The sequence below is a fragment of the Squalius cephalus genome, assembly GCF_949319135.1.
Source record: "Squalius cephalus genome assembly, chromosome: 15".
In the NCBI taxonomy this organism is placed as follows: domain Eukaryota; kingdom Metazoa; phylum Chordata; class Actinopteri; order Cypriniformes; family Leuciscidae; genus Squalius; species Squalius cephalus.
This window is the reverse complement of record NC_137136.1, coordinates 9,037,326-9,109,414: the sequence shown is the minus strand read 5'-3', so window position 1 is coordinate 9,109,414 and position 72,089 is coordinate 9,037,326. Positions and strand designations below refer to the sequence as shown.

Sequence of the window (72,089 nt, the reverse complement as noted above, 5' to 3'; positions counted from 1 at the left end):
GAAAAAAATGATCAGTTTCCACAAAACTATTAAGCAGCACAGCTGTTTTCAACATTGATAATAATTGTATATAATAATAATAATTGATAATAGATTTTTTTTTTTTTTGAGCACGAAATCAGCATATTAGGATAATTTCTCAAGGATCATTTTACACTGAAGACTGGAGAATGTTGCTGAAAATTCAGCTTTGCAATCATAAATTTCACAAATAAATAAAAATTTTTAAATATATCAAAATAGAAAACAGTTCATTTCAATAGTAATAATATTTCAGAATATTACCTTTTTTCTGTGCATCTTTATTTCTCAGAATTTTAGGAGAAACATCTGAGACAATTTTTGGCTTCCCTTTATTTTGATGGTCCCTTTAACACATTCTGTTGACTATAAGTAATGTTGCAACTCTCATTAGAGTGTTAGTAGAGTATTAGTATACTGGTAGGGTTAGGATTAGGGTTAAAATAAGTTGATTTGTACTTGCAAAGTTACAGAGTTAGTAGAATGTCTGTTGGGGGAACATCAAAATAAAGTGTTAGCAGATATTAAGCAGACAGTCTACTAATACTCTAATGAGAGTTAGTTGACATGTGGTTGCAAAGTTACTTATAGTCAACAGAATGTCTAAAGTGGACCATCAAAATAAAGTGTTACCACATTTTTGTCTGGAATGGAATGGAAATAATATAAGGCTCGAACTTCAGTTACCCAGAGTGTGTGCGCTAATCCTCTCTGTCCTTCTTTCCCTCATTCCCTCATTATGTTTCACACAGCAGTTTGAGGGAGCGTTAGAAGCTGCAATCAAGAGTGCTGTTGTGCTGCTGTGACAGATAGTTCGGCTAATAAGTCCAGGCTTGGTTTCTTCACCACCTAGCACCTCTAGCAGCCACGCACTCAAGTGAACTGAACCATCAAAAGCAGAGGCTCCTGCCTTCAAGCTTACCATGGCTAACAAGCACAGCTGTTCACTGAACCCACCACAGACCAGCTGAGGATATATTAGTCATGTACAAACAAATAGAGTTATCATCACCGTTTTCACAATGGACTTCACCTCAGGTGGACATTGTAATTTTTTAATTTAACAGGGTTGTGCACCATTCAGAATTGATTTGAGAATCCAGTTCGGATTTGAATTGAATAAAAAATGTATTGAAATTCAAACAAAGCCTTTGTATGAAAGCTTAAAGGTTTTATAAGCATATAACAGACGTATGAATCTGTTTGAAATGCCATGTATAGAAATGTGTACTTTATACACTGTGAAAGTTACCATTTTTCTATGAAAAGCAAATAAAAATCCTTGAAACAACATAAATGTACTTGAGAGCAGCACTGCCCAAGATATTAAAATAATTTTCAAATAATGTATTTTTAAATTAAAAAATTCTCACTGAAAATAGGTGGATTGTTTTGCACTTAAAGTATTTAACCATTTAAAGGGATAGTTCACCCAAAAATTAAAATTCTGTCATCATTTACTCAACCTCAAGTTGTTCCAAACCTGCTTGAATTTCTGTCTTCTTCTGAACACAAAAAAGATATTTTGAAGAATGTCGGTAACCAAAGAGTTGATGGGCCCCATAGTATGTCAAAAAAATAATACTATGGAAGTCAATGGGGCCCATCAACTGTTTGGTTACCAATATTCTTTAAAATATCTTCTTTTGTGTTCAGCAGAAGAAAGAAATTCACATAAGTTTGGAACAACTTGAGGGTGAGTTTTCATTTTTGGCTGAACTGTCCCTTTAGATATTTAATATGCAAAAGTTTATGTAAATTTAACCTGTTTTTTAATTCAGTTTTCAAGATTTTTAGATTTTTTTTTCTTAAGTCAAAGAATATTAAAACAAAAACAGAATTTTTTGCATTGTATACTGTGTTTCTTTATATTTAATATATTTATGCACTTCATATCCCAGAATGCAATAAAACATTTAATTTCTATGAATTTAAGATTGAGTTCTACTTACTTACATGAACTTACATTCATCATTCAAAGGACACAGATTCTTAAATTCAGAAATTTGCACAACCCTGGTATACATTAAAGCAGTGATTCACCTTGTCATTCAATAGAAAACATATGACCTCAGCGACCACATTTAGCATGATGGAAAGTCTGGAGAAAGAGCACGCCACACGTTTGAGTGTCATTACTAGCTCTGTATTTAGCCTTGAGCCCGGGGATATGTTTGGACAAGTCTTTGAGTGTCTGCCTCACAAATTATCCTGATAAAAGCACATGGGGCGAGCAAATTAATTCAACCGAAACCCAACAAAAGCACTGTTTACATAAGCTAATCCCAGGCAGCGTGCTAGCCGCCATGCCAACCCAAAGCAGCCTCCGCAGGCTTGGGGAAATCTGTACTGAATCATCACCCGGTCCCTGGGCACTTTTGAGACCCCAAAGTGTCTTTATCCAACTGGGGAGGTGAAGGAAGGAACGAGTCCTTTCAGATGGCATCTTTACGGTCTTCAGTGGTTTGAAATTGGGGCCAAAACAAATGGCATTTCTCAGAGCGGTCTTTAATGTACCTTTTTGGGGCCTGATTTCAAGCCAGACCATGGAGAATTGGATACAGTTATGGTGGGTTAGAATCGCTGTAGCTGAATCCTATTATAGGAGGCTCTTTTAACACTCAAAAGGTGTGTGCATAGTCCTTGCATGTACTTTTCATGACACGGAAAAGGTTGGAGTGGGAGATGAGTGCGTGGGGGTGGGGTCTGTGGAATGAGGAGCACCTTCTCAAGGATTTATGACACCTTACTTCGCCTACTCTGTCCTTGGTTGCTTTCAGGGGGAAACGCTTTCCAATGAGTCTCTAGATGAAAACGCACGGGAGGGGTGGAAGAGGGGATGACAGGAGTGGTTGAAAGGCACTACATCCCTCCTCTGTTTCTTGAAATCGAGTGGCTATCGTTTGTGACTGAAGCCAAGCTGCACATGCTGTTCCTCTCTGCTATCTATGTGAATTCATAGCAAAAGCAGCGTTCCTAACCGCTAATTACAACTTGAAGCTCATTAACCACCGGTTTTATACACACACACATGCGCGACCGCTGACGATGCCGTCATACATCTAGATGATTTATCCATCTATCCATTATCCATTTAACCAAAATCCCAATTCAAGCATATCCCTGCTTCCAATGAAAACACTATCACTTTACAAATCCACACTGATCTATAGTTACAGCTAAACACTCAACCTCTAAAAATCTTGTTCCTTGTTTTTCTCAGAGATGCAAAGACACAAAGTCCAGCAGCGACAGTGCCAATGAGAAACTGGTTCGGACGCCGGCTGTAAAACGTCAATGAGTCCCTGTGTTGCTGCAGCCTTCCGCGGCTGTGGCTTGTTCCTCCTCGGCCATTTATCCCTGAACACAGGCTTTGTCGAGCACTTATGCCAGTGGCCTAAAAGCAAGCTGTGTGTAAAAAAGAAATGGCAGGGCCCTTAAAAGGGGAGAATACATCAGGCTCGGGTTGTTACAAAGTGGTCCTCTATTAAAAATGCAGCAGGGCCATTACCTCAGGACCGGTGCCTTTCTCCTCTGGCTCTCTCAAGCCAATAGAAACCAGCTAGCTATAGCTCAGGTCGCCCCATTACAGCCTGGACCACACATGAGTTCTGGTCATGGATGAATCCTGAAAGTGCAAAAATCGCTGCAAAAGATGCTTTCCAACAGGTGTTTTACCATTCGTTGTAAAACTGTGGGCCTATTTTTCCAAACGCCTCACACCTGTACATTCTTCCGTTGAGAGCTTGAATAATAGACACTCCAGTCCAGTTTCCGGCGGCGGAGTAATACCGTACCTCACAGCACATCCAATACAAGTCAATGGAGTTGGACAAAAACTACGATAAAACCTGTTGGAAAGCATCTTTTGCAGCGATTTTTGTGTGAGCATATCAGTGAACACCCCTGACCACTCGGTGAGTTTCACGTCTTTGTAAACGAAAGTTTAATGCGTTTTAGGAAGGATTGTTCCAGTGCACCTATGCAGCCATTGTGGAGGTGGGGGGGAAAGCGAAAGAAACCGAAAATTCTCGGGCCAGCAGCATGTGTCCAAATTTTTATCTTAACCGTTCTATTTCATCAGAAACGATCTGAAAACAGGGCTTTAAGTGTAAAATACCGAACTTGTCCTTTAAAGGTGACACTGACCAGACGCACAAGAAAATGTAGTTTATAAGTCTGTTTTTTTTTTGCTGCTTGTTCAATTTATTTAAATTGATACTCCACCCAAAAATTTAATTGTCATTCAAAACCTGCATTGCTTTTTTATTTTGTGGAACCCAAAAGAAGATATTCTGACAAATCTTTTGTCCATACAATGAAAGTTAATGGGAACCAAGGTTGTTTTGGACCTCACTGGTTTTAAATGGATGGACTAAAACATTTCAAGCCATTTCAAAATATCTCCTTTTGTGAGGATGAGTAAGTGACAGAATTTTCATTTTTGAGTGAACTATGCCTTTAATTAAAATAAGCTGAAACTTAATTTGGTTACTTTCAATTCACTTGAATTTGTCAAATGTATACATTATTCTCAAATTATTTATGTTGGAACTACAGTATACGGTAAATAATTTCTGATGACATTAACTGAAACTGGACAGTGTATTTTAAGTTCCCAGCATGCTTTAAACTTATTCTTGTGAAGAGCTTTGAGATGCGACTTTTAAAGGCGCCAAAGTTTATTATTAAACTGGATCAGAAGAGTAAATGTTGATTTTAGAAAAGTATTTGTCATGTTGGGAGATTTTGTGGTTACTGTTGTGGAGCTTAAGTTGTGAAGGATGTGGTGTGTGTGTGTTTTGTCACTCAATGAGAAATAGCTCATTATTATACTTTATTTTCCTCCCATGCTTTAAATTTAGTAAAATAAACTATACTTAGCATGTGACCATGCCCTGTGATGATTGTTTTTATTTTCTGAAGCATTTAAGATTAATTGGATCAATCAGTGATTTTTCCCAGGTGAAATTCACCTAAGTAAAATCAAATTGAATGTGATCTGCTTGAATTAAGAATAATTTTAATCATCAGTACGATTCGTTTTTAGTTTAAGTTTAAAAGAGCTATGAAAGAGCAACCTTTGAGAAATAAGTTTTTTTCTAATAGTTTGGTGCATTAATGTAACATCGGATCAGATTTTACAGCCAGAACTATTAGTTTTATCAATGCTATTGTACTAATACTTTAACTCAGCAGCGTGAGTGACAATGAAAGTTTCTTCTTGCACATTCTTATATTGTTTTTGTGTGACTGGATGCACATCAGAGTTATTACTCTCTGATGTAAAATGTGAAAATCTAGAACACATTTCACTTTCAGAACGGGCCAGAAAATATTGAAGTACTGCTACAAACAGCTCTTCTGTGCGCTTTGTATTCTTTTCCTTTCATGTTCATGACTAATGCAGAGCGTTTCACCCCTGAAATGAGGACAGTCTTGGGCATAACATTTTATCCACCTATATGGGTATGTTTGCCAAGTATGTTCCTTCCTCTTTTCAGAGTGAACCCCACCCCTCTGAACAGATGGCTGGAGAGAATGCCTAGGACACAGCAGGAGAGGGAGAGAGAGGAAAAGGGAGGGAAGATGAGAGAAAGACAGGGAGGAAACGAGAAGGACATTGATGAACTAAAAATATGAACGTTTGCTGCATGCATGCTTTCCAAAAGACATACACGATCATCTGGATGGATGGATGGATGGATGGATGGATGGATGGATGGATGGATGGATGGATGGATAGATGGATAGATAGATAGATAGATAGATAGATAGATAGATAGATAGATAGATAGATAGATAGATAGATAGATAGATAGATAGATAGATAGATAGATTTTTATATTTTAAGGAATATCACACAATTTTTTGTCCATGCATGTTTTAAATAGGAATCCACTGTTTTTCGGTATTTTGTTTGCCAAAATATGAAAGGAATTGTTAAAATTTCATTTGATTACATAAAAGATTAATTAAATTGTTAAATTTGGATGCATTAATTTGATAACCACGATTTTTTATAATAAATTTGTATTAAATAAAAAAAGTAAAATAAAAAAATGCAAGTATTAAAAATTTGGTGTTAAAAGTTTCTGAAAAAATAAGGCAAAATGTCAATAAATTAATATATATATTTTTTCACGTTTTATGAATTCAATTAATTAGACATCCTTTATATTACAATTTAATTAAACCATTAAAACAGAAAAGTAAAAACAGAATTTGGAGGGGGAAATAAAACCGTATTGGGGAAAAATAAAATGGATTTCATTGGGCCCTATCTGTGGTTTAGACGTGCATTCAGATGCTAACAGAAAAATTACACATGGACAAGCATAATTTAGCACTCTCACAGATCTGAAATCCCCAACTCGATGGTTACAGGCAAACACTTACAGCAAACAGTCTTTCCCGACGGAAGTGTTTACATGTATAATTCACACACGCATACAAAGCCTGTGCTCTTGTAAGTTAATGTTTCCGTGCATGTCATTATGGCTCGCTTCCAACAAGAAAAGCTCATATACCCAAAAATACTTTAGAGCACAAACAACCCAAATATTTTATCATTATTATTTTTTACAATTTGTGTGGAATTTTTAGAAACAGTATAATAGTCTAACATCACATAATGCTATTACAAGTAATGTTATTGTTGTACTCTCGGAGGGAGAACACAGGACAGGGCAAGTGATTAGGAGTCAGGATTTGTCTTCCAACAATATCTGATGGAACAAATAACCGCATTTAAAAAAAATTAAATAAATAACAACCAGGCAATTATTCAAAATGTTAAGCATATTTTAGGTCTAAATTACTCAATTTGTTGCAGTGAGTCATTTACGTGTGAAACGGCTGAGTGTGCTTATGGATTTTAATCTATCCTTTCACCTGTTTAATGACAGTGTTGGTAATGAATACCGAAAATCAAATTGTCGTTGATACCTGAAAATTGCTTGTCCATTAACGAGTTTAATTATTCAGATGAAGGTTGTTTGGAGGAGGGGAGATGAGAGCATTTTCCCTGTTGTGGTAAAAAATTGGTGCCGCTAGAGGAAAATGAAGCATCAGGCTGGTAATTATCCACAAGCGGAATAAATATCACAACGTAATAATCCTAAATGACATTGAGAGCAGCAGAAATATAATGAGCCACATATATGCATCGTTCCCATAATGCAGCAGGAACATTGCTGGCAAGCCTCATGTCACCTCACTGCAGGGCAGTTAGTGTGCACTCCCACTGAGAGGAGAGGTTTAAACGGCCGGCTGGATGTTATTTCTGCTGTACATAAAGCTGACCCCACAGAGTGTAACCGAACACCACACACACACACACACACACACACACACACACTTGCTCGCATATGCAATCTCATGACTCTGGATTTGAGTGCTCGCTCTGGCTCTCTTCCTCTTACCCTTCTTTTGAAACATCAATGCACACACATGCACACACACAACACACACACCATAAAGCTCTGACTTCTAGCTGCTGATTGAATGGAAGACGGGCCCCACTGGCCTCTGTTGACACAATACCAGGGGGGAATTACCTCCCTTAAATTCTATTTTATATCCCACTGGTGTATGGCTTCTGTCAAGGATACCTCAGCCCACACACTACTCACGTTTATACACCCACCCATGTTCTGCTAAAACCTGAGAGGGGAAAGGGTGGTGTGATATCGGTACTAGACATCCACATTAGGGGAATACAGTTACATTGTGAGATTTGTGAATCCATTGATTTGGGTTGCATGCTATTATTGAATTTGAATTGAGGGACGAATAATTTCCAATCAAATATGACTGTAAGGAAGTAGAATTAAAATGAATAAAATTCATAAGACTAATAAAAAAAAATAAAAAAAGCTTTAAATGTTGGCTTGACAAAGCCAATTTTAAAAAGCATTGATGTTTAAAAGTTTACAGGCCTTACAGATAGATAGATTCCCTGTTACTTTGTGTAACAACATCTTGCCCCAAGGCGTGATCTTGTTTGCACCAAATATCTTGTTCAGTAATATCTATGACCCACATTATAAAACAATGGGTGAATTTTGAGCCACATTTAATTTTCTTTTGAACCTACTTTTTATGAAAGTAAGTCATTTACATGTAATTGATACCAGGGTCTTTATATAATTTAGCTGAATTACTGATTCTCGACATTAACAGCTTACTGTAGCATCCTAATTTCCCCTGCTTAACATTTGCCTCTCATTGCGCACAGAGCGTTATTGGGGCAGAGAGGGAGAGGGAGAGAGAGCGAGGTTAGATTGTGTGTCAGTTGCCCCTCTTCCCCCTCATGATTGATTTCCCCCGGAGGAATGCCTCCACTCAGAGAGCACGCTAGAATCAAGATTAATAACAGGCCATTTACATCCCCAATCACGCACGCACACGCAATCGCACTCACACTGACCCGTGCTCACATGAGGTCTCCATCCTTCACAGGCGAGACTGAATATCTGAAATCTGAAACTCTCTCCCAGTGCCAAAAAACCTCCTCCATCTCCTTTAATATTCTACAGATCAATAATTATTCCCAGACCGGCCCATTTGACCATTACCCATGATGCTCCAGTGTTTGCCATAGTGCTCTACTTTGGTAAGGATCACCAACATATTTTGCGCAATTCTAAACCTTTTGAATATGCATGCTTTCTCTTTGACAGGCCCTACTTAGCGAGGTGAGTTATTGTTGTAAGGACTTCTGTTTGTGACAAGAGAGAAGGACAAAGACGTGATGCTCTGGACGAGCCCCCACATCCCTTGGAGACACTCTTGAGAAACTCATTAGACAGCGGATGTGGGTGAGATCCAATTTGACGTGACCTTGAAGGCAGCTACAAGGAGTGGGGAGTGTGTGTGTGCGTGTGTATTGATGGGTAATACGGTGCCTGTTGCCAGTTTCATGTATAGACTAGTGATGAAGGGCATCAATCAAGTCGTTTTCTGCAAGCTCCTCTGAGATTTTGATGGTTGAGATTGGCAAGCTCTAAATACATTTTTGGAGTGTAACACAGTGGTAAAAGGAGGGAAAGAGAGAGGTCATAAACACTTGCTGATGGAGAGCGACTTGGCCACTGCCGTTTATCATGTGTCTTTTGGGAACGCTTGCATATTTGGCCAACGTTGAGCAAGCAACTCCTCCAAAAGACTTTCCATAAATTTTCTTCCCTCACATTCGTCTTTTGCTCTTCATAATTTACTCACCCCAAGTTGATCAGGAAAATGCATCCTCACACCCTTTGTTCTAACAGCCATTTTTTAAACTCTGATCCAATCATAGCTCTCTCTCCACTTTCATTCACTCAAACATGTAACGCAAGTGCCAGCCTCTTATGGGGCGCGGCGCATAAAAACATTCATGAATCACAGAGGGAGGCCAAGATCACCAGTGCCCCCGATAGCATCTCGGCACTATCGATCAGCCTGTGGTAATCAATTCTCCACGTCCGGGTGGTGTAGGGGCTTAGAGAGATGGATGCAATTATTCAAGTCCCTCCACCACAGGCTACGCAGCTGAGAGGACAGAATCTCTGGATCGTGAGTTTGTGTGCAAGAGTGTGTGCATGCATTCTTGATAAATGGGCACTCTTGCACCTCCAGAGAGCGGCCCATGTCAAGTATCGGTCATGTGGTTTGTGTGTCAGAAATCTGCCAGAATGATGCGTACGCAAGGAAGTGTGTGAGACATTAAATCAGAACATCACAAAACTAGATAACCAAGGTGCCTTACCTTAGTCTGAAGGTAGTGAGGGTAATAGTAAGTGTACTGGGGGTACATTGGTTGCTGTTCCAAACGTTTGCCCATGTAGCTGGAATCCTTCTGGCTGTGGCTGGAGACAGAGACTCGCGTGTGGGATCCAACACTCAAAAAGCCTCCGCTTGTGGTTCCGCAGCTAGAGGCTAGATCCGTGTGAGGAACGGAGTCAGAGGAAGGATGAAGAGAGAGAATGAGATGATACAGACACGAGCGAGCGTGTGCGCGCCGTGCTTCTCCTCTTCACGCGTCTTCGGGAGCAGGGAAGGAGGAGGTGATGGAAGGACAGCGGAGGTACGAGGATGGGATAGCAGAGGAGGTGTGCGCGTAGAAAGAGAGCAGCGGCACAGGAGAGAGGAGAAAAGGAAGGAAGGAGGTGAGGGAAGAGGAGGGGGCACTGTGGCGATCACTTCTCTGGAAAACCGGCTTCTAGTTTCCTGCTCATGCCTTGACTGCCCTCTTTCTATCTATCTTGCTCCTTCTTTTTCACTCACTCTCTCTCTCTCTCTTTCTCTCTGACAGTCGGTGCAGCGTCGGTTCCCAGAGGAGCTTGTCAGATATCCCAGTCGCACACTTTGTTCCCGTCTGGCGGATGCACAAAGCGGCAATGTAGGCAGTCGTTGGATTCGGATCTCTGTGCTCACAGCTGACGGGACTCAAACCCTCCGCAGGAAAGGACCAGACGTGAGCCGTGAGGTTACGAGGCACACAGGAATCAGCACAAACTCCAGACAGGCTGCAGTATCCGAAAACTCCAATTGCAGCACCACTGTTTTTCCTCTGTGATGTTCTTTTCTTTATTACACGCCTCCCTCGTCTGCCTGCTTTGTTGCGCGCGAGAGTGTGTGTGCGAGAGTGAGTGTGAGTGTGTGTGGCTGTGTGAGAGTGTGTGAGTGTGTGTGCGCGCTGCCGGCTGCTCCACACTGTGGGGAAGATTGAAGGGATCAGCTCGGGCACTGCCGTGTTCCTCCTCCTCCACAGCCTGGTGGGTTGGGCTAAGGGCTGGCTGCAACCACTCCCAACCAGGGGAGTGTCTTAACCAGCCTATCTCTGTTTGTCCTCATGGGAGAACTGCCGCCCACTGCATGGCTTCAGTAGTGTAGAAGGGGAAGACTTACCCTTACACCCACACTCTGTGGGAGGAGACTGAGGACGACACAGCAAGGAGCCGAGGCCCCCTTCTGGTCAACCACAGACTGTACCTCATCTGATCTCCCTTTCCCCCAAGCTTTTTTTTTTTTTTTTTTTTTATCCTCAGATGTATTTTTAACTTCACTTTCTCAATAAATAAAACATAAATGACTGTAAGATGTTTCTTTGCTCTTGTCTGAAACATGCTGGTAGCTTTGCATTGGCTGATACACTGACATACTGACACACTGACATTAATACTAGTAAATAAGTGCAGTGCAGAAATAGCAAAGAATTGCTTTCTTCCATAATCCTAAAGCACTGGATCCAGAAAGTGAAATGCTGTGCTGGGAAAGAGTGCAGTTTCATAGCAGGTGCTTTTTTCCCGCAACCTCTGCAATAATATTTGTTACAGTGGCCAATTATTTGAAGTAGAAAAATTGGACTGCAAAAAAAAAAAAAAGTCAATGAAAAATCTGTGGCTAAACATTCCTATACCCTCTTTCTTTGTTTGAGTTTGCACTTTGATCATTGTTTTGACGTTGTGGTATTTTTTACCAGTATTCACAGTGCTTTTTTAATAGAAGTTCACATGCAGATATGGCTGTTCATAAGAGACAGTTTCAGGGCGTGACAAATTAGCGCTAAAAGAAAATGCAGGCTTTAAGTGTTTGCAGACTGACGGCAGTAATTATGAGAGCTATAGCAAAGACCCAAAGACTGCAGTAAAGTGAAAGGAATGTGAGACATAATAAACAAAAAAGCGATTGAGAAAAACAACAATACATTTTCATTAGGACAGACTCTCATAGAAGTCTGCAGTGCGAGAGAGAGAGAGAGAGAGAGAGGTGTATGAGGCTAGCTCTCTCATCACTATGATTGGAATGCTGAGGCACAGAAGGAGGAAGGGAGAGAGAGAGAGATGAGAAGTCGGTGGAAGGGGTTTAAATAATTCCACAGCACACCAAGTGCATGGCCACTAAAAGTCAAAGCAGTTAACAGCAATAGAAACCCAAATAGAGCTGCTTTTAAAGAGGTGACAATGGAAACACTATTAAATTCATTCATTTCATAATTTTTATATATATATATATATAGAGAGAGAGAGAGATAGATATAGATATATATAGATATATAGAGATATAGATATGTATATATATATATATATATATATATATATATAGATACACGTTATATATATACATATATATATATATATATATATGTTCCAGGACATTCATAGTTATTTATGACCATTTTCCACCCTGTCTCTGATCCTTAGAACATTGTTGCCTTTAAAAATCTTTGTGAACGCCATTTTATATAGTCCAATATAGTTTTTAACTGTCTATCCTTATTAATATATTTTTTTTTTAATTCTGCATCATTTTGTGACAGGTTCACATGCAGAAATGTGATGCTCAGACTGATAGGTCAGAAAGTCAGAACAAGATGTTTTTTGCAGCCTAGTTTCTGTGGTCATTTTGGTCTGAGGAGGTTTGAGTTCTGAAAGTTACAGTATGTTTTCATAGCACATCAAACTCTTTTATCTCAAAGGAACAGGGAAAATTAAAGTCCTTGTGATACATTCATTGCTTGATACCATATGACAGAATACTACTTTGAAATTTCTTATTTCTTTGAAAATATATTTATGTAAGAGTATTTTGAATATAATTTGTTTTTCATATATTTTAATCATCTTTGTACATTGACTATTACATACAAATATGGACGTTTATTTAAAAATATTGTATGTTAAATATTATTTTCTGTATTTATATTATATAAATATTGTATAAAATATCTATTTTTCCTTTTAGTAGTTTCTTTATACCCAAATTTGTTGGCTGTTTTCTTGCCCATGTAGTACGTCACTCATTTTGAAATATGACCATTTCTATTTTCTATATATGTGGAAAATTTATGATTTTCAACCATGCTTTTTACAAAATTTACAATATGTTTCACATAAATGTTGTGTCATAGAATCAAAAATTCAAATTGCAAGGTCTGTTTTTACTTTCAAATTGCACCACATAGTTATATGCGTTGTCTGAAGGGTAGTCAGATGTTTTTCAAAGAGTAAAGGAAAATGAATAGTCTTTTTATTTCCTTTGTCTAATGTTTTGGGGCTTTTATGGAGTGATTGTGCAGGGTTAGCGTGAGTACACGCTCACAGATTGAGGCTGGTGCCATGACTCTGTAATTGTTCTTGCTACGGTCTTCAAAGAACTCTGCAAATGGAGCTGGACACGCTCCCTGCAACTCAGGGGTACCATTCTCAAAAATTCTCATCTGGACTGCCGCACAGCTGGGAAAATAAGAGTTGGCTGCTCTCATTTGTGGGCCGATAGAAAAAACATGGGATAATTGTGTCCCTTGGATAGAAGGAGGGATGTAATGCTGTAGTGTCATTCGAACGCCTGTTTAATGCGTAAAAGGAGAAACAGGCCTCTACTGTTTGCTTAAAGTGTTAAGTTTTGGTTAAGTATTCAGTAATGAACACCAGAGACTGTGACATGGAGAAGATCACTATATTATGGTAGACATATTTTTTTCCAGTAGATGAAAATACTTAAATCTACCACTAATGTGATATTCCATCACGCCAGTCTCTAGCTAACACATGTAATATCAAAGTCTAATGGTTATACAGTGTGATTGTTTAGATAGTAAGATAACTTATAGCTTGGAGGTGGACTCTTTTAAATCAACCACATAGCAACACCCTGGCAACCAGCCACAACACTCTAGCATTTTGGTGCCGTGTTTTATGCACCACTCATTTTCTTCATACAATGTGAAAATGTAGTTTTGCATGTACCATCCACACTTCAGCACAGGTACATTGGCCACTGTCCCGCCACCTGGGGGTTTATCCCAACTGGCTCTGGACCAACCAATCTGCTGTCTGAGTGGTGCAAGCAAACACCTTTCTTGTCCAGTGACAGTCGGGCTAGATAAGTAACAGCACAGGCTTACCTGAGATAAAAGCTGCAATGCCATCAATCATGAAGAGGGGGAGGGAGGGTGAGAACGAGAGTGTTAGAGACAAAGCATGTGAGAAAACGAACAAGAAACAGATAGAAATAGAGCACATCGAACATGCATGCATAATCAATTTGCAATCACACCTCACCGACACAATTTATCACAGCAATCTTTGGCTATGTTAATATTCATTTCTTATCTATGGCTCATTGTTTGCAAACAATGGAATGGAAACCATCTAAAGTTTGGAATCCATATACAATCTAATCATGGAGTGCATGGGTTGATTGTAGTACCAGGCACATAGTAGGAGTGCATTCCTGAGCTCTACCTTTGGCTTTCAGGCTCTTCTTTGCTGTTACCATTTAAAGATCCAGACTAGCTGTTGCAGGGTCAGACTGACCTTGCATGGCAAATCACATCTCAAGAAACACAATTTGATTGATTATGATTGATTGTGTGTGAGAGACATAGGGCCAGATTTACTAACAGCTTGTGTAAAAAAACATATTCAATGCGACATCCATTTTCAGCTTTATAAAGCTATAATATTATTTATCCACTTGTGCTAGCTACATGCTCTTATCTAGATGCTTTCTCCAGGCCCTGCAAAGCATGCTTTTTTCTGGGTCGAGAATGGCTGCACGTGTCCAATTGGATGGACGCCCTGTGTAGAACACCCACATACTGTCTGCTTACCTGGTTTATCCTCCTCTAAATGCACATGGCAGGTAAACTAATTCACTATTAACTGCAGAAACTAGAATTAATTGGTTTATTGCATGCTTAAATAATAAGCAGCCCTAGTAAAAGTAACATTTGGCAGTCCAATCAAATCGTAAGATAAGAAATGGATAGCTATTTTCAGAATGGCATACTGCTCTAATTATTTCTGCAATATAGATATGGCAGAGATAGTATGCTAGTATGCAATTGCAAGAGATAGTATGCTAGTATGCACTGTTAAAAATTGCAACATATAACTTCCGGTTCATCCATCACACTGGATATGAAAGGTCAAATTGAAGACATGCATTGTAGGATACAGTATACAGTGCAGCAGAAACTGTTGTATACTGCTCATTTTTACAAATGCAGCAGGTCATTCAGGTATTTAGGTAGGTAATTTGCATACAGTGCTGAGGATACATAATGTATACTGCAGCGATAATATGAGTAGTATAGCCTAGAAATCTAGACGCACCCTAGCGGCAGCAAAATGTATTTTGCAGCCAGGGTAGTCCAGCAACTCTCCGTTGACTTTTGGAGCTGTAAAAACCTAAATTGGGTCAGGCCAATCACATCGCGTATAGAGTAGGCGGGGCGGGCTTAACATAATAACGACAGAGTTGCGACGGTTCCCTGCTACTTGAAAACAAAGAAGAGTTGCTGCTTCTGGCGAACAGTCTTTCAAATCGGCTTTGGTCGCGACTCTGGAGGACTTGGAGTTAAGTTTTACTTTGAGAAAAGAGCAAAGTCATTTAAGTCATTCTTAAAAAAGGAAGATGTGTTCGTAGTTTTGCCGGCCAGATTCAAAAGTTGAATCTATCAACTAACGTTAGCTCCGCTGTTGGGAAAACGCTCTGGTTGGTTGAAGCGCTGTCCTATTGTGTGCAGAGGGAATTTGAAAGACAGCCGTTTATCCCACCCCTCGGATTGAGCCGTGTCTATGGTGAGTTGCCAGACCTAACATCTTGATATAGGTCTGGCTTGCCAGGCTATGAGTAGTATGCATTATTTCCAAACATTACCTATGTTGTAGCACAGAAGGGTTAAAAGACAAGGTTTAAAACAATGGAAATAACACCAGCAATATTTTAACTACCTCCCAAAGCAGTATTCAAACAGGTGAGAGAACACCACATATTTTGAAATATCAGTGAAGTAGGTGGGCTCGAAACCAACCCACCCATCTCCAAGAAAACGTCCCAGTGTGTTTTATCACTCATGAGCGCCTTGTTAAGTCCCGGGGTAGTTGAGGTTCATTTCACACAGCTTTGTTCCCCGCGCTTTCGACTCGAAGCCATAAAGTTTAATAGAGTTCCTCTAATCTCACACAGGGCGACCCACAGCACAGCGGCACACTTATTAGATCCTCTGCCGGCGAAGAGCGGCCACAGATTCACACCAGACATGTAGCGCAGCAAGAAGCACAATATTCTGCTCTTCAAATGACTGATTTCATCCTACGTTTCTTTAAGTGTGTCATTTGAGTAACCGCCGGTACTACAGTTTGCTGGCCTGAAGAGGAGGGTGGAATGGGCATTTGTGTGTGTGTGTGAATATTTCTGAGTGTGTGAGGATGAGTTTGGGTATAGAGGCTTTAGAAGACTGGCTAGTGTAAAAGAGAGATGAAAAAGAGCTGGGTGGGGAGAGGATCAAAATGAACCCAAATTACTTTAAAATGATTCATCCTCATATTGTTCCAAACCTGTATGACTTTCTTTAGTGGAACACAAAAGATAATATTTTAAAGAATGTTTCAACCATTTTTGCCGTTGTTTCAAAAGAATATTTAACCCCTTAAAAAGGGATAGTTTAACCAAAATTGTATTATTTCATCAATTACTCACCCTCATTTAGTTCCAAACCTGTAAGACTTTCGTTCATCTTCGGAACACAAATAAAGATCTTTTTGATGAAATCTGAGTCTTTCCCTCCGTTGACAGTTACGCAACTACCACTTTAATGCTTCAAAAAGTTCATAAAGAGATCATAAAAATAATCCATATAAATTGAGCGGTTTAGTACAAATTCTCTGAAGAGACAAGATCGCTTTATATGATAAACAGATTGATTTTAGGTTTTTATTCACATATAAACATTGATCAGCGAACATAAACCGAAGCTCAAATGTGCTGCATAACACGAGAATGAACCTCATTGATTCTTGCACATTAAGCGAACATGCTTGAGCTTCCGTTTACCAACTGATGTGTATTAATGAATGTTTATATGTGTTTTATATGTAAAAGACATAATTAAATCTGTTCATCATATAAAGTGTCTCAAAAAATGTCTCATCATATAAAGTCTCTTCAGAATATTTGGACTAAACCCCTCAAATCATGTGGATTAGTTTTACGATCTCTTATGAACTTTTTAAAGCGTAAAAGTGGTAGTTGCATAGACTGTAATTTGTGTTCCTAAGATGATTAAAAGTCTCATGGGTTTGGAACGACATCAGGGTGAGTAAATACTGACAATTTTCATTTTTGGGTGAACTAACCCATTACTTTCATTTTAAACCCATTATTTTTATTTTTCAAAATGTCCAATTTTGGGTGAACTATACCTTTAAAACACGTTCTTGGTCTTATTGTGCATGCTATTCTAAAGAAATATATAGTCTATTTGTCTTCATAATTTCCCGCTCTACATTTTTATCTTGTCGCTCAGAAATACATCAAATTGCCAAAGTAAAATGGGTTGCAAATGCCGTTTCATGTTGAAATGGGGGATATTAAACTAGTTCCTGTTTTTCCATTTGGCGTATACCCTGATAAACAAATGATGGAGAGGCTTTTCTCAGAAAATCACACAAAGCAGAGATTATGCCTGACAAGTTTACATTAATATGCCGCTTCTCACTGCCGTAGAGCTGGAGGAATGACACTAAAAATACCAGTTCATTTTAATCTCTCCAAAAGCAGCAATGGATAATTTATTATTCTGTTAATAGAGCCGAGATGTAGCACTTTCTGCCATGTTGCATTCATTAAGCTAAAAGCTAACCAAGCTCAACTGATCTGTGTCCGTAATTAGAGAGTCATGGCGGCGTCATATGAGCATTCAACAGATTGGCTCCATTAACCAACCACAAATTAATGAAAGTCGCTGCCTTTTCCAAAAAAACAACAAAAAAAGAGCAAAACAATTTGGCTTTCTGTCTGGAATTCCATCATGAGTGAAATTATTGGCACGAAAAGATGTGTTTTATGGGTCTCCCTCTCTCTGCCTGTCTCTCAGCAGGTGGAGGTGTCTCTAATGGAGGTAGTTGAGACTGGTCTAGCGTGACTGACGCATGAAGCTCTAGTGGAAGGTAATTAATTTCTGTAAACGACTGCCATGTCTGTCAGCTTTTATAAACGAGCGTTTATGTGTTATGGACGATTTAACCAACCCCATTGAGGGGAGCTGACAGAGACGAGTGGAACAGAGACAGGGAGAGAAAGAGAGAGAGAAATTAGCGCAAACCGCTGACCATGTGATGTGAATAGACTCGCACTTGCAGTTTGAAATAAGCTCTCATCTCATGATATGGCCACCGTTCAGCTGTCACACAAACGTTATAAATCAGCCTGTGAATCTTGCTTACCCCACGATAGTCGCGCAGTGGTACAACCCGTGTGTGGAAAGTGACATTTGTGAGTTTCTTTTGTGACTTTATATAGCAGACAAGTGGAATGCGAGCACTGTTCTGCCATAACTCTACTCTCCAATGTTTGCACATTGCACAGACGTGCAGGAAACATATCATATAAATGATTAACTTTCCCCAAAGCACTCTGGGACAGTCAAGAAATCATTCTGTGCATATGTAATGCATATATTGAATTTCAGGCTAAGGGAATGTTTTTGTGATTCTGTTTCACCAGTTACTCTGTGGTTGACACCATTGGGAAGCTACTTTGAAACGGTAGCTTGTCAAACTTCAGGCTACTCATAATTTAAAGTCAAGATAGACTTTTGAAAACAAAGTTAGCCACACTACTAGCTACTAAAAAAACTGTCTAATTGAAGCTATTTAAGGAGGCAATAGTTTTTTGAATATTAAAGAAACAATTTATGTAATTTTACAAAATTTTTGGCCCTTAAATCTGATTGGCAGATTGAGCCTCATTCCAAAAGTCCAAAATTGTGGAATTTGCATGATCCAGGCAGAATGTCAGTATGTGTATTTGTGGGAATTTTACCGGGACTATTTCTACAAATTACATTGTTACGCCAGAGGTGGTGACAAGTGACTGTCTTTCAATCATTCATTCAGCCGATTAGCTCAATGACACAATTATTTGCATGAAACAAGTGGCTGTCTTTATGAACGAGTCCTTGTTTTTGAACAAATGATTCAATGACTCTCTCATTATGACAGTTTTTGTACTTTTTTTTTGTACCTGTCATTTACTGATTCATTCTGGCATAAAAAAAAATGGTGATTGTGTCATTGTATCATTGACTCATCGACCAGCTTTTTCAAAAACACTGATTTATTAAGGAATATCCATACTTCACATTATAGTGTTTTGATACTAACATTCACTTGTAGCATTTAAAATGATTGATTTTAGCATTTTATTTTAAATTTATTTAGATTAAATAGTATAGCGTTTTAATATCAGACTTTAACTAGCATGAAAATAATATCGGTGTACTCTATTATTTGCATTTAGCTTGTTTTTTCCTACTCTCTATGAGAATGGATTGTTTGGATCCATGACAGATTAGCTGAGAACCACTAGTTTAGAAAAAATGTAGTTTATTTAGTGACGCTACTTTTAGTTTGTTACCCCCAATCCCCCCCCAAAACAGTTTTGTCTAAGCAGTCACATTTGGCACAAAGAGCTTTTGAAAAGATGTGTGGAATATCAAAGAATGTGTGTTGAAACGTGTGCTTGTGCCCTGAAATTAATGTTTCCTCCTCTGAGCTTCACATCCACTAGGTCGTAATCATCTCCTCTAATGTCATTCCTCACGCCGGGCCCATGCAGAAATAATTACAAAATGGAGGTGCAATTTTCAGACTGCGATACTGAGAAAAGTGGCACACAAGGCCTCGGAAATGAAAACAAGATAGACTGTAGATTCCAACAAGGACTCGTTGCCATTTTCCGGATCCCAAATTGTATTTCTCTAACAAATATGGTTTTTGGTTGCTTAAGCTTAACTTGAAAGGCTTCCACCGGGTCTGTCGAACAGCAGGCGAGAGACACAGAGAATTTTCCAAAGCCATCACCACCGCCATGTTACCATGAACCATAGAGGTCCAAAGCCTTTTTCCCAGCCCTCACACCCCTGCTGGAGAGAGAGCTTTGATGAAGGGCTCACACATCAGTTTGTTTTAAGCGGGAGTATGTTAGGCAGACTCCAGGTCTTGCCTCTGTAGTTGTGCAGACGCCCTGGGTAATCAGGCCTGTGAAATGTATTTTCACTGCTGATTACAGAGCAGCGGAGTGCAGATGGCCTGCGCACCTCTGGAAATGACATGGTCAGTGAGACGAATTGAGATAAACACTGTATATACTGTAAAACAGCTTACCACCAGTGTGAAAAAGGCGACTTCATTCAGAACATATAGAGCTTGAGAGCTTAAACCACCCCATTATTTCTCTGCATTAACCAAACAAAGGAATGTGAGGATATGGAAGGAGGATAAAAAAAGACGTCTTTCTTTCCAAAAATGAACCTCTGAATGAAAATGGCCCTTTGATGGGACACTGGCTAAGTGCCATCATTCAAGCATATACTGTTCAGTCTATCTTAGAGAGCTGGAGTAAAGGCTAATGGATTCTCTCTTTTTTTGTTGCTGCATTAACAATTAATCAAGTGCACACACGCTTTTATCATTCAGATTCTTTATCCGTGTATTTAACTATTTATTTATTTATTTATTTATTTATATCGTGTTGGAATTGAACAACACTGAGTTTCATTTTATAGTCTTCTCTAAAAAATAAATATTATAATATTAAAATGATATGAAAACATAAATCTTGAAATGTATTCAAATAAATATATTGTACATACTATTATTGTGTGTGTGTGGTTATATCACTTAAAAATCACTTGAGATACATTGTGTTAACTATACATTATTTGTTGCATACATTAAATATAATTAACAAGTGCTAATTTAATGCAATTGATTATGAAAATGTGCAATAAAATACAAGTTTTGGCCTTACACCATACACTATGTTCACTTTTTGTAATTTCATATATTATATTCATTTGTTAATTAGCATATTGTGTAATTAAAATACATTTTTGTAATAATTTGGCTGCTCTAGAAAACATAAAATTATTAGAATGTAACTGGGAATCCGTTATCAATTGCATTTCCTAATGCTGTGTTCCTTGCACAGTTGTTCTATCAGGTGTTATATTAGGAAGATGGCCGTTTAGAGGATTGTCTCCCTGGTAGCAGCTGCGAAAAGCTCTTTGCTGTGATGGTTTCTGTTTTTCCACTTGGCGAGTTTAATGACAGGAGAGACTCCGGAGTGCAGCAGATCAGGGAACAAGGGAACGAGCTGCTCCCGTAAAGGATGCCATGAACTTAAACATCCTTGTCCTGCAATAACATTAAATTGTCTGGTTTACATAATCCACAGCTCCTGCTCAAGCACTCTCTGTTCTCTGACTCAGCATGGTTGCGGAGGTGTATGAAATAGCACCCATCCTGAAAACAATCTTATTGTCAATTTACATGTAAATAATATGCTGATGCTGATCCCATAAAGGGCACGTCAACATTATTTTATAGATTCAAATAACCAATGTACTTCGCCTTATTTGTAAGTTAGTGGCTTGCTTTTAGGAAGATGTAACGGTGCTACTGTTTTTTTGGATCTTTCAGAATATATTTTCCAGTTAGAGAGGTTTAAGATTATCATCAGCGCCACCTACCCATGATGCTTTGTTTTGTGGGAATTTGACAGCTCCCCTAGGGACTTTCATGCTATATTAATGGTAAGAAATATGGTGACTTCCACTGTAATTACAAAAGCACTGCAGGCAGACATTGTGTGTCGTAATTCACCCACTTCCCTTCATGTTTGCACTGCAGGGCGGAGAATGGCAGTATCTATTTCATCAATGTCTTAATCCTTATCTTCCTCATTAAACATGTGTCGCACATTGCGCCTGGGCCGGTCCACCGATGAAAACTGAACTTGGAACGAAACTCACCTGCACCTGCAATTACCTTTTGTTAAAGGCACAATCTGACGGTAAAGTTTTACACTATAAACACTATAAAAACAACCCTGTTAAATTAGTTTTAAAAAAAAAGGCAGCTGTGGTTGCCAGAAATTCACTGTAATAAAAATTCCCCCAACATTTTTTTTTATCATTTTCATTATGTTGATCATTATTATTATCAATTGTTATAATTTGATATGTAAATATATTATCATGTTATATATGTGATATTTGACCATATATGCTAAGCTATCTTAAAGTGAACAAGTGAACAGGTTTTCTGTAAAGATTACTGAGGGTTTTTTTGTTGTTGTTGTTTTACAGTGAGAGCTCTGGGAATTGGAGCGTCAGTGTGAGCGGTTACTGGCTGAGTTCCTGTGTTGTCTGACAGTGCAAGTCCACACAGAATACGCTTTGGATTTGAGGAGAAACCCCAGTTCTCAAAAGTGATAGAACAAAGTTTCAGGTTGAGATGGAGATGGATGGAAAGTACTTATTCAGCACAAGTTTCATTTTGCTTTACAATATGTAACATCATCTTCCCACACACTCTCTCTTTCCTGCTCCTCTCCAATCTATATATAGACCAATATCCTAACTTTCCAAACTGCTTGGGTAAAGGAATTTTTAGACAAAAATGTAAATTTTTTCATCATTTCTATCATCATTTGCTCCATTCAAATGTTCTCATGTGTCTCTGCACCAAGAGTAAATGCCAATGACCAAGGGAAGGATTTCTGTAATGTCTTAAATGTCTGTTTCTTGTATAAGGTTGCAATGTCAGCAGACTTTCATTGTATGGATTATTTTTATGTAATTGTTGTCCTTTTTGGTGCTTGACAGATCCTGAATGATATCTCCTTCTGTATTCCATAGAAGTGTTTGGAACGAAATGAGGGTGAGTAAATGATGCCAGAATTTTCATTTTTGGGTGAACTATTCCTAAATTATCCATTTTTGCTTTAGCTAAACAGTTTTCCTTTTGATGAAGACACTAGCAGCATTGAAGTACACAATCAGAGCTGCTTCCGGCCTCATTTCCATCTCAAAACACTGGTGTGACCAAACCTCAGGGGAGAAAACGCAGCACTGATGTCTTTCATGTTCCAAGCCCGAGGATTCTCATTTTCCTCTGGATCTGTGATGAGAAGCAGGCAGAAGTGTGTAAAGAAGGTTAGGCTGATGGCTTTTTTTTTCTTGCAGATATGCAATGATCTGTTTACTTCTCTATTTTGTGCCCCAAATGTTTTTAACTCTCACCAGCAGGTCTCATTTGCTTTGAAGTGACAGGGGGAGGTAGGGTAAATAAGTAACACCAGACTTTTGAAATTGGTCCAACATTTTTTTATTTGTTGAATTTGCTCCTGTAAAAAAATAAAAAAAACATATTTTATATGTTATAAAACTTATTTATTATAAATAATATATATTATTTCTTTGTGTGTATAATACAAAAAATAAAAACATTATATATATATATATGCATTCTATATATATATATACTTTTCTCATGGCCATATTATCAAGTATTTCGTATCAAAGAGTAGTTAAGCTGAACGAACCCTGCTGAAAATCTTAAACCAGCCTGGTTTGCATGGTCTTAGTTGTTTTCCCAGCCTGATCAGACTGGTCTGTTGGCAGGTTTGGGGCTGAGAAACTAGCTGGATTGCCAGTTAAAGCAGCTAAACATGAGCTTGGCCAGGCTGGGATACCAATTTAAACTATAGCTAAGAGCAGCAAACCATTTAAGGCTAGTTTAAGCTGCATTTTAAGTAAAACTGATAGCAATACCACTCGAATAGCTCTGTTTCAAAACCTAGTGAGCTGCCATTCTGTTTGCTGCCTTCATAGGCAGCTCCCTTTCTAATACAGCATCCTAACCATCATGGAACCTCAAGTTGGAGAACATATGCAGCAACTCTATACATCATACAAATAGAGCTTTGTACATCTCGCAATTGATTTTAGTAGAGTTGTACATTAGTGTGATGATGATAAGCTAATATACTTTAACAAGCACAAATGTACAAAGTGCACATATTAAGTAATATGCAGTGATACATTGATACATCTAATGATGCTTTAGATTTTGGCCAAAACTAGGTATTTTAGGAGACAGCCTTCACACGCCTCTGATGCTTTAGAATGCTGCCTACGTAGGCAGCTCACTAGTTTTAGAACAAAGCAAATGACTTGCCATGCAGTTGGTAATGAGGCACTCTTTTACGCACAGTACTTCCCAGTTGCTAAAAAAAACTATGTCAACAAAGCATATTTCTGAAGTGACTCAGAGTACGTCTCATCTAATTTGTATGTTTATCCTTAGTCAGTCTTATAATTTGCAGTCCTCATCAATGCAGTACCAAGGTAGGATTCATTGTGTCTTATTTTGTGAGCAATCCAATAGCTGTTTGCTGGCTTTAAACTTTTACAGAGAGGCTAAAAAATAACCCTGATACACACTTTAAAGCTCAACATCTAAACTTAGGACTAAAGGGTAGATGTAAAAACCAGAACAAAGTTTAGTGTGGAAGTCTTATTATTTCCTATAGGGAAAAATTAGGTAAGAAGATTTTTAACAGCAAAAGCACTATTAAACTCGACTAGCTCACAACCATTCTGAAAGCAAAAGAGCTGGTTTCTGAGAAATGTGAAAAGAGTGATGAACGGATGGAAAGATGTACTGACAGGAGAAGGATGAAGAGATAAAAGGAAGTAGAGAGAGATTTAGGTGCACGTCAGGAATGTCAAGCACAATGAATGTCATGGGAGTCTCTGCTGTCCCTCAGAGTCACTCTACAATTGCTCTATCGTGGCGCAGGAACCGTAGTCGCCATTTACATGCTAGTTTAGCTCTGCCAATTCAATCATGCCATGATGAACATGAGAATGGAGCCCTGTCAGGATCCATTACATGAGGGATGGTTGAAAATCGGGACGAGTTAAGCAGGGTCCTGCATCGCAATTGAGGCTGATACAGTAAGCGGTTCCTCTGGTCTGGTTGCTCACACAGGAAGAAGTGGACCAGCTGTATAAATCAGAATTCAAACGAAGGGGGCTGGGGGAGGATGCTGGCAGCCAGACTGAAGAGGGGCCCAAAAAAAGTCCTGCTGTCAAGCAGCTCATTCATCAAACGCAGAGAGGGTGGCCTCAACCGGAGGCCCAGCCGGCCTGTCCTTCTCTCCTGTGTTGGGAAACACTTTGGCCTGGGCTCATTTTAGCTGGAGAAGGTGTTAATTAAACTACCCAGAACAGTCTGAATGCGAGAGAGTCGAGCGTAGAAGCCGTGAATCTTGCTGGGCTCCTCTCAAAGCCCCCGCTGTGTGTTGGATGTGTGATCCTGGCACTGCGCAATCCTCTCAGCCTAAAGTTGTTTGATGGCCCACACCTCAGCCATGCTGATCTTGGGCAGTTGGATCTGTTTATGGTGGCATTAGAGACTTGTTAGTGACTCACAGCTTTACTCGCTAAGTACTTTAACTTTTGTTCAAAGAGCTTTTATAGTCAATTAAAGAAATAGTTCACCCAAAAAATGCTAATTCTGTCATCATTTATTCACTCTTGTGTAATTCCATATCTGTATGTCTGGCTTTCCCAAAATGTGAGTTTACAATGAAAATAAATCAGAACTGGGGCCATGTGAAAAAATATTCACCTTATTCAATGCATTTCTGGACATCCATCCTAGTTTTCCTTTTCAATTTTCAGTCAATAGATGAATTTTGGTCACACCTTTTCAATTAATCTTTTGATCCAAAATCTGTAAACTTGATTAATCCACAAATCTCAATGATCTCACTAACTTGAACAGCTCACTGGAAGGAAAATGATCCGTGAATCACAACTTAAATTTAGGTTTGTATCTAACACAAAGCTATCACGACTTAAAACTATAGGCACAGACTTTTGTGGACCAATAATGAAAAATCAGACACCAGTCACCATAACCAAAGACTTTTATTCATGTTAAAATCCCATTGCAAAGCATGCTGGGTAATGGGTGATGTTGATTTGTGGTGCTTTAGTGTCCATTTATTGTACTTGATAAAACTAACAGTACATTCCTAAAAATGTCTTCTTTTTTGATTCACATAATCCTCAAATGACATGAAGGCGAGTAAATGATGACACAATTTTGGATGAACTATCCCTTTGAGTTTAGATCCAAGAAAAATGGATATTTTGTTAAACTGAAAAGTGCCAATAACATTGTTGGTGTATAGGGTCACATTTCTCATGAAATAAATGACATCACATTTTCTGAGTGGCATGCGTGGTTATATTTGAGGGTAAAAGTTTAGATTGGATGGTGTATTTTTATGTAAAATACGCATTTTGTAGCCCTGGTATCTGTTACTGATACAACAGGAATGATGAGACCAAAGAAACAGCAATAGCATTTTAGCTACTCACTGGAGGCAATGGAAGAAATGATCCAAATCACTGTGAATGCAAACCTGAAAGCAACATATTAGTCTCCTAATCTAAACGATGCTTGTAAATGGAGGTAATGTTCTCTTTTGCGATAGAAATTGATATGAAAACATATGACATCAGCATCAAAGCGTCTGATGCAATCCTGAGTAACAGACATCCTGCGTCTTCTTGTCCACCATGTTCCAAATACACAGATCAAGCTCCTAAAAGAGACTGCAGATTTGCCCTCACTGCCTTTGTCGAAGTTTTAGGATAAATTTGAACCGACAGTTCCACTGCAGGGATAAATAATGTAACCGCATTTTGGGACATCATTAAGAGTAATGTTTCACTTTCGGTCCCCTAAAATCCCTTTCACACATTTGAATAATAAACGGCTTTGTGGATTAATCTGAAAGTTCAACCTGAAGTCAAACTTGAGCTGCTTCCAGCACGCTCAGATTAAAACCCGAGGCCTGCCGCAGGATGAACGCGCATCGAGCCCATTTTTCACTCGTTAAGCAGTTCGGCTTCTCCTCTTCCTTCCCGCCACGAACGGGAGAGATTTAAGCGCCGTGCAAAATAAAACACATGATGAATTAGAGGACCACTGTCCTTGTGTGATAGATTAAACTGCAGCGAGGAGCACACGTGTGAGAGCGTGTCCTCCAGTGTCTGCTGCGTCTCTCCTCGTGCTCTGCTATATACCGGCATCAAGCTGACAGATCACCTGTCTGCCGGTGCGCTGGAGGGGTCTCTTCCTGACCGACACAAGGTCGTTCAGTCACTCAGAGAGTTTGGACGGCATGTCTGCCGCATTAGTCAGCACTTTTCTCACCACTCCCCATTCTCTCGGACTAATTTGGGCTTTATAAATGGAACGAGCTCCGAGCACATTGAGACATAAACATGATCATTACTTTGAAGTATGAGCAGTCAAATGGACAGACCCACATGCTCTATCCATTGTCAGTGAACTTGTGGAGTTGTCCTCAACGGTTTTAAATGAAGCCTTTTGTTGGTGAGTTAGTGAAATAGCAGCTTTATTTAGTGATCATTGTACTGAATAGCTTTGTTCAAAAACTGCTTCACTAATTCAGTGAATCGCTGCAAGGCATTATTGTTGGTATTGCAATTTTCAGTTAAGTCCTGCTGTATCACTAGACTATAGATGAACGGTAGCCTATTGATATTTTTGATATTGTGTAGTATTCTTACATTCAAATATCTTTGATCTAGTCAAATAATCTAATAGAGATTATTTTGAACTGTAAGCATCTGAAAACTTAATTATTAATGAAAATGTGATATTTATTATAATGTGTGACTTCTGTAAGGCCTGTACGTTTATTTATGAACTGCATAAATAAGTTTATTATGTAAGTTTATATATTAACTGATAATATTTATTACCTAAATGCAATGTAAGTCACTTTGGACAAAAGCACCTGCCAGGTGCATAATGATAGATCATGTTCTGTACGAAAACAGAAAAAAAAGAAAACCGGAATACTAAAAGCTAAATGGCAATATTCTCAGAAATCGCATTTATTAGAGGTATTGGTATTGAAATTAGTGATATTGCCCCTGATATGCCTATTCCTTATGTTAGCAATTGATCATTATTGTTGTTTTTTTTACTAATAAATACTGCTTTGTCTGATTATGTCATGGAAAACATAAATCTGACGGAAAAATACATTTTCATACTTGTTTATGAAAAGTATATTGTTGGCGTAAATAGCTTATTAGCAATATTGTTGGCTAAAATGTTAACAAAATTGGGTTTCACTTTATTTTGATGGTCTATTTAACACATTCTGTTGACTATAAGTAATGTTGCACCTACATGTCTACTAATTCTCATTAGAGTGTTAGTAGAATATTAGTAGACTTGTAGGGTTAGAATAAGTTGATATAGTAGCAAAGTTACTTATAGTCAGTCGAATGTTTGTTAGAGGACCATCACAGCACAGTCTACTAATACTCTAATGAGAGTTAGTTGACATGTGGTTACAAAGTTACTAATAGTTAGTAGAATGTTCAAAAGGGACCATCAAAATAAAGTGTTACCAGAAATTGTTATAGCTGAATTTTTTTGTAATTTATTGTACAGCCACTTGATTGACTGGACTATAGACTGTCTGCTGTAGATTATGAGTAGCTTGTAGGAAGCTACAGTTTCAGAATAACTCCTTATATACCGTCATGCAGAAAGAAATGCTCTTTCATGACCTGCAGCGTTGTTAGTTGACACGGTCCTGCTGCCAGAAGAGTCAACAGAGCTTCCGCAGGGTAAGGCAACTCCTCTTCCCCTGCTTCCTGTTGGGCTGGCCAATTTCCGGCAACTGTATTTGGACCTAGATTATTCTCTGTTAATGTTGGCAGAGCTTCAAACAGGTCTCTCACTACTAAATGCTGGTAAAGCCATTGGATGAAGTTATTTATAGAGCCATCCACAGCGGCTTCTGTATCAAGGCAGACAGGAAATTTTATCTGTAAAGGAAAGCGAGATGCACTTTTACGCCTCAGAGGGCAGCACGTTTCCACAAAATGTTTTGGGAGTGGGTCGTAAATGTCAAACATTATTATAGAGAGCCAAAATTAACTTGGACTGAACAAAAAGGTCTGAGCTAATTCATATGTTGATCATACTCCAGTTGTCAACATTATATTTTACAGAACAGAAATGTCACTTGTAAATTCGGGCTAGTGCTGTGTTACCTCTGAAAATCATTCTACATTGTTGTAAATTCTGCTGATTTGTCAGCAAGATAATGTTATCTAGCTGGCTAACATATGAGGTTTTGTCAAAATTACTAGAATGTAGGGGTGTGCCGGTTTCAGAATTCGTGATGACGGTTATGACGTGAGTCAAATGTGGCGGTTCGTAACATAACTGTCGTCGTCGGGGGGGGGGACAACTTAGTTTGAATAAACGAGCAGACACTGATTAGCTTTTTGATCACCTAAATTAAAAAAAATTAAATTTATATTTGAAACAATCAGCGGATGTGTAGAGTTCAATGTTGTTATCGATAGAGGTTCGCGGCTGGGGTATTATTTCATCCGTAACCGCATCACAAAACTCATCATCCACACCAACGTTTTTTGACCAAATTTCAAAGCCGCACCCGCCCGCCATCCGCTGATTGTTTTGCGGTCTATGGACAATGCAATGCTCTGCTGATGCAAGCCGCAGGAAAGCCCTTGTCTGTTCTAGAAAGGATGCAGCAAAGATATTTAATGCTAATGTATGAGGCCTAGGCCTACGCTGAGTTTCATTCATTTACGATGAGATGCGCTCTAGTTCACAATGCAATGCAAGTGAACGCGGCGCACCGGCGCCTCCATGTCACAGTTATTATATTGTCATTTGCTTTTTATTTATTAAATGCATGCAATTGGTTGATGAAACATTTATTAAAATTAAGATACAATTTGTACAAAACGAAATTAGCTTTAAAGAAAGGCTTTTAACAATGCAATGCAAGTGAACGCGGCGTGCTGCCGCCTCAATGTCACGGTTATTATATTGTCTACTATATTTGCTTTTTATTTATTAAATACATGCAATTGGTTGATGAAGAATTTATTAAAATTAATATACAATTTATACAAAACGAAATTCGCTTTAAAGAAAGGTTTTCTACAAAGAAAAACTTAATGAAGTGGTAAAAATCATGTCTGACGATTTACAAAACAAAACTTGCATTGGTACTTGGCAAAGAATCAAATACAGTTGGAAACGACGTAGACCATTAATGACACAGACTGTTAACAATTGTTTTTAATTAGTTTTAAAACATTCTCTATGATAAAAAAAGTTTGTAAAAAATATTTTAATAACACGGTTTTGGCGGTTATAGAGATCTAATGACGGTGTTCAACTATAACCGTCGGTCTCACGGTTATATACTAACCGTCACACCCCTACTAGAATGGTCTTGAATAAAAAAATGTATACCATATAATATATACCGTTCAAAACTTTGGGGGTTTTAAGATAAGCTTTAAAATTGGCAAAGTCTTTATTCTCTTCACATTGTGTTGCCCTTCACAGTTTATGTCCTTCCATTCTTTTTTTCTCTGCTTTGATCTATCTAAATGCAAGCTCTTCAAGGTCTGACCAAACTGCTACAATAGTAAGTAAACCCATAAAATTAACTTAAAAAGTGAAGAAACCCATTGCCTTAAAATAAAGTAATTTTGTTAAAAAATTATATTTTTAAATTAAAAAAAATTAAATTAAGCATGAAGATTATTACTTAATTTTAAGGCAACGCGTTTCCTCGCTTTTTTAAAGTTAAGTCAACTGATCACTTTTTTACAGTGTAACGTTTGGAAAAAATGTGTTTAACTTTTTATCAATTTAATGAACAGAAGTATAAAAAAAAAGTTGTTCTGACCCCAAACGTTTGAACAGTAGTGTAAGTAGTATTTCTAACAAATATAAAAATACATTGATCATTCTTTTGTGGTGGGGTCACTGAAAAAACTGCACCCACTGTAGTAAAAATTAAAATAAAATCGATGTTTTGACATTGAAAAAAAGATAGAGTAGTCTGAGTCAGGCGGCTCTTTTTTTATACAGTAGGTATCAAGAGAGCTGCTCCTTCTGGCTCAATTGTATACCTGATTGTTGACTTGTTGAAAGTCAAGGGTGGATGTAGCATGCAATATCTGAGAATCTTTTTACTCCTGTATACCTAAAGAATGTAATTCATCAAAGGCTGTGAAGTTAGTTTTTTATCCAATTTAATACATGTTATGAATGTGCAGGAATTCAGACACAGCCTATACATGCGAGCTGAACAATGAAAAGCATTACTTGTAAGAGTCGCATGAATCATGCATAGAGCACATATTGATTTATTGACTCTGGAAAAAAAATGCTGTCATGTACATGCACCCACAGGGGACTAATGTAGGTTAGTTACAGATCTGGCATGCTGGCTGAAAAATGAAGGATGTGATATCAGGGCTGTATGTGAACCAGCAACTGTGTTGTTACAAAGGTCACAATCTTGCCCTGCACTGGAGTGAGTAAAATGCCTCCAGAGGTATTGTCTGCGAGATTGGGATTGGTTAAAATGACAATTGTGGAATAGTAGATTTGAGAAATTTGAAAGTATCCTTTCATCTTCTTCACTTGTTTCTCTCTCTCTCTCCCTCACTTTCTCCATCTCTGTATTTTGGTCAGTATTGTGGTTACTCTAAATTCCTCAGGGTGAGTCATCTTTTACTCCGTATTGTCTTCCCGAAAATGTTCCTGCTACTCATGGCTTTTTTGGCTCTCCATGAAAGCATGAATGTTAGATACCTTACTCACTTCCTGAAGAGCATGCAGCATGAAATGACCGAACTCCAGTGCTAATTTCCCATGAAACGTTGTGCACATGCTCACGCCTTGATGCACTTGAGAGCTGGGTTATTAGTGAACTAAAATGAAAACCATAAAAAAAGATTTTGTTACTTGAAAAAAAAAAAACCTTTAGCTCAAAATAAAACGTTTAAAAACAACATACACTCTAAAAAATATATATATATGTAATTTTTACAGGAAAAAAACGGCTGAATAATTTAGTAAAAACACAGTAAAAATGTAAACACATTTACAGAGCACCCTGTAAATTTAACAGTTTAAAACTAGAATTTACAAAAATAAATTAACTGGTAAATTCAACAGCCCCTTTCTTGCTAAATTAGCAAGGCCATGTCGCTACTTAAATCTGTTTTGTAATTTTAACATATACTGACATCTACCATAATAAAGATAAAACCACATGATCAAAGTTCATCACAAGTAGCTTTTCCATAAGCTGAGGTAAATACTGATATGTCATGTACACAAATACAAAACACAATCATGGTAACACACGAGACACTAAAATAATAAATAAAAAAAACATTCATTTAACGAAGATGTAACATAAAACCCTAATGGACATAACTGATAACAAAAACCTTAGGAGAAACATAATTAATCAAATTAAAAACCATCAAATGTGAGCCGTCACGCAGGGAATTCTGGGAATGTTAGTTTATGGCTTTTCACTGTAAATTAGATGATTTTGCTCTTTACATTTAACAGTATTTGGTTTGGTTCCCTATAGGATTTTATACCTCTGTGTTATTGTCTGACTGGCAAAAATGGTTAAATTGCTTATAAAGTAATAGAACAAATATAATTTATCCTCATAACACAAATTGTATTGGCTGAGTTATGTGTTTCTAGTAGTATTAATGCTAGTGATAAGACTAGACTATTATTAAACTGTGATATTTCTTGTTATCCGCAGGACATTTAACAAGGTGCTTCATAGCACAAAGAAGGACTCTCTACCAGCACATCTATATGTGCCATGTGTTCTGCACCAACGCCATCCTTGAGGATGAATTTTACTGGAAAGTCTTTATTCTCTTCACATTGAGTTGCCCTCCACAGTTTATGTCCTTCTACTCTTTTTTTCTCTGCTTTGATCTATCTAAATGCAAGCTCTTCAAGGTCTGACCAAACTGCTACAATAGTAAGTGAATCCATAAAATTATTTGTCTTCTCTCTATGTGTTCAACTTAAAAAGCACTAGATTGTGTCATTCAAATTCAGATGTTTCAAAACCCTTTTTAAGACTGTCCTAGCTCGCATACTTTTCTGCCTTGTCATATTAGGAAAAATCAGTCACAAGGTGAGAGTGACGGCCAAAAACAGTGGTGCAACTTTTTTTCTTTTTTCTTTTTTTCGTCAAATGTGATTCAACACACACTCGCATGTTATAGTCTTTTTTTATTTTACAGAATAGATGCCCAGAAAATGTCAGACTTTCCCGAAAGTCCCATTCACTTATTTGGAATGGACGAGTACTATAACATAATAAATTTACATCCCTACTAAAAATACAAAGGACTTTCACCAGGTCAAGACTTTCATACATATTTCAAAGAATGTTCTGGAACAAAATGATCTGGCAAATCTGAACGGCGCTGCAGTCGATTCTTTCCAAATTCCTTCTCTGTGACTTTCGCACAGACTTTTAAAATTAATCTGATCCACTTAAAAGCATTGCCAGAATTTGTCTAGATATCACATTCACTCCCATCATGTTGACAGAGGGTGGAGGCTTTTTTTTTTTTTTTTTTTACCACAGTCTTAGAGATACTGTAATCTCACTATCTAGAGAGAAGAAGAAAAAATGGCAGGGAGACTGGTATATTTTGAGTTCACTCTGCCGAACAAGTGCTATCTTTGCCACAAGGATCTCTAGCCCACTCGGATGAGAGTCAGGTATTTGAGCTATGCAGGGCAAAGGGAAAATAACACTTCTACAGACTTGGTGTAATGAACCAATATGAAAAACGTCAAAGTAAAGCCACAGGTCAGTGGAAAGTGGAGACCATTAAATGGGAGGCTGTGCGACCGGCAGAGGAGGAGGGCACAGTCTAAAAGGTCATAGTCACCCTGTATTGCAGCTCTTGTCAGTCTCTCTTAAAGACCTGTGCGCCACCCACCAGAAGACTCTAATAGGATTTGAGCTAAGAGCACAAAATAACAGACGCCTTAAAGCAATAGTTCACCTCAAAAATTAAATTCCATCTTTCCATCCAAATTTATTTACGCTGTTGTTCCACACCCTCATTCAAGGATAAATTATGAATTTTGCTCATCTCTTCTCTCACTGCCAAAGTTAAAAAGCATTCAAAAGTGCCATAAAGATAATTATGTAAATATAATGTAAAGCAACTTAATATAAAAATGCACAATATAAAGCATACAATATGTTTGAGGAACATACTGGCATTTAAATGTACATTTGATTATTGTAAATATCTCCAAACAACTCTAGTCAGTTCACTACTAGAGAACCAAATTAGTCTGATTCTTGAAATCATATGATTTATTTAAATGATTCACATCAAATGAACGATTCATTAATTAATCAAATATCGCTACCTCTCATGATCTTGCAAAGTAAAGAGAAGATCACTTAAACATATAATCTGTTCTTCACACAATGCTATCGTATAACATAAGATTTTGGAGTCTAAGTCATTGGGAAAAAATATGGGTTTGGGACATGAGGGTGAGTGCATGATGAAGGAATTTATTTTTGGGTGAACTACTTCTTTTAAAGTCTTAAACAAGGGAGAGAGGGGAGACGTAAAAACATGGAGAGAGAAAAAGGGGAGGGGGAAATCAATAACGAACAGCTCCGCAACAAGAACATAATCAGAATGGCAGGCCGATGTATTACTCAGGATTAATATAGGCATTGGTGAGGTCGATTTAATTTACTGGGAAAAGCAAGAAAATAAATAAAACATGGAAAACAAATAGAGTCCTCATTCAAATTCATTAGAGGCTTTTGCGAGGTGTCGAACGGAATTCCCCAGTTAAAGTACGGGTCCATGACAAGTTCACGTGCTCCTTCAGCATTCTGGACACTTGAGTGACAGCCAAAATTAGGTTAATAATTGGTGTATTTATTTTATTATTCATTTGTTAAAGAATAAGGTTATGAAAGTAGTGTTTTTCCTTTCATTACATTATGAAAATGGTGGTGCCCGGATATAGAGGGTAATTCGCGAGCATGCAGTGTTACGACAAAGAAGGTGAGTGTAGACAATGCTTTATTTAGATAATTAGTTACTATACTCGAATTTGATTGGCAGAGCGGCATCTCAAGAGTGTTAAGACTGGGACTTCTCACTCCGCCTGTCTGTGTTTCTTTGTTTTTTTAGAGCAGGTTGCATTGTTGCACCATTCTGCAACTGTCTTTATAAGCAAGTCAATGAATCACTCAAACACACTGATTCATTTAGGAACGTAACAAGTGACTGTCTTTATGAGTGAGTCATTGAATCGTTTACTGAACTGGTTGCACAAAAACACTGTCACGGTCAGGAACGCCTATGACTTTTTTTTCTTTTTTCGATGGACCCCTTCGATGCACTATGCTGAGGCATTTCTGCAATAATTAACATTATAAATCTTGCAATTTTTATTATATTTCCACTTTTAAAAAATAACAATAAATGCTTAGTATACTTTGTATAATTTATCCTGTCATTAAATGACAAAAACTAGTGAACACTGCTGCGAGGGCGTTGCTAATACATCTGCTTAGCTGTCGTCTCTTCTTACAACAATTATCTTCAATTTCTTTAATACATTTTTTTCTTTTGTTCTGGGTCGTTTTTCCAAGCCTATGTTGGGCGATATTGTTTTTAATATGTACGTTTCTTAATATTGACTTCTTGTTCATTGATCTGTTGTATAAAAGCAATACAACACTAATCACATACTTTCAGGGGCTCCTGCACCAGCTGAACAAGTGCCATGAAGATGAATGGAAAAGCTAATGGATAGCTCTTTCCAGGTATTAGACCTATGTGAAACTGACTTGACTTAAAGGAACTTTGGTAGACTGCCTTGAAATAATGTTTTGAAAACATGTACATTTATTCTGAACTTTTATAAGCTAGAAAATATAGCTCAGTAAGACCACACACATGTGATATTTCTCCTTTTTTTTCCCCACAGATGACTACGATTGATAGCCAGGCAAAGGGGCCCATGTACCTTCTACATTTGGAGTTGAAACGCACACCCTGCCACATCCTGACCGCATTACTCATCCACAGCCAAACAAATAAATCAGAATAATGATAATAGTCAAAATTCAAATCAGCCGGAGGAAACGGTCCATGAAAGCACCAGCGATGACGTACGTGTTTGGCTGTGTTGACGGCAGCGAGCGATTTCCACGACAGTGTTTAAATAGGTGTGGTCCCACTCCTCCTCACAGAGCTCAGTGCCTGGATTACTTCATAATCCACAGCATATTATGGGCCTGGCACTAATTGAAAGATAAATGAGTTTATTTGGGTTAAATCCTTCACCATGACATGAACCCAAAGGAGATCGAGGAGGGAGAAGAGATGGGAGCGCAAAGGAATACTGAAGACGCTTGACTCGCACCTTTCTATCAGCCAGCTGGATCAGAAGTAACATCAGAGACGAACACGCGCGGGATCACAAGTGATTAAGGATGTGAGAGGAGGAGGCCAATATATCTAAGCCTCATTTTCATGCAGAACATTTACTTAAAGGTACACTGTTACTTTTTTTGTTAAAAATTAACAAAATTTAAATAATGAGTCAATACATAATCAATCTTCCAAAACGTGTTTTTGTCTTACCCTGATTCAGGGCGAGACATATCAAACAGCTCCTCCCCTTTTTTTAAATAGCCAATAGCGTTTCGTTTATATCACAGCTCGGCCAGAGCCGTTGAGCTCGGTAAAGCTGCAGTTTCCTCCTAATCTCTAACAGTTTCTCCTCCTAATCTACTATATCGCTTTAAAATATAGCATTCTGTACAGAAGTGGTTCTCAAACTTTTTACACCAAGTACCACCTCAGAAAATATTTGGCTCTCCAAATACCACCATAATGACCAATATTAAAATACAGTAGCGTAGTAGGCCTAACTACTCAGCTACAGCTATGCACAGCTCAAAAACGAGGCAGTTTTATTAGTACAGTGTACAGAATTCAAATTGATTCAATACTTTTTCTGGTCTGTGCTGACTCGCACATATGATCCGTTCTGTGCTATCAGCCTGTGTGTGTGCTGCAGCGGTTTGTGACACTAAGGTGAACCCAGACTTTATTCGCCCCCAATGGAAAATATATATTAGACCGTCTGAATCGCTCCCTATCCCCTATTACAGTGCACTATGTGCCATTCACCCTGTAGAAGTCAGTAAATGTGTGAACAAGTGACTGATTTTAGCTGCAGCTTCAACATCTATTTATAATATAGGGGACGGGACGCTTTCGATTCTAAAGAGCATTTGATTGGACAGAAAATCTGATGAGAAGCTGAAATGCAGAGTGATGTCATCAAAATCATTGATCCATGTTGGCGGACGTGAGAGACTGTAAGTTTTGAATGCTTCTAAATATCTTCTAAATGGAAATTGTTAGCTTATAAATAACAGTAAGTGTAACATATTCATACTAAAAGCCCAAAAAACTTCAATTTTGATTTCATGAGATCAGCACATTTGATTTCTGAATCCATTAAAGATCATTTTCTCTGCAGAAATTGTGCGACAGCCAAAGAGTCGGCGAGCAGACGTCAGGGCTGGACACGACACAGTCAGACAGTGTTCACATTTTCCACTTCATACGCTGTCTCTTATTAACAAGTGAAATGTGTAGAGCTTGTTTTACCGCCAATGTGTGTAAGCCTGTGACCAATCAAAACTTCTTCATGGAAATATGGCGACGCTAAAAGCAACAAAACTCTGGGTTTAAGAGCCATAAGCAGATAGAGCAGCGCTGAAATCAGTCCCTAAATATAACTGCTGAACTTGTGAACTGCAGAGTCAGATACAAAGCTTGAACTTTTGCGGTGACAGAATAACAAAACTGGCATGGCTTTCTCACGCTTTTAAAGACACAGATGGAGCTTTTCTAAGTGGGCCATGTGACTCGTCCTACATCGTAAATTCACATGCACAGCATCTGGCTCTACTCCTGCCAAATGCTGAAAACCACAGGTGCATTTTTCTGAGAAGAGTGAAATATATCCACATCTAATAGTCCAGATTGTTTGACACATCAAACCCAGACCGGATTTCTATTCACACACAGCAATAGAATCAAAAGTTTTTAACAAAAAAGCTTTATTGTCTATCCCCCACAGGGGTAGAAAATTGTCTTTAGACAAATGACAAATAATACAAAAAAAACACAAGCAACAATTTAGAATAAACAAAAATATTACATTACCAACACAACTTTTATAAGAACCTATAAAATCCATCTTAAAATACTATTTAAATACTAATAGCAGTTGGAATAAATGTGTTCTTATACTTGCCCTTTTTCATCTACCAAATGCAAGTACCTGAAATTAACTTTATGGGTTGGAAGAATTTGTCACATAACGGAGGCTTTCCTTTCCTGTAAAGGTCAGACAGAGGTAGGCTTACTTGTTATTTTACCAGCCAGGTTTATAATCCTTAAGAGTCTGTTTTTTGCATCTAACAGAAAGAGAATTCAACTAAATGGAGGTAGATCTGAATACCAGTTTTCATTCAGTTGTGCATTCACCCTCCGCCGAGACACGTGTCATGAAGAGAACAGACGTTTTAAGGGGGAGGGGAGATTAGCGTTTTTGATTAAAGATTACACATGAATTTTAAACAAATAATGATGTGCATGGATAAATCCTTTATAATAAACACTGCAACATTCTGTAAAAGAAAAAAAGGAAGCATTTTGATTTCATGTTGACTAAAGTTAAGTCCTGTTCACACAAAGACCGTTAACTATAAAGTTAAGTATAATGATAACTATATTAGCGTTCACACCATTTGTCATCTGCCGCTTTAAATGCTCGAAGTCTTTAAAGGATGGATTTTGCATGGCTCTCAAAGTTTTTGTCGTTCATCAGCTGAAAAAAAAAAAAACCTTGCGAAAGTGATTCCCATGATAATCGTTTCCCTGTGCCGTTATCATTATAGTTGTGGTGTGAACTATTCTTTTAGAACGATTTTGTTATATATCGTCCATGAGGTATATAATTTATCAAAATATAATTGTTGTTTTTGGCCCTTTAAATCTATAAAGCTGTATGCATCATATTTGATACATGACATTCTGAGGCCTCTACATCATTAACATGATCAATACTTCCATGATTCCTTTTGTATATGATCTCTTATATGTCTTAAGCCCCTGCTGGTAAATCATCCATATTCAGAAAGTAGAAGGACTCTATCATTTCCAAAATGTCCGCCTCATTGTTGTAATGCATCTTTTTGCTTTTTGCTAATTTACTTTCTGGTCATCAAAAATATCATGCAGCAGAAATTGAAATGTTCTTGAGCACCAAATGAGCATATTAGAATGATTTCTGAAGGATCGTGTGACACTGATAGCTGCTGAAAATTCAGATTTTCCATCATAGGAATTGTATTCATGTTTTCAAATCTTATGCGCTGTTTTAAATGCAGAACCCTTCAGAAACATCCCACGTGTTAAGGCAACCCCATCAACCCGCCCACAGCCTCTTAGCCAAAGGAGATAAAAAAGGGACTTGATTCTTCTCCTCCCCCAGCAACTTCTCAACGTTAATTGCAATCAGGGTTTCAAAGTACAGCCTGGCAAAACCATTGTATTTATGTGTGCAGAACCAGAGAAACTTGTGAAAGAATGAACTATACCATTATATCCAATGTCTAAGTGATTTTGAAAAGGCTGCCGCTCTGCAATTTTTCTCAATTAGATGGCTAAGACACCTCTCTCTTCTAGACCAGAGCTGACAATCAACAGGGAACATTTTCATTCCTTTTTTTTTTGTCTTGTTTTCCACTTCTGACATCTTTCAGTTTAACACAGCTTTGGCATACGACACAATAGCACTGTCAAAGACATAAAGCGAGTTTATTTATTGTTTAGCGTGTTTTGAAAGAACGCCTGAGGCTTTTTCAACGGAGCTTTCGCCCACTTTTGGAGTAACAATAAACACAAACAACAGTATATTATCTTCTTCATGAAGTCCTTTAATTGGAGTGCTTAAACATTAAAGTCCTTTATCGGATGATATCGGATGGACAAAGTATCTGCTGGTTCTCCAAATGCTCACAAAGAGACAAACTATGCTCTGCTCTGACAATTTTGGACCAAAGAGATTTCCAATAAAGTGGATATATTGTGTAACAGGCAATTATTAAAGTAGGTGGCCATGGATTTCCTGAGATCTGCCCTTTTAAAACTGTTTAAAAATGGTACACAGAAACTTAAGCTAGCGTAATTAGATTTGAAAAAAGAAAGTGACCACTTAGCCATGACATTTTTGTTTTTATATATTTAAAAAACAACCAACGTTCCATTGAGTTTCTCTCAACTTTCTAGGGAAATTAACAAATATATATAAAACATGAATGTATCACACACACACACACACACACACACATATATATATATATATATATATATATATATATATGTAGTCCATGAAGATGTGAAAAAATAGGCATAAATCTAGCTTACACATTTACCCAAATTTTTATACGCCTGTTTAACCGAAGCTAATTTGGGTGGGTTTCTCCCATCCCCATACAATGTCACTTCTCTGTGTTTTACGGCCCTGACGAAAACGTCGGTCTCCTCGGCTATGAACCGCTCCTGGCGTGCACCTGGCAAATCCACCGTTATAATAGCAATCCGCCATGGAACAAGCGCCTGCTCTTAAAGGGAATGTGAGATGTCGCTCTGATTGGTTTATTTCACGTTACGCCCAAACCACACCTATGAGTAATGAAGCTACTTCAGACCAACACATTTTAGATATGCGTCGGGCGCAAGAGTCATTTATCCCGCCGGCATAATAGCAACAGCACCCAAGACCCGCCCACAAAGTTACTTGCGTTTCGCGCTTGATACTTGCGTTTCAGATCGTTAAAATAGGGCCCTATAAACAAACTACACCAAAGTCACATGACTTCAACCTCACCACATTAAGCTTCTGACAACCCTTTCTTAAAGTCTTTATTTAAAAACATTTTCCCAGAAAGTTTGAGTTGGAATAGTTTGCAAGAGTGCGATTATAAACACAACGAGGCTGTGAAACTAGTGAGTTGGATGATGTACTTGTTCGGTGTGATGACGTTTAATGTCCCCTACAACGTCTTTAGTCCCATATAGCCACTTGTTAGCAACCACCTTTTCAAGACAAGTAAAAGCTTTAAAAAATATCACAAGGGGGTACTGATGTATTTTGTGTTGTAGAATAAAACTGTCGCATTCGCTCACTCCTTTTCACTCACTCATTCAGTGGACTATATTAGGGTAGCAATAGGGATAGTGAATGTGGGCAAAGGGGGCGATTTCGGATACAGCCCAGCACCGATGGTCATTCATTGAATATCGCAGACTTGCACTTTCTTGTTACACACATACAAATGCAACTGCTGTCATTTTGAGGACTTCCATATTAATATTACTGTTTATTGTTTCAGTGTTTGTCTTGTTGCTATATAGGAGTTTTTTTATGTTCTTGTTGTAATGGACAATTTTTTTTCTATAGGGAAAGTTTAATATTCACACAAAAAATTTGTTTACATTGCTTTTACAAATCAAAATAAGTTAAGCAATTTTCTGCTTTTTTATAAGTTATACAAGATTCAGCTTTTTTTTTTAAGTCAGTTTAATGCAATTTAAGTTGAAATTATGTAAACATCCAAGTTGATTGAACATAATTTAAGGCCTCACTTTTTTTTTTTTTTTATTGTCCACATATTTATTTATTTGGTATCACAAATAACCATCTTCCTTTACATTTTCTCTTACAGACAACGTTTTAAATAGTACTATGAGCACATCCCGCTCAATCTCCTATAGGGAAAACCATTGTGTCCTCCAGGTTTCCTCATTTTCTACATTAATTTGCACAACAGCTCTTTCATAATAGATATATGTGCAATGACATGACTGCAAGCTGGGAAGAAAACTTAATGATATAAGTTATGTGAAAATGTAAATTGGATTCCATGCCCATGAGCAGCAGTAATTAATTTCATTGAGGATGGCGGAGCTCTAACTTGTTGGCCCCTACACATCCTTTTTCATAAGAGGCACAGAACAGAAAAATAATGTAATGCCGCAGCTGAATGAATAAGTTTGAATTTCCCAAAGGTGGACGTTGATGTTTCACAAAATGGCCCGTAATTAATGCACAATCGTCAAGGAGCACAAAATGAAATTCTCATTAAGGTTCATTTTCTCACACTTACACATCTAAGAACCGTAAGGCCATGGAGAAAAGCGTAAAAGAGAGAGGTTCACGACAGTGAAAAGTCAGGCCAGAGGGAAGCACGAGAAAAGTAACGAGGATGAAAAAGTGCAGGGGGGTGGAAGACAAAACATACTTTGCAAATGTGAAGCAAGCTTCTCCCCTAAGTGTAACACAATGAGCGATCAGGAGTAAGTTAATTAGATTGACTCTCCATCTTTCCTTCTTACCTCTGCTTCGCTCCATCATGCAACAGACTCTCCATGGGAAAAGAAAGAGGGGGGTTAGCAGCTGCCACATTTTTCTCTTCAGATGGGATCTAACGCAACTTTGAAAAGGCGTTGAGCAGCCAGCGATTTTGAAGCGCAGAGTAGCAAAGATTAAGTCACCATCGCCGCAGATGTCACAATCAAAACTTGAATAATACACAATCTCTCGCCTCATAGACTGGCTTCCTGCTCCACTTGCCTTTTCAGCAGCAGCTCTCAGCAATTTTGTGTGAGAGAGAGAGAGAGAGAGAGAGAGAGAGAGAGAGAGAGAGAGAGAGAGAGAGAGAGAGAGAGAGAGAGAGAGAGAGAGAGAGAGCGAGAGAGAGAGAGAGAGTGAAAAAGACCCCCGCAGCTGGTCCTCAGAATCCAAACTAATTTGTCCCAATCACAGCTTTGGTCTTGGGAGTCCCCTTCCGTTTATCTCTTTACTTTCTCTCCGATCATACTGCCACTTGAAGGATCACTCCCCTCTTAAAAATGCTTCGCTACAATTCCTGTCTGATTTGCCACCATGTGGTCTATGTCTTGCCCACATTTGTCTTTGAAGTCTTAATTACAGACCACAGCACTCACAAGCAAAAAAAGGAGAGTCTCCCGTAATGCCTTTAAACACTGTTCCACTGTAACTGTTTAAAAACTGTGTGCGTGTGTGTGAGTGTGTGTGTAGTAAAATATGAACACTCAGAACTACCTTAGACCAACCATTACGTTAATTCAATATTAATTCAATAAGAGTACATTTCTGGCTGCTCGTTAATTGTTTTGTCGATGACTTACCAAGCATTTTAAAATCCCCAAAGAGCCCAAAATCCTTTAAAAATGTATGATATAAATCAGCCATGCATTTCAGAGGTGATGAGTTATTGCCAGGTTTCATTTAAACTGCTCCATGCACTCTTGGGTTCCATTTTAAAAGAATGTGGGGTGTCATTCAGCATAAAGTGATGTATTATAAAGGAAAGAGTTTTGTCTGGGTTTCATTTCTCAAAGATATTGTATTGCAATGAACTTTTCGAGAATGCTCCCTCTGCGTACCTGTCAAGGTCTGTGTTTGTGTGTAAACGTGAGCTTGAGAATTTAAGCCTTTCAGGTTCTACAATCATTTGCACTCATCTGGGTTAAATCATGACAGCTTTGTGAGGAGATGTAGTGGATGTTACAAACACAAACTGAAAGATCTGTATTACCTTCAGCAGACACCCATCATTTCCAAAATTCATAAAATGGCAGCAGTCTATTTATAGGCAACTATTGTTAAGAGCAAACAGCGGGTTGTCATGTATGCAGTTTCAGGCAACTTAAGTGTTCTGTCTGGTCTTGATTGGAATGTTAATAGAGCTTTTTAGTTGTTGTTGTAAATTTATCATTTTTTCATTTAACAGGAAATGTTTGAAAAAAAATTCTAGAATAATACAGTAATATATTAGCCTGGGTTTCCCCATACTGCCTTGCTCGCAGCGCGATTCTATTCACGCTGCTAGGCAGTCTGGACACCATGGGACAATTTTTCCCCTGAAAAAGGGAACCAATCACAGAACGGGGAGGGAGCAGCAAGATGATGACGACACCGAAGCAGTTTGTTTATATCAGACTCGACGTTACCTTCTACCCTCATGTTTATCTTTCACAAACGGTAATATTCGCTAAACGCCATCGTGTACAAATAAATCTTTGACCCATCGTCTTTTTCCTCGTCGAATTTCTCTCACTCTACATACGTCATCTGGTATAATTGAAGCGATTGGCTATGAGCTACATACAGGCGCATTTGATAGACATTCATAGCGCCCAATAAACGGCTCTGGGCATTCGTAAACCACGCCTCAAATACGAGAAAATGCGCACGTAGTTCCCAGACCAAGTCTCATTGAGACTTGGTCTGACGTTAGCCAGGCTAGTAATATATAACAAAATTCAAAAATTTTCCAAATGTTTGGTACTCTCCCCCTTTTTTTACAGCAACTATACAACTTCTATCTGGGTCTTTAAAGCCTTTTCATTACATATATAGGCTATTTTGTAATATATCTATCCATTCTGTATTAATTATTATTCTTATTGATTTATTATCCTGCATAAGTCTGTCTCCTTATGATGAACTTTAGGCTACTTGACTTTTAGATCTACATTGACTTTACATTTGAAAAAACAGCCCGTAATTATTATTTTTATTTTCTGCAGATACTTAATTAGATGATGCTCAGATGGGCTGCAGCTGAGATTTTATCAGAACACATTATCGTACAGCTCTTCATTAAATATTTCTCCTTGACAGATAACAACACATGTCTGGAGTTCTGTTGTACGGACGCTGCCAGAAAACAGCACACTACGGGCAGACACAGACCAGCCTTGGCCTCAGGCTCCAGCCCAAAATCTACCTTCTCCTCCTGGCAGACAACAGCTACCGTTTCCCTCAATAGCAACTCAATCACAAATCTGAAGGTACTGCCAAGACAAGTCCCTGAGACAATTAGCTCATGTCGTAAAATAACACACCACGTCATTGTAGTCTGAGAGGCTCGGGATGGGGAAGATGTTTATAATAAGCTGTTCAGTGTTTTAGCTCTGATTCTCAAGCTTCTTTGGAGAAAATCCCAGCCCCTCTGCATGTTTTGCTTAATTTACCTCATTACTTCACGCAGCTGATTAGTGAGTCCTTGATTAATGAACTTACTTAATGGTGCTGATGCTTTCCTGGTAATTTATGGAAATATTTATGGGATAACTGGACCCTCTTCGATCACAACATTTGCATTTTGCACCACTTTGTTGTTATGGCGACTCGCTGTAGTTATGATAAGCATAATCAAAGGCCCTTTAAGACAAGTCATTTCACTCGGCGGCCATCTTTGAAACGCCTCTGGGGAATGCAAGTGCAGCTCATATCTCTTTGAATGGGGAAACATCAAATTCTCCAAAACTGTTCGCCAAGCTTACGATAAAATTTTATATTTGAAATCACCAATGAAATCTGGCAACAACTGTCTCATAAATGTTGTTTCTAAACGCTCGAATCATGACAGAAAGCTCCAGAAATGTCGTAAGGACATCATGAAAGTAATCCATGTGACTTATGAAGCGACGCGAGTGCTTTGTTTGCTTAAAAAAGCATAATTTACCGCTTTATTCACAAGAGAACCATGACAGCAAAGTGTGCGTGTTGTGTTGCGTGTTGTGTTGACGCAAGAGCAGGCGTTGTTGAGTGAATGTGCATTTGAGATTAATATTTTGTAAATAAAGTGGTTAATTAGGCTAGTTTTTTGTGCAAAAAAAGCACTAGCGTCGCTTCATAAAATTTATGTTAAACCACTGGAGTCACATGGATTACTTTTATATTGTCTTTATACCTTTCTGGGGATGGAAAGTGGTAGTTGCTTAGACTGTCAATGGAGGGACAGAAAGCACTCAGATTCCATTAAAAAGATCTTAATTTGTATTCTGACGATGAAAATGTCTTAAGGGTTTGGAACGAGATGAGGGTGAGTAAATAATGACAGAATTTTCAATTTTGGAAATATCTACCATGTCTAGACCCTGAAGGTGTGAAGACAATGCTTCATTACTCATCTTGAGTAAAGTCTATATTGGTGTATAAGCAGTGTTCATAAAGTACTAGCAATGACACTAAATACAGTCATGGTCAAAATTGATGGCACCCCTGATAAATATGATAAAAAATGGCTGTAAAAAATAAATCTGCATTGTTTATCCTTTTGATCTTTCCTTCAAAAAATTAGCAAAAATCTAACCTTTCATTGAAGTAAAAGAATTGAAATTGGGGGGTAAATCACATTATAAAATAAATGTTTTTCTCCAAAACACGCTGGCCATAATTGTTGGCACCCCTAGAATTTTTTATGAGAAAAATATCTCTGAAGTATATTCCCATTAATATTTACATCTAGCTATGACTTCTTGTTTCACAGGAGTTTAAATATGAGGAAACACAAAGGCCAAATTCCCTTAATCATCCATCACAATGAGTAAAACCAACGAATATAGTTCTGATGTGCAGCAAAAGATTGTTGAGTATCACAAAATAGAAAGTGGCTGTAAGAAAATATCTAAAGAATTGAAAATCCCCATTTTGACCATCAGGGCAATAATTAAGAAGTTATAATCAACTAAAGATGTTACGAATCTGCCAGGAAGAGGACGTGTGTCTATATTGTCTTAACGGATGGTGAGGATGAAAGTTTGAGTGGCCAAAGACTCTTCAAGGATCACAGATGGAGAATTGCAGAGATTAGTTGAGTCTTGGGGGTCAGAAAGCCTAAAAAAAAATTATCAAACAACCCCTACATCCCCACATGTTGTTTGGGAGGGTTTCAAGAAAAATCCTCCTCGCTCCTCCAAAAATAACCTCCAGCATGTCAGACACGACTGGATCTTCAAAAGGGACCGGATTCTGTGGTCAGATGAAACAAAAAAAAGGGCTTTTTGGCAGCAAACCCAGCAGATGTGTTTGGTGCAAACAGGGATGAAGAGTACCCCATGCCTACGGTTAAATATACTGCTGGATCTTATATGTTGTGGGCCTATTTTTTTGCTGGAGGTCCTGGACATCTTGTTCAGATACATGGTATTGTGGATTCTAGCAAATACAAACAGATAAAAAATCAAAACCTGTCTGCCTCTGCTAGAAATCATATAATGGGCCGTGGTTGGATCTTCCATCAGGACAACAGTCCAAAACAAACATTAAAATCAACACAAAAATGGGTAACTGAGCACAAAATGAAGCTTCTGCCATGAGCGTCCCAGTTCCCTGACCTGATGAGTGGAGTGAACTGAAGAGAAGCAGCACCAACATGGATCTGGGAATCTGAAGGATCTGGAGAGATTCTGTATGGAGGAATGGTCTCTGATCTCTTGTCAGGTGTTCTCCAAACTCATCAGGCATTATAGGAGAAAACTCAGAGCAGTTATCTTGGCAAAAGGAGGTTGCAAAAAGTATTTAATAACAGGGTGCCAACAATTATGGCCAGCGTGTTTAGGAGAAAAACATTTATTTTATAATGTGATTTACCCCCCACTTTCAATTCTTTTACTTCAATGAAAGGTTAGATTTTTGTGAATTTTTTTAATGAAAGATCAAAAGGATAAACAATGCAGATTTATTTTTTACAGCCATTTTTTATCATATTTATCAGGGGTGCCATCATGCGATGGATTATGCTAAAGACTATAGAATAACACAAGTCGCGTCACTCGTATTGTTTTGAATGGGGAAAAGTGCAATGCTCAACATGGCGGAATAACTCCCACCTTCTAAATTAGAGCCAATCGCCGATTGGTAAAGTCATCGTGTCACTGCAGCTGCCGTCAGAAGCTTTTAAACAAACAGACATAGAGATCGGCAATTCTTTGGTCCACTGACGATCTCATCAGGGGGTCTTTTCAAAGTTTGAGGTTAGTAAGTTATTTATAATATAACAATTTAAAAAAATAAATAATAATAATCCTGAAGAAAAAGTATTATGGTTTCCACAAACATATAAGCAGCACAACTACTTTCAACATTGATAATAATATGAAATGTTTCTTGAGCAAATCAGCATATTAGAATGATTTCTGAAGGATCATATGATACTGAAGACTGGAGTAATGATGCTGAAAATTCAGCTTTGCCATCACAGAAATAAATTACATTTTAAAGGGGTGATGAACTGAGAAATCAAAGTTTCCTTGAGCTTTTGACATATAAGAGATCATCATACTATAATAATATCCTGTAAGTTTCAGAACTGAAAACTACCTTGTTAGTCCAATAAAAGCTTTTATAGACATCAGGCTCAGCAAACGACTCGTTTTTCAAAGTGGGGAACAATGACGTCAAAGAGGATAAAACACCGCCTCCACAAAAGAAGATCAACGCCTACTTCAACACGGCCTGTTTAGCCCCGCCCACCGATTCGCACAAACATGCTAAATAACATAGGACGACATGATAATTGCTACCGGATCGAGCTACTTCCAAGCAATAAACATGCTGTTGACTAAATATTGTGCGTGCCTGTTTGTGGAAGAAGACAGTCTGCATAAGCTTCCTTCGGATTCCAGCATGGTTAAACTTTATTAAATCAGTCAATCACAATTTCCCGACACGGATCTGCCAGCAACATGTAAGTAACCATGTGTATTCTAATGCCTGATCTGCGATCAGTGATTTCGGTGTAATTATTCAAGTTCAGATATTTCTCTTAAAATCGTTCAATACTGTTTATGCATCAGTGCTAAACGATCAACTTCACATAATTTCTCGTAGTATTATGAAAATAATCTTTTTTTAAACTGTTATTAAATTATATAGCCTACAGAAAGCGATCAAAGAACGATCCCTTTCCATTCGCCCAAGCTGTCAATCAAACAGCACAGAGCGAGCCGCGAGAGCTTATCTGGACACTTACCAAACTCGTGATGAAATAATGACACTGTTACACTACACAACGAAGCTCTTACTGTGTACTCACATCGTGTTTGCATTGTGATTTGGTGTAAGCATTTGTGAGAGTGCAAAAATTGCGTTGCAATGATAAGATCTTATTCACGCGATCAACAGACTGTCTGTCATCTGCTCAGTGCTCATCATGCTGCAACCTTTCATGTGATGGAATAGATTTAAATATAATGCTTTAAACGATACTTTTCACGATTTGTTAATCTCGATAGCTGTAATAGTAAAAACGTAGTAAAAGTTTTCGAGAGAGTTCCTGTAATACTAGCTATTTCATTGCAAGCATGTCAGCCAATCACAGCAGTGGGCGTTTGCGCTGCAGTCTCACAGCAGACACGCCCCTTAAAACGGAGCGTTCAAATCTGAGGCAGAAATCAGGCTTGGAAAAATGGCTTTTATTTATAAATTATGACAATTTTTTATGTAAAAATCATACTAACATTATAAGGGCACCCCAGGCAACATTATAAAATAATAAAACAATCCAGTTCATGACCCCTTTAAAATATATTACAATAGAAAATTTGCATTTAAAATTGTAATATTTAACAATATAACTGTTTTTACTGTATTTTTTGTCAAACAATTTCAGCCTTAGTGAGCATAAGAGAATTTCAAAAACATGAAAAAAGACAGAAGATTCAAGGAACAGGTGAGAATGTATAACGGTAAACACCACACACTGTCAGTCTGTTATAATGGTTCGGTATATGGATGGGAAAATCCACTTTCAAGCTTCATTCGATTCCAAGAGTCGGGTGAGACTGATGCGTGTTAACATTCTGATGACAAGGAAAATCAAACAATACTCCAGCAGCCATCTGGGACAAGGCTCTGGTGCTGAAGACATTTAACGGTCGCTCTCTGTCTGAGGCTCTTGTGCTGTGTGTGAGATGCAGAAAACCGCACAAGTTAAACATTGTGGGCTGGAGATGGACGAGACTAAACAAGCAGAGCTCTGACATGTGATACATTCTTGAGATTAGCTTTAGGTTTGGCCCCTATGTATCTTTCTCTCTGGGGCCGCATCAGGTAAAATACGTTTCAAGAAGCAACTTGCCTAAAGCCCCTGTCTGTAGTGAATCACAATCCATGGCTTAATATTTCCTACTGTATAATGTATGTTAGCCATGCATTTTGATGAGACACTGGAGTAAAAATCCTCCATGTACAATTTTAGACAGGAACATCTGTTCTTAGGCTCTATTGCCCTGGGCTAGTAAACATCCACCTAGCAGACACCTAGCAATGCCCTAGCAACCAACCAGAAAACATAGAAACAACATAGAAATGCCCTAGCATTGATCACAATCCCTAGCAACGACCTAGAATATCATAGCAACCACCCAAAATATCTAGAAATGTCTTAACAACCAATCAAAATACCTAACAACCACCTAGAAATTTCCTAGCAATGACAGAATAACTAGCAATCACCTAGCAATGCCCTAGCAAACCACACAGAATACCCAGAAAGCTTTAGCAACCACACAGAATACATAGTAACCACCTAGCAACCAACCAGAATACCTAGAAACAACCTCAAAATGCCCTAGCAATGACCAGAATATCTAGCAATACCAAACCAATTACCTAAAATATCTTAGCAAGCACCCCAAATACCTAGCAACAACCTAGAGATGCCCTAACAACCAGTCAAAATATCTAACAACCACATATAACTGTCCTAGCAGCCAACTAGAATACCTACCAAGCATGCAATGCCCTAGCAACCAATCAGAATACCTAACAACCACCTAGCAATGCCCTAGCAAACAACCAGAATACCTAGCAACAACATAACAAGCAATTGAAATACTTAGCAACCACAGAGCAACACTCTAGTGATCACCTAGAAATGTCCTAGCAATGAGTCAGAATAACTAGCAACAAACTAGCAATGCCCTAGCAACCACCTAGCAATGCCCTAGTTACCAACCAGAATACAATCACCCAGAATACCTTAGCAATAACCCAGAATACCTAGCAACACCATAACAACCACCTAGAAATACCCTAGCAGCCAACCAGAACACCTAATAATAATCAACCACCCAGAATACCCTAGCAACCACCTAGCAATGCCCTAGTTACCAACCAGAATACCTTAACAGTGACCGATAATACCTGGGGACTACCTAGAAACGACCCAGAATACCTAACAACCCGCTTTATATTGCTCTAGAAATACTAGCATGTGATCAGAGCATTAGTTAGAAAGCATTACTGTTGTCCAAAATGATCTTACAGTACAGTAAACATGTTATAGGAACAACCTGCGGTTAAGTGTCCTGCTCAAGGGCACAATGGCGATCATTCCTGCATCAAACCCTATAAGGTTTGATCCTCCAACCTTTCAGTTACCACCTCAGATCATTGACCATTACATCACACCACCCCATTATGATCTCAAGTTTCACTGCATTGGCGGTTCCACGCTGAATGTGAGTGAAGCTGTTACGCGAGCACTCAGGGAAGCGACTGATCTCAGTTCAGGGTGAATGTGTGTCTGTATGGTTGGTTATGCAGTAGGCACAGTGCGGGCTGACTGAACAGCAGACTGGTTATGCAGCAGATTTCAGGTGAGAGAATCAGGGGTGTTGTCAGGTGTGGGCATCTGCACCCAGCTGAGCACCGGTGCCTAATGACGGCTCTTTTAATGAGCGCTGATACATGATGAATGCGGCCATATGGTCAAACAGCCTGCCGAAATCAAGCGCACAATTTTCCTTTAGCATTTAGCAGAGGTAAAGAAGCGATCGCACACAGTTGGTTCGTGAACAGCAGGAACACGATGTGACCTTCATTCACCTTGCAGAGATTCAGAATTTTTTACATATACAGTTCAAGAAGGTCACGGCCTTTTCTTTACATTACCTGCAAATTAGCAAATGTTATGCAGCCTAATTAGCTTCGTTTCAAGCTGCACTATTTCAGTGTTTTGTTGCACTGCTGGATCATTCCCTGTGAAAGCCCAGGAGTCAGTATGAAATCTAGGAGATAACAAATGGCTGACAATCCCACGAGGTATTAGTGAGGTATGGAGAAGCATGGCTAAACTTCAGAATATGAGTGTCTGGGAGATTATATTATGAATCTAAAATGCATGATTTTACTGCCTTGGTGCTTCAGAACTTGCACCAGTCAAATATTTGGACACACATACTCAATCTTTATTCTATATTTATCTGACTATTTAGCATATTTTGGAATAATATTGGAGTCATCAAAATGATAATATAACACAAATGTAAGAATGGGAAGTATGTAATGACCCAAAAATGTAAAATAATTCATAACTATCTTAGATTTTAGCTTTTTTTTTTTTTTTTTAAGATTACAGATGGGCATTTTAAGTTTTGTGGATTTTAGTCCATGCCTATTGGCTCTAAAGCCATCTATATGCTAATGTTCCTAAAATATATACATTTTTTAAATTTACAGTCTCTTTTCTAAGAAATTAGACTATATCGATATCGATTACTCTTGTTACACGACTTTCAGGTAATGAAATCTGCATCTTGCAACGGACTACAGAATGTAAATCATTGTTCATGGCTGTTATGTAACTAAAGCTTATTGGCTATTTACAAAATAGCTGCGTCCAAAATCGCATACTCACAAGTAGATAAGTAAATAAGTACTTACTTGTTGACCACTTAAAAACGTTCTATATAGTATAAGTGTGTGTAGTATTAATGTAATCCAGACGTACTACATTCGCCATTTTGTCATTATCATGTGACCTAACAGCATCAGTTGCGTTGCTTCACTGTCATTCATAAATCCTCTCCTGTGGCCTCATGGGATAGTAAAGTGTCCATGGTATTCACACTTCAGAATTTCGCCGGAAGAATTAGGTCATCCTGGTACATACTCTTTTGTGAGTTTTGTGAATTCGGACATACTACTCTTGCCACATATTGTTTTTCACCTATATAAGTGTGTGATTTCAGATGCAGCCAAAGTGACTTCAGTATGTCCCATTTAAACTTCTGTTTTAACAGGAAATAAACCAGCACAGATAGAAAAAAATGCCTAAATGCCCTTTTATCCATTTGAAAAAGTTTTTTAAATGACATTTGATTATTAACATTAATCATTTAGGCTATTAATAATGAAACAACCCAAATAATTATTTTATTTTAATTATTGTATTTTGAATAGTTAATTTGTGTAAAAAAAACATATGTAGCCACAATTTATATTCGTATATGAAATGTATTTAAAACACTTAAGCATAAGCCTTTAACATTATAAGAAACATATATTCAGTCTAGTGAGGCCAAACTTTTGATTAGTAGTGTAGATGCAGTGCATAGATCCAGAAGAATCCCATCGGATACTCTTTAACAGTTTGGAGCTAGTGCGGTGTCGTTTAAAGAACGATTTGTTCACTAAACCGTGAGTGACTGAATCAGCACATCAACAGCACACACGTCACATGGGTAACGGTTTACCTTTTTCATTCAATTTGTGATTGATTCTTAAATTACCGATCTGATCAAATTACCCAGATAGCTGCGCTTGTTTAACGCCACTCTGCTCCGACAAATTGATAACGGAGAAAAGACAGACAGCGAGTTTGTAGGGAAGAGAGCCTGAGGTCTAATCAGGGCAAATCCTCTCTGTGCTATAATTACACAAATAACCGAGCAGAGTCACTCATATTTCAAATTCATACTCGCTCGTTTTATTTCAGTACAGCCGCTGAATGCAAATTAAAGTGTGGTATTGCAGAGTCAATGCTACATAGGCCTACTGTATATACATCATGCATTTCTTTTTCATTCTAATGATACAAAAAAATGATTTACTATTAAATGCCAGTTAATGACACACACTGGCCACTACTAGTTTCATATAATAGTGGATAAGTGTGAAGTTTCCGAAAAAAGTAATATATAGCCGAAATCATAGGCCCTACAACAGTTCCAGTGTTTGCGCGTTCCTGACAGAGACAGTGGACATTTTACGGTGATTTTCTGCAGGTTACATTGAAACACCAGTAGGTGGAGACAAGTGACTGTCTTTATGAAAACATTCAATAAACCGATTTGTGCAAAATACAATATAAACCAGTTACTGTCATTAAATCATTCTCTCAGTAGATTCATTCAAATCACTGATCAATTCAGGAAAGAAACCAGTGACAAAACCTGTTTTATATATGTTGCAGAGTGGGTTAAACCGTGTCCTAACCAGACAGGAATCGATAAGTTCTGTGACACACCAAGTCGACAGTCGGCCATCGGTGAGCATCTGCTAGTTTTTTTGCGGTGTGTTCCACACATCGGCTAGTCGGACTCATGTCGGCAGCAGTTTGCCCGATTCAGCATGTTGAACCTGTGTTAGGGCCGTCGGTGAGAGAGATCACTTTGATTGGCTGATTAATTTAGCGAACGACTCAGTGCATGAGAATAAAAGTGCAAGTGATGAAAACAAGCGAAAAAAGTCAAGAAGGCTGTTCTAATTTTACATAATTTTCCCTGAGCATCCCAGTACGTCGCTAATATTTTCATAATGAGCTGCCTGGAATGAATAAAGTGATTAACATGATGGATATTCAAAATAGTAATCAAGCGCTGCTTTGTTTTTACGGTTTGTATATCTGCAGTCGTAGATTCAGTTTCTCTTTTTGATTGACGAATGTAGACTATTGATACCTGCTGATATAAACAGTTATTTCATTACACGCAGGCGCAGAACGCACATGTTAGTTGGCAGTTGCCTGTAGTCTTTGTGGTGTGTTCAAGAACAGCTTTTTGGCCGAGACAAAGCCGACGCGAGGCGACAACACAGTCGGCTTTCGTTGGCGTTGGCTTGGAGTGTCACTAACAGCCTACAAATTTCCAGTGACAAGCAATTTCTCTGTCCACACCAGATTGTGACAAAATCAGTCAAATAGCTCAACCAATCAAAAGAGTGGGTGGGCGGGCTCTCTCTGCAAGCGCACTGCACTCGCAACGAAATGGTAAATATCCTACATGATATAATTGATAAATATGAAGCAATTTTAACATTGTTAAAAATACATAACCAACTGAGTGATTCATATGATAATTTTAATGGAATGCACTTGTGTGTTCAAATTGAGATCAGTTTTAACATTTGTGTTACCTTTACGGAGACCGGGGAGAAGTTTAACAAGTCAGAAAAGAGCTATGGTGATGTCATCAACATCATACACTCCCATCACCTTTTAATCTGACAGGAGAAGTGGCATGTGAATGTGAGCAACATTGTAGATTTTATGACCAAAAATATTATTTTCAGGAAGGAAAGTAAAATATTATATCAAAATGATTTTTTCCGCATGTTGCTGTGTTGCATATGGTTAGGACCCATTGTTACAGCGTCTCTAAAGGTGCTTTCACAGCCTGACACCACAGTTCTTTTAATTTTTTCTGTGAAATAGCTGTATGAACATGATCCATCCTAAATTACAAACTGTTAATCAATGATGAATAATTTGCACTCTCTTCACACTTACTATAGTATATTGCATTTCTCATAGCAATTCCTCCTTTTCACACAGCAATGTGACAGAAGCATGTTTCTCAGCCTGTTTTTTCTCCATCCTCACTAAGAGCTCCATTTAATACCGCACCAAGCATTTGGTTCCGTTAAAAACTCCATGTCCTCCCGCATTCGTAAGACTAAATAGCATTTCAATCTGATCTTTGCTATCCTCCATCATCTCTCCATGCCCCTCTCAAATCTCCCAGTAATCCTGTTTAGTCAGGCTGTGTGCGTTTCTGTGAAGTGTGTGTGCGCGTTCAGAGATAGAAAGAGGTAGAGGAGGTGCGAGTGAGAGAATTGGAGAGCAAGCGAGAGTGTGTGAGCAAAAGAGAAAGTCGTTCAGCTGTATCAGAGTAGCTGGGGCCATATGCTATTCCTTCTCCAGTTTCCCAGCATGCCTGCTCAAGCCCTCGGCGCTTCAGGGAGAGACACTCACTTAGGGGATGTGAACGGAGTCGCATTGTCCTCTTACACCAGATGTTATCACGCTCACTAATTGGCTCAGCAAAAACAAAGCAAGAGGATGGAATGCCTGGCCCACAGGAGCAGTACACAGCCTTTGCGCCCAGAGCACCAATAACAATCATACAGACCTCACTGACAGCCCTCTGAAGCAATTAGCAGTCCAGACATACAACTTCCTCCAGCTCTGCTTGTTCCGACGCAACATGTCAGTTTTTTTTTTATCATTCGTGGTGAAGCTGTAATACAAAATAGCTTGAATAGTCTTCAAAACAGACCTCGAGCGGTTGGCAATGCCGATACGAGCAGCTGAACTGACCTTGGTTTTCAACATGGTGGATTTCCCCACTGTCCTCAGGTTTCTTGTTATTGTAACAATTAAGGTGTTTTCACAGCCATCCTGTGCAGACACAACTGCTAGAGCCATTACAGGTTTTGAAAAACAGAGAGAAGGAAAAGAGGAAAGTATGAAACCTCCAACACGTGTACTCATAGTCATGAACAGCAACATTATTATATACAGTATATATATATTATATATATATATATATAAAGTTTGGGGTCCGTAAGATTTTTAATAATTATTTAATTATTACTTTTATTCATTAAGTAAGCATGTACACATTAAATAGGTCAAAAGCGACAGGGGGCAATTCTCAATACCGGCTGGAAATGACTGATGTGTCCTTGAGCAAGACACCTTAACCCCCAATCACTCCCCAGGCGCAGCACCCCCAGTGCTCTAACATGGATGGGTTATACGCAGAGGATAAATTCAAACTATGGATTACCGTACTTGGCCTTCATGTTACTTCACTTCACTTAAAGTATACATTGCCACAAAACATTATTCTTGCAAAAGGATATTCTATTTAAAATAAATGCTGTTCTGTTGAACTTTCTTTTCACCAAAGAATCTTTAAAAAAAAGTATTATGGTACCCACAAAAATAATAAGTAGCACAACTATTTTCAAACCGTGAAATACTTATATTACAGTGATTTCTGAAGGATCACGTGACACTGAAAACTGGAGTAATGATGCTGAAAAATCAGCTTTGATCACAGGAATACATTACATTTTAAAATATGTTCAAATAGAAAACATTTATTTTAAATTGTAATACTATTTCACAGTATTACTGTGGTTTTTACTTAGAAATTTTTTACCAACTCCAAAACTATGTGTATATAGTGATATAATGTATTATTTATATATGATTTTTTTAGATGAAAACCATCTCTGACTCATTTTAAAAATAAAAACTGCAATTTAAATATTTTAAAATTACAACATTTTACACATAAGGTGTAAATGATTAATGCCCGGTTTCACAGACAGGGCTTAGATTAAGCCAGGATTAGGCCTTAGATCAATTAGAACATTTCGCTTTTATGAACATGCCTTAGAAAAACACATTACTGGTGTCCATCTTGAGACAAAATAATGGCACTGACATACATCAAGTTGTTTTCAGTTAAAACAGCTCAATAATGTAATTTAGTCTGGGATTAGGCTTAAGTCTTGTCTGTAAAACCAGAGGAATGGTAACCAATCACCACTTAATCATTATTTTAGCAAACTCACATTCGATCTGGCTCCATTCTAATATTTAACGCCCACTTTTCAGCATCCAGTCAATTCTCAATGGATATTAAATACCCTTATTCACTCAGAAATATGTCACGTGATGCAATTAAAATAGTTTGCTTTTTGTTTCTGAAGGTTCTGTTCTCTGGTTCCATGTCAAGTTCTAGTAGTGCTACCCCTCTAAGTGGTAGCAGATGTCTTGTGAGAGTGATCCAGGTCTGGCACCGTTAGCTTGGTGTAAGAACAGTCCAGGTCTAAGGGGATTCACTTTGATTGAGAATGTGAGAATTTCACTGTGATGTGTAATAACCTTGAACAGTGTAAAGAGAAGCAGCACTCTGAATGTCCTACATCACTCTTGGTGCTGTTCCACAGCCTGTGAACTTGGTAAACTATTGGTGCAATCCTGCAACATAACCAAAAGTTATTGAACAAACTGCTTTGCATATAAACATGCTCATCAGTCTTCATACAGCAGACATAACAAGTGTGCATGTGTTCAATTTATTTTCATTTAAGGTTATGTTTTTGAGGCACAATATGAGTCTGGCTCATCCTGGATATTATGCACAAAAATATTTCCATTTCTGCTCAAATTTCACAGTTTTCTACATCTGTAATTAAATTCAAAGTAGTCGAATCACTAAACTCATCAATGCAGGGTGTAATTCTAAGGCATCTAAAGCAGCAATTGCATTGCGCTGAAATGTTTTGGCAGAACAAATTATGTGTAAATCATTAATAAAAACATTTGTATATAAATTGTCCCATTAAATTGATGTAAGAATGGTTTTACGTACAATGAACGCAGACATTGCTTCTGTAGTGCTTGTATTTCATGAACAAGTCCTAATAAAACTAGGAAAGAGCAACAGTTTTTAATTACAATTCTAGATAAGAGGCTTTTCTCTCATCTCAACAGTGGAATTACTCCAGGTCATATTATGCATTAATTTTCTGTTTGGTGGTATAATGGAATTACATTTTGACATTCAAGATACAGTTCTAAGTATTTTCATTTTAAAGGGTTTGGTTTCACTCTCTTCTCTGTGCTGGGAACTCAACTGGGGCTGTCGGCACAGAAAAGTTGTATTCTGTCAATCTCCTGTCGTTCTATGATAGATTGCCCTTTGCGAATGAAAATACTGCCATGCATGTTAAGTATGGCTGATCTGGCCATGTGACTGAAATCTATACCTTATAAACGAATGTATTTCAGTACTATGAGGCAAACAAGGATTTAGCCAGATACCCAGCTAACAGGGAACGTAAAATTGGGTATCATTCGACTCTGCATTCAGCACCAAATCTAAAGAGACCAGTTTTATGACTTTTGGCCAAACCATTCAAAAATTATAAGCAAAAATGTCAATTTTCTGTATCTCCTGACCACTAGGTGGCACTGCGGCAAAACTGTACATGTACCCATAGGTCATGGTTGTCATAACACACACCAAGTTTAGTCAGATTATGCTAAAGCATTTTGGCGTGCTCTTCGCTGAATTCGTTTGCGTGTTATTCGAGAACGGTTTGACAAATCAACTTGACTTCGTAAACTTTTTGTCGGTATGATCTGAAGATGATCTGGTTCAATTTTCATGAAAATCGGAGCAACGGCCTAAGAGGAGTTAAAAAAACTACTACTGAAGTACTACTACTTACTTCAAAATATTCAGAGGACATTCAAAAGTAACATTCCCATAATATTTGAAGATTGATAAAATGGAATTTTTCCTTTGGTTTGCATAACCAAGAAAAAAACATTTTTTAAATGTTTAAAAAAAACTGGATTTTGAATGTTCAGAGAACATTTCATAACTTAATGGGAACGTTAAGAAAACATTATTTTAGCCTAGGTTAACCGGATACATCATTCTGCAGGCAAAATGCCTCTGTTTTTAAGCTATTAGATCAAAAGTGTTTAATTTCAAACCAGATTAATTGCATAACTAGGCCTGTAGTTAAGATGAGTGGGGAATGCTAAACTGACTCACTTTCTCCAGGTATTATAAAACTTCCAGGCAAACAGACTTATGCCTACATGTGACAGAAAAGCACATTCATGACCCTGACTTTACAGACAGACGGCATCCTATTATGGCACTTGTATCAGCAACTGTCAATCAGCATTACTGGGCAAATATAAGCTGCAATCAACCAATCAAAAGAAAGCAATGATTAATTCAGGGGAAAACACTGTGTCTGTTGGACCTGAAGGAAAGAAGAGAGGGAAATGAACACCAGGTGCCTGTGCAAACCCACAGTAAATGGACTGTGCAGAGAGAAACGAAAAGGAGAGAACGCCTGAAAGAGTGACAGACAGCTGGGTAAACAGAGAGTTTCATGGTACCTGCTCTCTCTTTAGTTACGCTAACATTTGCATGATATATCTGTCTGGGTAAAAACAGACACTGATGAAGCTACATGCAAGAAATAACCATCAACAGTGCATTCGTTTCAGCTGTGTAAATGCAGTTTATGTGTTGATAGCGCTACCTCTGCTTAAAAAACACGTCGTGACCTCATATGTGGGTCTAGTACATCTACCATGGTTTATCTGACATGCATACTTGACGGAAAGAATTAGTAGTGCAGATGTTTGAAAAGAACAAACATGATGAAACAGCTGGGAGTGAGAAGCTGTTCACTCACACTTCAAAGGTTGTGCTGAAGGATGTCATAGCACTGCCTCCTGCTGGAAGAATGTAGCAAGCTGAGCTAACTCAACCTGTTCATGTTATAGGCCATTTTTTAATGTTAAAATACTTTGCTATCCCATGTTATGCAGAAACTACCATAAGTGAGCCATTTGGTGATTTGATTAAAAAAACACTTTGCCTCTGTAGTGCTATCAGAATAATGCTTGGATAGAGCTAGCTGTTAGCATCCTGTTAGCATTTGCTCAGCTGATTCCCATGGAAGTAAGTGATTCTGCCATCTTTGCTGAATAAAAGTTGTTTTGAGACAACTTTTGCCGTAAATGTCAAGTGACTGTGTCTCATTTCGAAGGCTACATCCTCCGGAGGTTGCATTTGTCTGCCGAATACGGCATAAAGGATGTCTTATTTCAGAACTGTAACAATTATCAAATTGACTCTTATTCAGAGAGCTGTTAATTGTTGTAATTTCTTAATGACTTTGCAAAGTAGTGGTCAAATTCAGCCTTTGAAATGAGACAGCTAGGCGGCGTCCGAAATCGCAAACTCTTTTGAGTAGGTAACGTTACTTTTTTAAAATAAGTAATTACTTAACGTCTTTTAAAAAAGTACTCACAAGTAGATAAGTAAATAAATACTTGTTGACCACTTAAAAACGTTCTATATAGTATGAGTGTGTGTGTGTAGTATGAATATAATCCGGACGTACTACATTAGCCATGTTGTCATTATCATGTGACCTACCAGCATCAGTTGCTTTTCACTTCCATTCACAAATTCTCTCCCGTGGCCCCTTGGGATAGTAAAGTGTTCATCATATGCACACTTCAGAATCTCGCCGGAAGAAGTAGGTCATCAGGGTACATTTTGCCTACTCTTTTATGAGTGCTGTGAATTCGGACATACTTCTTTTGTTGTGTCACATACTGTTTTTTGCCTGCTATATACAGTAGTAGGGAAGTATTTATTTCGGATAGGCTACACCACAGAAAAATGACGTTCTGATGGCACAGCAAGAACCCTTAAAAAAAGCCTTCCAAAAATGTTTTTGTGTTGAGTTTTAAGATTTTGTATGTTTTGGAATTTAAAGTAGCCTACTAATTAGAGCTTAAAGTCAACTTGAAATAAAATATGACCCTGTTTACTTTTGTGCTCATTCCTGGTCTTATTGTGATTCATCAGTGCATGGTTTCAAAGTAATTGATTAATTATTAATTACTTTGAAACCAATTATTTTTTAAATTATTTTTAATAGACAGGCCTATTTATTGGTGAGCAAATATCAGCATCATTATTCCAGTCTTCAATGTCACATGATCCTTCAGAAATCATTCTAATATGCTGATTTGGTGTTCAAATTATCCGACATATCGCTTGAGACTTTATTTGGAGTACTTCTTTATTGCGCAATGCATATTTCTTAATATTAAGCCTAAAATGTGTTTTAATATCACTATTAGTAAGGATAGTATGATCTCTGTATAATATCAGTCTTAAGAGATTTTAAGTGTACCTAAAGTATATTTGCAATAGTACCACTTTAGCACAATCAAATATACTTAAGTATATCTTTAGTTGGACCTCAGCACTATTTCCGGATAGCTAAAGTGCATTAAGTACAAAATCAGATGTTCCAATTTAGCAGACTTGAAGTATACCAATTTAGTATACCGAAAAGTACAATTACAGGGTATTTAGATTAAGTAGTCTACATAAATAGGCCTATGTAAATGTATTTGTAGTGTACTTAGCATTAAATAAATGTATTTCAAATACATTTTAGTATATTTATTTTTCACTAGGGTATATACAGTATCTATAGGCCTATATAAGGCTGCATGCACAGGCTGTCATACAAATAGCTATTTAGGGATTGCTTTAGCAAACTGTTTGTTTGCATTTGCAACATGTCACATTACGGAAGTTGGATTGCGAACAGCAAATCCTACAGAAACGAGCAGAGGTGAAAAGTCAAAGAAAGCGGAGTATATTTCTCATAAAAGTGTCTCTTAACCTCTCAAGCATGTTATTTGTTAAGGCGTAGCCATTTAACTTAATAAAAATACACAGGCTGATTTCAGATTTATACAGCCAAGTGTGACGGTGACCAGTAGCAATGGCAGTCATCTCAGCGGGACGAATGGAATGAAAGAGGAAGTTGGAAGTAGGGCAGTACATGATTAAAGAAACGGAATATTTTCCCTTCATGTATGTCTCTCTGTCTCTCTCTCTCTCTCTCTCTCTCTCTCTCTCTCTCTCTCTCTCTCTCTCCAGAGATTCATGAGTTGCAGTTGTCACCACCCCCCAACTTCCTCCATTTTAATCAACAATGCCTCATGAATAATTCTACAACCTCTCCGGGACAAAACATTGACTTCCTCAATGCTGGAGTTGATATTTTGGTCATGAATCATTTAGAGATCCGTTGTTCGTTGCCAGCGCTTAACTTCATATTTTCCCGGTTATTTGAGGCGTTTGTATTTTCCATTCACATCACGATCATCTTCTATGTTCCACATTTGCCAGTCCTCTCAGTTATCAGTAATTCTGTTCAATTTTTTGTATTATTTTTTTTTTTGCAATCCTTTGCATTCCTACAATACCATAGCAGACTGTAATTGCACAATTCTGGCCCATTATTTATCATATAGAGCCGCAGAACAAGAGATAACATAATAGCTTTGGCCAGCTGACAACCTCCAATACAGTGGCTGCAAATTGTTGATTGTCACATAAATTATTTTCACATTCATAATGTAAATAGGGGAGGGTGTACAAGGAGAGTAAATTTGATGTCTTGAGTCATTATTATTGTTGTAATTTGTAATAATGAATCTCTGGATTGTTGGGAGTGCAAATGAGCTCTTAATTTAGAGACTAAACATGAACATGCATTTTAATGACATCATTTGCATACATTAAGGCGGTAAATGTGGCGTCCTGGCATATTGGAGTGCTCAGGATTAATTGCTCGGCTGACCCGCTAAACAGAGCAGTTTAACATAGTGTGTTGTCACTCACTTATCCTTTCTGCCTCTCTTGATTAGCAACTTTTAACCTGTCGGGAGCTTCGTCTGAGTTATTCTGCAGGGAGATTTTTCTCCAAAACTGCTGCGCTGGCTGCTAGATGACAGTGTAATAGAATTTCTAAGACATAAATAAAGAATACCACAGCTGTGTCTTTGCCGAATTGCTGTTTGAGATGGCCGACTAATCAAATGCAGTTTTACAAATTAATAAAAATGTTCAGCTTCAATACAACTTAAGCGCCAACTTAAAACATTGGTGACATGCTGTCGGTTACTACAAATTCAACTTACATTTTTTTTTTTTTTTTTGGTGAGACTATATAGTATTTTAGGTTTTAAGTGTTGTGGTTATACTTTTGAAAACAAAAACAACAAGGAAAAGCAATAAATAGGCATATGGTGAAAAAAAGCTATAAACTCCTCCAGGTTCTGACAATATCATATGAAAAAATATTCTAAATAGCTAGAAGCTTAGAAATTTGTAATACTGCAGAGAGATGAATGGAAAATATTGTGAATATTTATACAAAAAAAAAATTGTATAAATTTTCCCTCCCTTTTTGGTGACTATTTTAAGTGTTAAGTTTTGTGGTTATACTTTTGAAAACAAAACACAAGAACAAGAGGAAATATGAGGATTTTTTGCACCATTAAAAAGAAATAATGGTGAAACCAAAGCTATTGAATAAATACCTAGGTTCTGACAATATCACATGAAAAAAATATTCGAAATTGCTAGAAGCATAGCCTATACAAATAGGCAATACAAATTCATAATGACTTTGAACTGAATAAATTTGATTAAAAGTCTAGCATTCTATGGATGAAGCAACAAGAACATAAATTTTATTAAATCTATAGGCCTAATATATGCAGTGTTTCTTTTGTATTCACTGTAGGGTGATTTTGACATCCACATCAGGTAATGAGGGACTCAGTGGAAAATTTGAGGATTTTATTTTTATTCTTTTAACAAATATTGCTATATTTATAAATATTTCCTTTCTGACAAGCTGGGCAGTTATTGTGTATTTTTTTCCCTCACCATTGTCACTTGCTCACTGTTGGATGACACTATTATATGTAAAACTGCTTTGGAAGCATATTTAGTTTGCTGACTGAATTAAAATATGTATATTAAAATAGGCTTTTGCATCGGAGGTCTTCGTATTTCCCATGTAATATCTTAGTATTTTACAAAATACCCAATAATGCCATCGTTTTACACAAAGGGATCAGTATATTAAGGGATTCTTGACTTTAAAATAAAAGATTTGAAAAAACTCTGACACGGAGGACTTGTATGTTGAAATGACGTGCCGCTCGTGCTCGTGATGTAATTAGGTCCGCCTTCACGCGCTTTGAAGATGGCAGCCGCCGTAAACACACCGACACCTGAGATCGCGACAACGAAGACTGATGATGGTGAATATGACCAAAAATGTATTTTCTGTAAAATCGTGAAGGGGGAGATGGGAACTGAGCTCCTGCACAATGTAAGTGTGCTGTCAGTGTTTTATCTAAGATAACAAATAAGTGACAGTGAAGATAATAAAGTGTGATGATACGATGAGGCTAAAGATCACAATGCAAAATGTTTCATGAAATCGTGAAGTAATACACCGACATGTATTTAATTCATAAAAGTATTACTTGCATTTTTACTTTGTCAACAACAACAAAAAATGTATCAAGATTACTATAGTTCCATAGTCAGTTACTAAAGAATAATTTTACTTCTAAAATAGCAATGTGATTCATTTGCACAGCCGTCGTCATCAATTATTAATACTACTAATAAAGAAATTCTGCATATTAATATGCATTTGATATGTTTTACAATAATTCAAGTCATGTTTTGTTGTTCATTAGTCACTTAAGCACATTTAAAAACATCAGAAGTTACAAAAGTGCTAAAAAAAAAAAACTATCACTGTTATTTCAAATAAAACCTTTCTCTTTTCAGGATGAGACTGTATCCTGTTTCAGAGATATACACCCTGGAGCTCCTCATCACTATCTGGTTGTGCCAAATAAACATGTGGGCAATTGTAAATCTCTCAGAAAAGAGCATGTGCCATTAGGTAAACACGCTGTGATTATCAGAGACTGGTGTAAATGTTTAGACGTATCTGACAGTAGCTAATCTAGAGCCTTTCTATTAACAATCAGAAGTAATGAGTCAGTTTACCATTTACAAGTAGTCACAATTCCCAATTTACTTACACATACTGCAGCATGCATGTTTGACAAAGCAGGCATCTCTGTATTATCTATTTTGTGGTTTTTAGTGGAGAAGATGGTGGAGATGGGGAAAGAGATACTTCAGAAGAACAATGTAACTGCATTTAGATGATGTTAGGTAATGGATAAAACATCTGATACTTTGCCACTTATACTAAAATCAAGTCATTGTTCATGTAGCATGCCAATTTATGCCAACATGTCAATCGTATTTCCAAGGTTTGGCTTCCACTGGCCTCCTTTCTCCTCTGTCACACATCTGCATCTCCATGTTCTCGCACCCGTCAGTCAGATGGGCTTCATGTCGCGCTTGGTCTACAGGCTAAACTCGTATTGGTTCATCACGGTAAGCAATCAAATCAACCACCAACAATCCACTATTCCCCCTATCCTCCGAGTGCACAAGTAAATTACATCCACTAAAACTAATAATCGCATTCCCTTGGAGCAGGTTATTGATGCGTTAACAAACAAAATGTTTTCTGAGCGTAGCAATTTATTACGCCCGTTGAATGAGACCTTTTGTCTTGTAATTGGAACAAGCAAATTGTATTAAATTATAATGGACAAGCTACAGTGGCAGGGGATGAAACCCTTTTTTGTTTTTGCCAGCACTAGTAGATGCTGCTGGAGGGATCTGTGAGGAGAAATGTTCTTACCAGTTCTACCACTACAATGTTTTTCTTTATGTTCTAAATAATAGAATTGTTGGTTTACCCTTACTTTTGAGTATTCAAATGATCAATGACAAATAGTCAAGTCAAGTCACATTTATTTCTATAGCGCTTTTTACAATACAGATTGTTTCAAAGCAGCTTTACAGAGATAACAGGAAAATAATGCAACAAAGTTTGTTTCCAGAAGAAAATAGCGTCACAGTCCAGCTTAAGTAAGTTCTGTGATGTTTCATTTTTGTTGTAAAAAAGTTATTAATTTAGGTCATTTATATGGTCATTTATATATATATATATATTCATTATATATATATATAGATCATTTTTATCAAGCTCGTATAATTAAGTTCAGTAGTTTCACTTAAATGACAATTAATAGGTCATTTTCATTGCTATTTAAGTGAAATTACTGAACTTAAATATACAAGCTTGTTAAAAATGATCATTCTAGAAGAAAATTTCAGATGGCACTTAGAGGCTTTTGCATCTGAACTCTTCATATATTTATATATATATATATATATATATATATATATATACACATATATAGCCTCTCTGGAGAAAACCGTGATGTCATCGTCCAGCTCAGTTCAGTTCTCATATAATGGTGTCAATGCAGGCAGATCAATATTATTGTTGAAAATTAAATTAAATGTTGAATTTAATGTCCCCAACTAAGCAAGCCAAAAGCCAATGGCAACAAAGGTGAAAAAGGCGACATGAAAAATAAAGCGAAAAGGCGACAAACAAAAACAAAAAAGCTTCAAAAAAGGTCTTGCATATGCATAATGCATATTTTTGAGCCAGGAACAGTGCGTTTAAACAACTATAAGTTAAATAACATTTCAAAGTGTTTAAATTTATTTTAGACTTTTTTTGTCAGCTGGTACAATCAAATATTTGTAAATATATATTCCTAATTTTATTGTGAAATCTTAGCCCAGTAACCATTAAAGTGTCTACAGTGCCTAACACATTATTTTGAGGTTGTGTATTTTATTTATATTAATATATATAAATTATTGCATTCTAGTGGCAATGTATTTAGTATATTTAGCATCTGATTTTACTTTTAAAGACCGATAAATGTCAATTATTAAAAATAAAAAAGATCTAGTTTTTAGACATTTGTTAACTTTGACTTCTTATTTGTTGGTTTATATCAAGAATTGACATGGTTGCAACACCGGATGAATATCAGTTGTGCCACCTGACAACATTTATAATGACAGGGAATATGCTGAATACTGGATTTGTATTTATTTTTTTCATTTCGATTACATATAAAAATAAAATAAAAATACAAGTGTTTTAGTCAACCGTCTCTATTGAAGTAAAAGTGGTAAATTGATCAAGAACAGAATAAATCACATTCGGAACGCAAGAACTGTAATGAGCTACAGTGCAAGAGATTGTTAAATACACTAAACGATTTTGTGATGAATAACAACAAAGTTATGATGCATTATCATGCTTACGGTTATTACCTCAATTCATAACTTAATGTTTAATATTTTATTTAGAATTACTTCTTATTAAAACACCATTTTAAATAGTTTTCTTATAGTCTGTTTATTTGTGGGGACGGTTGAGCCACCTGACATTTTGGGTGTTTAAGATACCAAAATATAAAATAATATTTATTATTTGAATGTACTGAAAATGAATTCAAACTAAATAGGTTTCACAGAATGAAGTGATACATGTCAAATATCTTAAAAGAAAATAATGCACTTGGACACAAAAAAATGCACGTCATGTCACTGACCCAAATGTATAGCTAACTCTTGTCTGTTTTCACTTTGCAGGCAGACCAGTTACTCCAAAAGCTGAACTCTATGAGCTAAATGTACAGGAAGTGAGAGGAACTCAAAATACATTCATGTTTGAGATGCCCAGAGCCACTTACACATAACAACAGTCCAAGTCAATCTGTTTGTGATGACAAAAGGCCACAGACGAATACCGCCCTCGGGGTTATAATACTCATCAATGCTACTTTCATTGTTAGTTATATTGACGGGCTAATCAAATTTGCAGCTACAAAATTGTAGCTACTTTTGAATTGATTTGAAAAAAAGATTTAAAAAAGCATGCTGAAGCATGCCCAGACTGGGCTTCTTTCAGTCTTACTAAAAAAAAAAAAAAGATTTTTAAGGATACAGAGCAGTGACAAAGACTTTTAAAATATGAACAAGCTGAAAATGGCAATTAAGCTCAATAATAATTGGATTTAGCTTAGTCCAAATCCACTTCTGAATGATTTCAGCATCAGAATGCGGCAGTGTTTTGTCATTCTGTACTGCATCAGACAGTGACAGTCTGTTTTCCTTCATATAGCTCTAAATGAAATGTTTTACCACTGTTTATGCCGTGACATCGATTTTACTGTATGGATATAAAACATGCCTCAGATGTATTTAACTGTTGAGTGATGTAAAGTTGTATTTGCACTGTATGATGTGTGTAAGCATGTAAACAAAATAAATAATAACCTGCGTATGTTTTATGCTTTTTAATTTTTTTTTTTTTTTTGTGCTTCAAAAGTATCACATGATCATCACTCTAGATATATTTTATATTAATTATATTTATAATAAATTCAAAGCAACTCCATACACAAAAGTAGACATGTATTTTCTAGACAATACTTGTAATATCCTTGCAAGTGATTCATCATATTAGAAAATGACATACAAATAGAAAACATTTTTTTTTAAGTTTCAATAGTAAACACTGTGCATCAAAGTGATGGCAAAAATGTGATTATGGTTAGAGTATTATGGCTTCTCAACACTACAATGTTGCATGTTATTGTAGGTGTTCAATTAAAGGGATAGTTCACCCAAAAATGTAAATTGAATATGAATATGAATTTCTTTCTCCTGCTGAACACAAAAGAAGATATTTTGAAGAAAATGGGTAACCAAACAATTGTAACCATATTATACCATATTATAAAAATATTTGGTTACCTACATTCTTTTTCTTTTGTGTTCAGCAGAAGAAAGAAATTCATATAAGTTTGGAACAACTTGAGGGTGCATAAATGATGACAGAATTTCCATTTTTGGGTGAACTATCCCTTTAAATGTGAAAGCGTGTTAATAAATAAAAAATATTTTTGAAAAAAAAAAAAAAAAAATCTATCAGTTTAGTGTGCAGAGATATCCAGAAATAAGTACTTTATAGGTTTCCCTGTTGTTTCCTGTTAAACCAATCTAAGTTAGTCTCCTAACTAGACCTCTATATGGAGAGTACTCAAAACCAGCAAATAGACAGCTTAACCGGGCTGATGGGCAACTTTCTTTTTTTTTGACGAGGAACATGTGAAAAGTGTAAGCGTTGTTGCTTTGCTTTTATAGCAGCCCCTCATAACCAATGGTATGAGATGAGGGCGGGGCTACTTGATTGGTTGACCAATGACAGACAAGAGTGTTTTGAAATCTTATCTAAAACATACATTTTTCCAGTACTTGGTGGTACAGAAATGACACACTTTGAAAGCATGAAAAGGTAACAGAATATACCAGTTTGCTACATTTAAATTCATGACACTCAGTTTAAATCTCATTAGAAATAGTTTCTTTGGCCGAAAAAACTGACTCTAACCCCTGTTCAAGTAAAACGGATGCCTGTAAAGCAATGTTGGACAGTAATATTGATTTTGAGGCAGGCACGTGGTGTCCATCACTTCCGTAAATCACTGTAACAAGGTGATGAGAACTTCATCATCTCTCCCCTGCCACAGCATCTCCCCTTCAAAGTGCACCAGCCCTTGCTTGCGTGCCCGCAGAAGAACTCCCACCAGTTTATCAGAGATGGTGACGTATCTCTCAAACAGCGTCCCGAACCGCACAGCCGGCCCGCCGTCGTCTCTGCTCTCTCCGATCTCCTGAATGACCTGGCAGAGCTCAGTGACCTCTCTGCTGATGTGGGAGTGGGCGTCTTTTCCTCTCTGCTCTGTTTTAGAGCCCTCTAAAGGCCTGCCGTAGCCCTCCTGTCCTCGCTGGATCTGAGGGGGAATCACCTTGCCGTTGCTGAAGGGATTGTGTTTCTGATACTCACAGTGGTCGTTGGACCATTTCTGCCAGTTCTCTGTCAGACCTTTGACAGACACGGTGCAGGTCTCTGCCCTGTCGTCATTACACTGCGCAGGTGTTTCGTCCGTCTCCATGGTGACCTTTGGCTCACAGGACGGCTCTAGTTTTCAGCATGCTTCACTGTTGGCACAACAAAGGCTGTGAGTGAGAAGATTGCATGTCATACAGGCCTTAAATAACTTAGAGCCTCATGAAGTCTACAAGTAAGACTGACCCAATGTAATCAATACTCTGTGCACTTAAACTAAACTATATTGTAAAGATATATTGAGTTACAGACTATAAATAAATACTGATCTCAAAATTTGAGGTAGAACCACACAAGTGTGCTACTTCTGTACGGTCATTTTAGAATTTAAGAAAAAATGGCCAGGACACGGTTATTATCGTTAATTAAACGTAAAACTATTAAAAACATTTTTGTTCATTGACGTAGGGCTGAAATCAAATAAAATATAAATATTAGATGAATAACTTTAGCTAAACGGAAATTAGAAATGTTGCAACTAACTGAAACAAGTTTCAGATGAAGCAACTAATTAATAAAAACTAAAACTGAATTAAAACTTAAACTGAAATAGAAATAAATGAAAACTAAATAATACATAATGAATACAAAATGAAAACATATAAAAAGACAATACAAATGATAAATAACAGGATAAATATATTAAATTCACATTTTTTTTATACGTGACATTTCAAAGATTGATTATATGAATGTATATATGACTATGTTCATCAATTCATATTAGCTGTTTATGGAAATATCCCATGTTCATACTGAAAAAAAAAAGAAAGAAATTATATTATAATGATCATAATATAAAAAACTGCAGACAGAGATTCCATTTTAATAATACTTCCTCAAATTTGGACAATTCTGCAACCTCAATTCGAATTCTATTTAAATTGAGAAACTGATTTTCTTCTCATTCTCAAAATTCAGAAAGATAGACATTAGAGATATTTTTCTCAGTTCTATTCTGAAGGTCGCACAGCTCAGCATAAAACGGCACAATTTACAATACACAATACAACAATACGAATCTATATCACAGTGAAGCTTAGTTTAACGATTTAGTCGGCTTTACAAAGATTTATTTGACATCGAAATATATACATCACACGTTAAGTGTAGGCTACTATAACACCTTACCGCCCTTGTTTGGCTTCTTGTGAATGGTTGTCATGATGTAACAGCGATGGAAGTGGATACTTTTCTGACCGCTTGTGAGAGTGATTGACGTTGTAAACTAACCAATGAGAGCATGACAATCATGTCACTGTACGAGATGATGGACCAATGACATGGAAGATTTTAGCCCCTTAAGAAGTTAATGAGTGTGTAAATAAGATTAAAAGATATTATCAGGTGACACTAAATCGTTTCCATTTTCTAAAAAGACTATACATAAAATCATAGGGCAAACCATGATTCGGCTTTCACGAAGAGACCCTTCTGTCGAGCACATAGGCAATTTACTTAATTTTACTCATGGGTATGACTTAGTTAAAACAGGCATTGAAAAAATGCAACTATCTAATCCTTTTAGGAGATTTTCGAGCAGGCGATTTACGTACGGTCCACGGGGATGCCAAATAGGAACTTTTGTTACGGGCATAATATACCCATCGGATGATGTTGAATGTTGCACTAAAACATGGCGCTCCACTCTGGTCGGGCGTGCTGCAGACAATATTTACTTCATCTGGCACATGATAACGTCGATTTTAGATTACCGGTACAAGCTGTAAACCTTCAGTATACTTAGACCTTAGTGTCAAAATGCTTATTTATTGGATTAAACTGTCAGAGTGTATTTTGAACTAATGAGCTCGTTATTCATATTATTTTTTGCACAGCTCAGTTCAGTGTTGTATAGATAATTATTTTAATGTGAACTGTATTTGGTAAACATTCATGAATCGCAATTTGAATTATTTATTGCAGGAAATAAAAGCATTGCTGTCTCTAAGGAACCAGTCATTTGATACATCAGAAACATTCAAA

At 37.5% G+C, this 72,089-nt stretch overlaps 4 protein-coding genes and 2 long non-coding RNA genes across 9 annotated transcripts in view; 4 read left to right on the top strand and 2 right to left on the bottom strand.

The window, feature by feature from the left end:
• The window catches only part of LOC307171946, a 21,826-nt gene extending 20,747 nt beyond the window's left edge, over nt 1-1,079 (top strand). The window contains exon 4 of one of the 2 annotated variants that reach the window (XR_013823623.1): nt 774-1,079. This is a non-coding gene — a long non-coding RNA (uncharacterized lncRNA). The remainder of the gene's footprint in view (nt 1-773) is intronic. The other variant, XR_013823624.1, reaches the window with a different exon arrangement.
• Nucleotides 1-11,006, bottom strand: part of rbms3 (RNA binding motif, single stranded interacting protein) — a 137,787-nt gene extending 126,781 nt beyond the window's left edge. The window contains exon 1 of the mRNA XM_079893863.1: nt 9,773-11,006. Coding sequence (XP_079749989.1) covers nt 9,773-9,847 — 75 coding nt within the window. The 5' untranslated portion in view covers nt 9,848-11,006. The remainder of the gene's footprint in view (nt 1-9,772) is intronic.
• Nucleotides 11,007-35,564: 24,558 nt separating this feature from the next.
• Nucleotides 35,565-62,378, top strand: LOC307171948. Its single transcript, XR_013823626.1, has 3 exons — nt 35,565-35,634; nt 44,610-44,779; nt 62,302-62,378. It is a non-coding gene; the product is annotated as an uncharacterized lncRNA (long non-coding RNA).
• Nucleotides 62,379-64,377: 1,999 nt separating this feature from the next.
• On the top strand, nt 64,378-68,478 carry hint3 (histidine triad nucleotide binding protein 3). Its single transcript, XM_079893890.1, is given in 6 exon segments — nt 64,378-64,550; nt 65,021-65,138; nt 65,346-65,398; nt 65,400-65,416; nt 65,518-65,644; nt 67,781-68,478. Coding segments are annotated over 6 exon segments (483 nt in total). The 5' UTR covers nt 64,378-64,421; the 3' UTR covers nt 67,820-68,478.
• An 811-nt stretch (nt 68,479-69,289) lies between these two features.
• LOC307172716 (actin-binding Rho-activating protein) lies at nt 69,290-71,297 on the bottom strand. Its single transcript, XM_079895282.1, has 2 exons — nt 71,235-71,297; nt 69,290-70,195 (listed from the first exon to the last, which is right to left on the bottom strand). The coding sequence occupies exon 2, from the start codon at nt 70,147-70,149 to the stop codon at nt 69,676-69,678; it is 474 nt and encodes a 157-aa protein (XP_079751408.1). The 5' UTR covers nt 70,150-70,195; nt 71,235-71,297; the 3' UTR covers nt 69,290-69,675.
• Nucleotides 71,298-71,702: 405 nt separating this feature from the next.
• The window catches only part of trmt11 (tRNA methyltransferase 11 homolog), a 14,119-nt gene continuing 13,732 nt past the window's right edge, over nt 71,703-72,089 (top strand). For all 3 annotated transcript variants that reach the window (XR_013823794.1, XM_079895771.1, XM_079895772.1), the window contains exons 1-2: nt 71,703-71,820; nt 72,030-72,089. The exon at nt 72,030-72,089 is cut by the window's right edge and continues 6 nt beyond it. Coding sequence is in view for 2 of the 3 variants with exons in the window: in XM_079895771.1 (XP_079751897.1) it covers nt 71,740-71,820; nt 72,030-72,089 (141 nt within the window). In the remaining variant the exon portion in view is untranslated. The remainder of the gene's footprint in view (nt 71,821-72,029) is intronic.

Excerpts from the sequence above, each read along its gene's own strand:
- LOC307172716 (XM_079895282.1), bottom strand. The coding sequence starts at position 70,149 with ATGGAGACGGACGAAACACCTGCGCAGTGTAATGACGACAGGGCAGAG.